Here is a 72,089-nt window from a genome sequence, read left to right as displayed (position 1 = left end):
TATACCGAAGTTAGTTTGGACTCCCGGATGTGATCACGGACATGACGAGGAGTCTCGAAATGGTCGAGACATAAAGATTGATATATTGGACGGCTATATTCGGACACCGGAAGTGTTCCGGGTGATTTCGGAGAAAACCGGAGAGCCGGAGGGTTACCGGAACCCCCCGGAAGAAGTAATGGGCCATATGGGCCTTAGTGGAGAGAGAGAGGGGCAGCCAAAGGTGGGCCGCGCGCCTCCTCCCCCCTGGTCCGAATTGGACTAGGAGAGGGGGGGCGGCGCCCCCCTTTCCCTCTCCCTCCCCACTTCTTTCCCCCTCCTAGTAGGAGTCCTACTCCTACTAGGAGGAGGACTCCTCCTTGGCCCGCCATAGAGGCCGGCCGGCCTCCTCCCCTTGATCCTTTATATACGGGGGCAGGGGCACCCCTTGACACACAAGTTGATCCACGTGATCATATTCTTAGCCGTGTGCGGTGCCCCCTTCCACCATAGTCTTCGATAATATTGTAGCGGTGCTTAGGCGAAGCCCTGCGACAGTAGAACATCAAGATCGTCACCACGCCGTCGTGCTGACGGAACTCTTCCCCGACACTTTGCTGGATCGGAGTTCGGGGATCGTCATCGAGCTGAACGTGTGCTAGAACTCGGAGGTGCCGTAGTTTCGGTGCTTGATCGGTCGGGCCGTGGAGACGTACGACTACATCAACCAAGTTAACGCTTCCGTTGTCGATCTACAAGGGTACGTAGATCACACTCTCCCCCTCTCGTTGCTATACATCACCATGATCTTGCGTGTGCGTAGGAATTTTTTTGAAATTACTGCGAAACCCAACAATTCCTACATCTCAAGGATTTATTTTTGTTAGTATAAACTAGCTAGCTGTTGGGCTTCTTTGGCATGCATCTTGCGTTTTACACGGATGATGAAAAAGGAATTGTAAAACTTGTTGCTTTTTCTTAGTATATATATATATATATATATATATATATATAGTGTTACTATTCATCACCTAGGGTGCAGAATAAGTTATTCTTCACCCGAGGTAATATTACGATCATTTCATAATTAAATTACGTTTCGAATTCAAATAGTTACATTTCTATTGATTCACTACGTAAAATTTGACATAAGAAAATAAAAATATATGTCATAAGACAAGAAATTTTTGCAGTTTATGTGTATTTTAGACTATGTTTTTACGTTTGTAATTTTACATAACATAAAATATTTTTTATGGTGATTACATATTTTCTTACGGTCTTTTTTTGCGTCGAAAATAAGACAAAACTTACGAAACGTAAAATTACGATGCATTGATGGTAAAATAGAGGGGGTGAAGAATAACTATTCCTCACCCAGGGTGACGAATAGCACGACCAAGTTGATGACCGGACCAAGTTGATGATCCATGCCGTTCAAAGGATTTCCAAGAAATCGGACCAAGTTGATGATCAGTTTCATACTAATTCATACTTTGATGCATGGTATGTGTGGTAGTCGTCCAAGATGCATGCCATATCTAGCTTTTTCTTAGTATATATATATATATATATATATATATATATATATATATATATATATATATATATATATATATATATATATATATATATATATATATATATATATATGCCGTTCAAAGGATTTCCAAGAAATCGGACCAAGTTGATGATCAGTTTCATACTAATTCATACTTTGATGCATGGTATGTGTGGTAGTCGTCCAAGATGCATGCCATATCTAGCTTCAACTAACTGAAAACATCCTTGTTTCACAGATTTTGCAAGTACAGGTGATAAAGATTCATGATTTGGCTGCGCGCATGCTTGCTGGCTGGAGGTACTTGCAGCTATAAAGAATCATGATTTGGCACTTACTAAAATCCCGCGTCTACATTTTTTATGATCGACGTTGTGCTATAACTGTAGGAGTTTGATTCATTACTTGATGGCCTCAAAATGGATACAAGATCTGTTGGAATCAAGAAGGCGTTAAGGTAGCCCACTTGATCTACTTTAGCTCCATGCTTTATTAATGGCCAGCTTACTTACTTTGATATATAACACTTATGTTGATTGACATCAACTCCACGATTCAACTAGCATAGTGATGTGAAATATTCATGCAGTGTGTCGAAATTGTTCCAAAAAATCAAATAAATGGACCTGCGTCGAAAGGGTAGCGCTGCTAGTTACTTGGTTAAGTCAAACATTAATGTCGATGCACATGTCAAAACTGTAGGGTTGCAATTTATATTTTGTTGGAAGATGGGAGACTATTTTTTTTCTACACAAGGGCTATCAAGGCTGATGTGTACTGTACCACCTGTACTTTTCCTCATTCAAGGAGATTGAACCTGATGCATTTCTATGCAAGGGAATTTAAATTATGTCTGATCTGTACCGGGACGACGCCGACAGTAAAAGGAACTAAGGAAGGGTTCTCGAGGTCTGCTCCTTCTCCACCGGTAGAGAGGAGCCTCCTTCTCATGATTCGCCTGTCTGCCCCGGCCCTCCCCGGCTAGAGCTGACGCCATGGAAGGTCCCTTACCCCTCTCCCTCCTCTCTTCTGTTCCCTCTTTGTTATAGGTGCAGTCAATTTTTTTTCTTTCTCTCTTTCCGATTTAAACATGAGCATGCCCGTGCTCTCTTTTTGGTTGTGGTAGTTGTCATATCATGTTGCAGTTTTAGTTACATTTTTTGGTCCCATGTATATCCAAATCGAAGAACACTTGTGGTTTGGTACAGTTATATTGCAAGTCGAAAAATATTATATGTGTTAACATCGGATGGTCCCAAGTTGAAATTCAGTTTGTATTATTCAATATGCATTCTAACAAGCATGTTCTATTTGGCATCATACTATCATTCAACTTAAAAGATGCTTAACATGTTAACCCAATTTAAAATCTCAGGGAGACACTTATTTTGGGACGGAGGGAGTACTTTGTATTGAATCATATCTATATTGTGCTTGCCCCTAAATTGTTGCTTTACACTGAACCACTATTACTATATTATGCATTGATCTGAGTTTTGGCGCTTCCTACTGAAAATCAAGTTTTTAATGGAGATTATGCCCTTATGTGAGTCTCCGGGCCTTGCTGAGTATTTTTTTTATTGTTGTGAAGGCATCATCATAGATGATTGTAGTTACATTGCCTCATTTACACTTACATCCACCATTAATCATGTAAGCACTCCTTTTTTACACATAAAATTAAGTGAATGTTGTACTTTCAAACCAATTAGCACGTTTCAGTTTGATAAATATTGTGCATTGATCCTGCACTTTTTGACAAATTTATGTTCATGACATCTCCAGTTTACTCCTGTTTTCATTCTTTATGCTTCTCAGGTCTGGCGGCTCCATGGATACATGGAAGCCGCCATCATTTTGTCGGACAGCCGCCATCATTTTGTCAGACTAAGTGTGGAGTTACTTGTGCAAGTTCCACCATCAACAAACACAAAGTTCTGCATGCTATCATCGCAAGTAAAGCAGTCAGTCTGTTAGGGAGAAAACAAAGGCTTGTGTGCTCATTAGTTTTTTTTGTTCTATCATGTGGTCTCCTTATCTATCTGTAACATGTGACCTGTGCAACTGCAAAAATGTTAGACAATAAAATTCTGTGTAACACATGTTCTTATACACTTTGCCTATAGAGACTGTGCATAGTTATTCCCTTTTTTGTTGCCTTGTGTAATATATATTGTAAACAAATTGTCGTGACCTACTAAACCTTGCACTTTTGCTGTAACATACTGAACCGTTACACTATTGCATTTCATCTTATAAACGTATGAAATAAAAAACGTCGCATACCAGGTTGGATGTGGCTGGGCAGGTGGGGTGCGGCAAGCCGCAATTCCTATCTAGTTCCTACTGTGGAAGGACTACTTCGAGACCCCCAATCCGCTCCTCAAACATCGCCACGGAAAAAAACACGGCAGGTCGGCCGCGAGGATGAAAATGTGTCCGCCTGTTGGGTGCACGGCCGACCCAAACACAAAAAGGCTAGATGACGAGCACGCAACTAACCCAAATGAAAAAAACGGATAAAAAGCGTGTCCATTTGGTCGACGCGTGGGAGTTGCTTAAGTTATTGTAAGTGTAAACTTCGTACCCGACTAATATATGACCTACAACGCAAGCATAATTATTGCCACTTTCCACCATGTGCCACCTCCACACATGTCGCGGCGCCACACACACACACACACACACACACACACACTTGTCGCTCCACCAGCCCCTGAACCAGAGCTCGGCAAGCCATGGCCATCCCGTCGCAGCACAGCAGGGGCAGCAGAGCGATTGCGGCGAAGCCTTCCGCTAGTGCGAGATAAAGGAAGACAAGGCTGCACTACATTGTCGCGGCCAAGAACCTGGGCAAGCTGGAGCCCAGGCAGCTCGCCCTCCGATTTCGACAGCTCGCGGCGTGCCTCCTCGTCCTCGTGGCTTGCGCCGGCATGGCCAAGCTTCTCTCCGCCCCGCTCTCGCCACGGGTCCCCTGTAAGTAACCGATCATCACAGACCCCCTGCAGATCATACTGCGTTTCCTTCATGCTGGGGAATAATCGCGCCGGCGACGAGGCCGAAGGTTGGGCGGATCGACCAAGAATCGTCTATCCTTGAGGTCCCCGAGTTCCCTTGATTCCTCATTGCATTTCCCATCTATCTGATCTGAATAGTGTCAGTATCAGTATGTTCAGGGATCGAGCCCGGGACCAGGGCGACGAGTTCTTGGGACGTCCGTGCTAATGTGGATGCAGATGTACCACAAGGGGATAGTGCCTCTCGGATTCTTGCAAGATCTGGTAGTGATCCATCAGAAAGTTCACCAAGATTAGGTGAGGAAAAGAGGCATTCCATTTATCATCTCCCCTATTCAGCTGCAGTTGCATGTTTCAAAATTCAGAGTGTGGCACCACCAAATACTGTGTTGTGCATGTTTGGGTTTGGAGTTTTCTGATCTGGGGCCGCACATTCAGTCCCATAATTGACATGCCCCTCAGTTATACATGCATTGGCTGGTATTATGATTTTTCTGAGTTTAGTAGTTCTATAATATTGTGTTATGCCTCTTGGAAACGAAAAAAACGTGTTTTTTCTCTTCTGCGAAAGACAAAGATTTACTTCTGATGGAGGCAAGGATTTTTCTTCCGCGAGAGACATAATTGTGCCTTTTTCGAAAAAGTGAACAGGTTCCTGGTTCGATTTTTTCGTCCGGTTTTTTTGATGAAAAAAACTTCGTCAAATCCTATCAACATGGGATATAGATTTGAAGATCTCGATGCGAGGAATCCAACAATGAAAATGGTTTAAGATTTGAATGCGTGATTTAAGAGATAAAATATTTTGAATAAACAAAAAAAGAAAAAACTCACAAGTTGTGACAAGTGATGCACATGTAGTGCGCCACTTGTTGTAACCTTAGAAGGTGATAGTGACCTTTATAAATAGTGCCTTTTATTTCTACCCCCCCCCCCCCAAAATAGTGCTTTTTATTTGAGATGATATAAATAGTGCTTCTTCATTAGTGATTTCGAAGGATGGCATCACTCCAATCTTCCTCAATAGCAAAGGTAGGCCGAACCAGGCAGGATCATAGTTTTAAATAGCCTGCTATAGCACACTCCGCTATAGTTGTTTGAGTATATTGCTGTTAAATGATTTCATGTATAATTTGTCGCTATAGCTCAGCTATAACTGTTTTTAAAGGTTGTCGTTATATGCCATAGCCCGATATTTAAAACACTACGTAAGACCCGTTCAGTTGGTCTTGGGCCCGCGTGGATGGGTACACACACTAGTAGAAAACAGGGCTATGGTCCAGGCCGGCTCAGCCCATTAGTCCCGATTCAGTGTAGAACCGGGACTAATGTGGGCATTGGTCCCGGTTCGTGAGCCCAGGGGGCCGGCCGGGCCACGTGGGCCATTGGTCCCGGTTCGTCTGGACCTTTTGGTCCCGGTTGGTGGGACGAACCGGGACCAATGGGCCTCGCTCCTGGCCCACCACCATTGGTCCCGGTTGGTGGCCTGAACCGGGACCAAAGGCTCCCCTTTAGTCCCGGTTCTTGCCACAAACCGGGACCAATGAGGTGCCTATATATACCCTCGCCCGCGAGCAGAGCACTGGAGTGCTCTGTTTTTCTCTGGCCGGCGAGGGGAGGGGTTTGTGGTGCTCTAGCTCACCTCCTATGCACATGAGGTGTTCGATGGAATGCCCGAGCCACACTACTTAAACTTTCTCCTCTCGAAGCTCGACCTCCAAGCTCCATTTTCCTCGAGATTTGTCTAGATTTAGCGGTCCGTCACGCCCCGTCCCCGTCTTCACCGCCGTCGATCACCCGCGCTGATCTCATCACCGACACCACCGTGGTGAGCCTCTTGTTCTTATCTTCTTTCTGAAAGGAAAAATATTCTTACTTGTCTGTTTAGATAGATACTTGTATCATTTTCTTACATTTATTATTGCATCTTATATAGTGCGATGGTTTTGGTATCCACCCCCGTCGGCCCTCGTCCTGTCTATGATTCGGATTTGGTATGTATATTATCTTCATAACTATTGGTTCATTTATTGTTTATGAAAATTATGCCGACCAACGTGACATAGATTTTATTTATCTAGGATGTATGTGAATCGGAAATGCCAACCGACCCTATTGTCGAGAGGTTAAATTTAGTTGAAGAAGAAAACAATTTGTTGAAGGAAAAAATAAAAAAAATTGAGGAGGAGAAGATGATATTGGAGTTGCATGTTGCGGATGTCGTCGATGATCACAAGATCAAGATGGATGCAATGCGCTTGAAGATTAGAAAGATTAGAAAATATGTCATTCATACCGAGGCTTGGTATCATTATGCCGTTGGATCAATTGTTACCTTGGTTGCGATTATGATCGCATTTGTTTTCACATTGAAATGTTTTACATAGTTTCAATGTATGGTTTAATTAATTAGATGCTCTGGAGAGATATATGTTGTTAGATGAGAACTATGTATGCACTTTGGTTTTAATGTGATGATGAACTTCTATTAATTTGGACACTTAATTATATATAATGCACGCAGATGAACCGGCAATGGATGTACGGTGACAGACACACCCGCGAGTACATTAAGGGCGTGCATGAGTTTCTCGATGCGGCTGAGGCAAACAAGCAGAATGGTTTTATGTGTTGTCCATGCACTGAATGTGGGAATACGAGGTCTTACTCTAACCGGAAAATCCTTCACTCCCACCTGCTTTACAAGGGTTTCATGCCACACTATAATGTTTGGACGAGGCACGGAGAAATAGGGGTTATGATGGAAGACGGCGAAGAAGAAGAGTACGATGACAACTATGTGCCCCCTGAAAACGGTGATGCTGCAATTGGGGGAGCTGGTGAAGATCAAGAGGAACCAGACGATGTGCCCAATGATGCTGCCACGGGTGAAGCTGCTGAAGATCAAGAGGAACTAGACGATGTGCCGATGATGATGATCTCCGCCGGGTCATTGTCGATGCAAGGACGCAATGCATTAGTCAAAAGGAGAAGCTGATGTTCGATCGCATGTTAGAGGATCACAAAAAAGGGTTATACCCCAATTGCGAAGATGGCAACACAAAGCTCGGTACCGTACTGGAATTGCTGCAGTGGAAGGCAGAGAATGCTGTGGCTGACAAAGGATTTGAGAAGCTACTGAAAATATTGAAGAAGAAGCTTCCAAACGATAACGAATTGCCCGACAGTACATACGCAGCAAAGAAGGTCGTATGCCCTCTAGGATTGGAGGTGGAGAAGATACATGCATGCCCTAATGACTGCATCCTCTACCGCGGTGCATACAAGGATCTGAACGCATGCCTGGTATGCGGTGCGTTGCGGTATAAGATCAGACGAGATGATCCTGGTGATGTTGACGGCGAGCCCCTCAGGAAGAGGGTTCCTGCGAAGGTGATGTGGTATGCTCCTATAATACCACGGTTGAAACGTCTGTTCAGAAACGAAGAGCATGCCAAGTTGATGCGATGGCACAGTGAGAACCGAAAGAAAGATGGGAAGTTGAGAGCACCCGCTGACGGGTCGTAGTGGAGAAAAATCGAGAGAAAGTACTGGGATGAGTTTGCAAAGGACCCAAGGAATGTATGGTTTGCTTTAAGCGCGGATGGCATTAATCCTTTCGGGGAGCAGAGCAGCAATCACAGCACCTGTCCCGTGACTCTATGTATGTATAACCTTCCTCCTTGGATGTGCATGAAGCGGAAGTTCATTATGATGCCAGTTCTCATCCAAGGCCCTAAGCAACCCGGCAACGAAATTGATGTGTACCTAAGGCCATTAGTTGAAGAACTTTTACAGCTGTGGAATGGAAACGGTGTACGTACGTGGGATGAGCACAGACAGGAGGAATTTAACCTTAAGGTGTTGTTGTTCGTGACCATCAACGATTGGCTCGCTCTCAGTAACGTTTCAGGACAGACAAACAAAGGATACCACGCATGCACGCACTATTTAGATGACACTGAAAGTATATACCTGGACAAATGCAGGAAGAATGTGTACCTGGGCCATCGTCGATTTCTTCCGACCAACCATCAATGTCGAAAGAAAGGCAAGCATTTCAAAGGCGAGGCAGATCACCGGAAGAAGCCCGCCATGCGCACCGGTGATCACGTGCTTGCTATGGTCAATGATTTACACTATGTAATCTTTGGAAAGGGTCCCGGTGGACTAGCTGTTTCGAATGACGCTGAGGGACACGCACCCATGTGGAAGAAGAAATCTATATTTTGGGACCTACCCTACTGGAAAGACCTAGAGGTCCGCTCCTCAATCGACGTGATGCACGTGACGAAGAACCTTTGCGTGAACCTGCTAGGCTTCTTGGGCGTGTATGGGAAGACAAAAGATACACCCGCGGCACGAGAGGACCTGCAACGTTTGCACGAAAAAGACGGCATGCCTCCGAAGCAGTATAAAGGTCCTGCCAGCTACGCTCTTACGAAAGAAGAGAAAGAAATCTTCTTTGAATGCCTGCTCAGTATGAAGGTCACGACTGGCTTCTCGTCGAATATAAAGGGAATAATAAATATGTTAGAGAAAAAGTTTCAGAACCTAAAGTCTCATGACTGCCACGTGATTATGACACAACTGCTTCCGGTTGCATTGAGGGGGCTTCTACCGGAAAACGTTCAATTAGCCATTGTGAAGCTATGTGCATTCCTCAATGCAATCTCTCAGAAGGTGATCGATCCAGAAATCGTACCAAGGCTAAGGAGTGATGTGGCGCAATGTCTTGTCAGTTTCGAGCTGGTGTTCCCACCATCCTTCTTCAATATCATGACGCACGTCCTAGTTCATCTAGTCGACGAGATTGTCATCCTGGGGCCCGTATTTCTACACAATATGTTCCCCTTTGAGAGGTTCATGGGAGTCCTAAAGAAATATGTCCGTAACCGCGCTAGGCCAGAAGGAAGCATCTCCATGGGCCATCAAACAGAGGATGCTATCGGGTTTTGTGTTGACTTCATTCCTGGCCTTAACAAGATAGGTCTCCCTAAATCGCGGTATGAGGGGAGACTGACTGGAAAAGGCACTCTGGGAAGAGACTCAATAATATGCAGGGACGGATATTCTTGGTCTCAAGCACACTACACAGTTCTACAGAACTCTACCTTGGTGACCCCGTATGTCGATGAACACAAGAACAGTCTGCGCTCCAAACACCCGGAGCAGTGCGACGACTGGATTACATGTGAACACATCAGGACTTTCAGCAGTTGGTTGGAAACACGTCTCAGAGGTGACAACACTGTTTGTGATGAGTTGTACTTGTTGTCCAGGGGACCATCTTTGACTGTATTGACTTACAAAGGATACGAGATAAATGGGAATACATTTCACACGATCGCCCAAGATCAAAAGAGCACCAACCAAAACAGCGGTGTCCGCTTTGATGCAGCAACCGAGAGCGGAAAGGACACATATTATGGTTACATAGTGGACATATGGGAACTTGACTACGGACCTGATTTTAAGGTCCCTTTGTTTAAGTGCAAATGGGTCAATCTGTTAGGCGACGGGGTACAGGTAGACCCACAGTACGGAATGACAACAGTGGATCTGAAAAATCTTGGGTACATTGACGAACCGTTCGTCCTAGCCAATGATGTGGCACAGGTTATCTATGTGAAGGACATGTCTACCAAACCGAGAAAAAGAAAAGATAAGGAAGCGAATACATCATACGATGAGCCAAAGCGCCACATAGTTCTTTCAGGAAAAAGGGACATCCTGGGAGTGGACGGCAAGACAGACATGTCTGAAGATTATGAAAAGTTTCATGAAATTCCTCCCTTCAATGTCAAGGCTGACCCAAGCATCCTGATAAACAATGAAGATTATCCATGGTTACGGCGCAATAAGCAAATGACACAAGCGAAGAAAAAATGAAGACTTTCTCCCGCAATAAGCAAATGCTATGTGGGTGAAATTATGATACCATCCCAACTTTCAACTTTTTCAGAGTTCATTTGAAATGCTTTCATGTCTTATGGTTCGAAACTTTGATACTTCGAAAGTGATTGTCCATTTTGTACACGAAGTGCATCAAGTTTTTGTCGTAACCCTCTCTACTTTTTGGAACATGCTATGTGGGTGAAATGATGATACCATGCCAACTTTCAACCTTTTCAGAGTTCATTTTGAAATGCTTTCCAATTTCAAAGTCATTTAGCTCAAAGAATGAATTAATAGCAAACAAAATGAACTACAAAACTTTTATGAAAATAAAAACAATCAATTAAAATATTATGTTATGATCAACTAAAATAAAACTATAATATTCTTCAATAGCAAAAAGAATATAATTTGTGTGACCTAAAATCAAACTATAAGTATTTAATTGTAAGTATAAATAAAAAATAAATAGCAAAGAAGAAAAAAATTCTAATTTTATAGTAAAGTTATTCATAAACTAGTGATTCACACAAATTTTTAAAAATTCAAATTTAAACTATTTAAAATTTAAAACTAATGGCACTAACAGAAAGTTTATAATTTTTGTGACCTAAAAGCAAAAAGAAATCACTAAAAAACTGTAAGTATTTAGTTTTAAGTAGAAATAAAAAATAAATAGAAAAAAATTCTAATTTTATAGTAAAGTTATTCATAAACTAGTGATTCACACAAATTTTTAAAAATTCAAATTTAAACTATTTAAAATTTAAAACTAATGGCACTAACAGAAAGTTTATAATTTTTGTGACCTAAAAGCAAAAAGAAATCACTAAAAAACTGTAAGTATTTAGTTTTAAGTAGAAATAAAAAATAAATAGAAAAAAAATTCTAATTTTATAGTAAAGTTATTCATAAACTAGTGATTCACACAAATTTTTAAAAATTCAAATTTAAACTATTTAAAATTTAAAACTAATGGCACTAACAGAAAGTTTATAATTTTTGTGACCTAAAAGCAAAAAGAAATCACTAAAAAACTGTAAGTATTTAGTTTTAACTAGAAATAAAAAAATAAAAAACCAAAAAATGTAGAAATAAAAAAGAAAAAACCAAAAAAATGCCACCTACTGGGCCTCCACGGCCTGAATACGACTAGAAACCCTACATGGGCCAGGATTCAGGCCCGCAGAAGGCCCAATAGGCCCACAGGCAAAGCAGTGTCAAATTAGGCCCATAGGCCTGCTGTTCAGAGGAGTTCGAGAGGGAGGAGGCAGCAGAGCTTATAAACTGGTGTTGGGCGCTGTCAACTAGCGATGTGGGACTAAACTTATGGGCGCGGGGCAGCACAAGGGTATTGGTCCCGGTTGGTGGCCCTAACTGGGACTAAAGGTGGCATTGGTCCCGGTTGGTGGCACCAGCCGTGACCATTGCCCCCCTTTAGTCCCGGTTGGTGCCACCAACCGGGACCAATGGGCTTCGCTTCCCGCCCTTTGGGCTGCCGAAAAGAGGCCATTGGTCTCGGTTTGTGGCACCAACCGGGACTAATGCCCACCTTTAGTCCCAGTTGCTGCCACGAACCGAGACTAAAGCCTCTTCTATATAAGGCCACACTTTGGAATTTTTCATTCTCATCTTGCAGTTGCCGCCCCTGACGCCGCCAGGCTGCCCCGACGCCGCCCCGCCCCCATCGTCGCCGTCGCCCGCGCCCATCGTCGCCGTCGCCCGCGACGCGCGCCGCCACGGCCCGCCCCCGTCGCCGTCGCCCTCGTCCCTGCCCCGACGCGCACCGCCCCGTCCCGCCCTCTCCGGCCCCTTGCCCGACGCCCGCTGCCCCGGCTACCGTCCCCGTCACCGCGTCCCCGAGCCCGCCATCCTCGTCGCCGGACTCCAGCCGTCGCCGCCCCCCTCAAAGTGAGCCCCCCTCTCGACTGCCACTCTTGCGCCGCCCGAGCGCCCTTGCTCCGCCCCTGCTCCATGGTCGCTGCCGCCCGAGCGCCCCAGCTCCGCCCCTGCGCCCTTGCTCCGCCCCTGCTCCGCCGGCCCCGAGCGCCCGAGGAGAAGTAGAGGAGAGGAGAAGTGGAGCAGCAGCAACGCGCTGTCCACTTTTCTGAATTTTTTGGAACAGGAGGAATTTTTTTGTCCATATAGAAGGTGTTTGATGAAATACTAGATGGCTTTGGGCATTTTTGGAATTTTAAAAAAAAATTGTGGTGAGGTACTAATGCAAGACAAAGGCGATGGCAAAATTTCAGAATTTTTGGAGAGGTTTAGAATAGGTTTTCAACAAGTTATTTGAATCCGATTCAAATTTCATTTGAATGAAATTTGAAAATTTTGAACTATGGATCAGAATATGCTAAATATGTCAAAAATGTTTTTTATATGATGTTTTTTTTCATATATGTATTCATTTTTTTATTTAGGTTGTTAATTAGTAGATATCGATTTTAGGTTAGTGTAGAGGAAAAAGTAAAATAAGGAAAAGGAAGAAAAGAGGAAGAAGGAAGAAGAAGAAGAAGAAGAAGAAGAAGAAGAAGAAGAAAAGAAAGGAGTTTGGAAAGGAAAATAAGAAGAGGAAGGCTTCTTTTTTTTCTTCGATCTTCTCCTCTATTTTGTTCATGGATATATGCTAAAGAAAACGAGGGGGGTGATAGATGATGATGAGGGGTCGAGAGTGGGACGAGAGGTCGAGAGGTGTCGAGGGGAGAAAAAATATGTTATCAGGGACGAGGGTCATCGAGGGGTCGAGAGAGGGATGAGGGGTCGAGAGAACTAAATAAGAAGAAGAAGAGGAGAGGAAGAAGAGGAGAAATAAATAAGAAGAAGAAAAAAGAAGGGGAAGAAGAGGGAGAAGAAGAGGAGAGGAAGAAGAGGAAGTCTTCTCCTCTATTCTTTCTTTTCTTCTTTTTTCTTCTTCTTCTTCCTCTTTATTTTATCGGGAACGAGGGTCGTCGAGAGGTCGAGGAGCGGTAGAGGAGAAACCCTAAATATAAAGTATCGTCGGTGTGAGATACATGTACCGTCGGTGTCGGACACTACACCCACATCCCACAAGTGGCACGGGCTTCGACGCCCACGTCACTTGTGGGACGTGGATGTAGTGTCCGACACCGAAGGCCACATGTATCTCACACCCACGATACTTGCTAGCTATTTAGGGTTTCCTCTACCGGAAAGAAGAGGAGAAATAAATAAGAAGAAGAAAAAAGAAGAAAAAGAAGAGGAGAAGAAGAAAGGAATAGTGGAGAAAAGAGAAAATAGAATATATTCTATTTTCTCTTCTTCTCCACTATTCATTTCTTCTTCTCCTCTTTTTTTTCTTCTTTTCTTCTTCTTCTTCTTCTTCTTCTTATTCTTATTAGCCGGAAGTAGAGAGAGGTTTCCTAGTGTCAAAGTATTGAAGAAATCCATGCCTTCATCATTAGCCGGTAGTAACCAGGGCATGTTGGTACGAAGTTCTGCAAAGTTGTTTTGGAATGGAGTCCCGGATAGAATAATCCGCCTTTTGGTACCAATTCAGCAAAGGCCTTCCAAATAGCGATATTCGGAAGGCTCTTGCTGAACTTTGTACCAAAAGGCGGATTATCCTATCTGGGAGTCCGTTCCAGAACAACTTTGAAGAGCTTCGTACCATCATGCACATGTTACTTTCGCCTAATGATGAAGACATGGTTTTGTTGAATCCTGAGACACTACGCAACCTCCCGACCCCTCGGCGATCCTATCGAACATGAGAGGAAGAAGAGGATAAAAAAAGAAGAGGAAGAAGAAAAATAAGAGGAGAAGAAAGAATAGAGGAGAAGATCTCCTCTATTCTTTCTTCTCCTCTTTTTTTCTTCTTCTTCCTCTTTTTTTTATCGGGAACGAGGGTCGTCGAGGGACATAGATGTAGTGTCGTCATTGTCGATATATACCCCCTCCCGATAGCTTATTATGATTAGGTAGCTAGTTCTACGTTTGGCACTAATATATCCATCTGTCATGTTTGAATAATAATTGCCATGTTGTAAATATTTGTAGAAACTATGGACACCGCCCTAGACGAAGCAACAAAAGAAGCGTTATTGAGGGACATAATCGCAGAAGGAAGTGATGCCATCTCGTTGTTTCTCAACGAAACCGATGGTCTGGAAGGAGAGGGTGAACAAGCTGGCTACGGTGACCTAATGCCGGTGCAAGAAGAAGAACATGAGGACGGCTCCGGTGACCGAACCGAGTCCGGCCAGGTATATATATTAGTTAAGCCTATGCTGACTAGCTGATTGATGCATTCATTGTTTTGGTATGTACACATATTAATTAAGTCTTTGTTCTTTTTTCTAGCCCTCCGGATCGAGCACAACTTCGGTAAAGAGACGAGGCCCAAAGAAAAAGTTGAGCTCGGATGAAAAGTTTGAGATCATAGCAATCGCGCCCGACGGCCAACCTATTGAACCCCTCCGGACAAAGAGCGCATTTGTTGCTCAGTGCGGGGTTCTGGTTAGGGACAAGATCCCGATAAGCATCCAGCAATGGTTTAAGCCGGCTACAGAAGACCCTGAGGTCTCTTATGTCAATGATATGCAGAAAAATGATCTTTGGACTGAGCTGAAGTCAAATTTCACCCTACCGCCTGAGGATAATCCAGAGAACCCAGTTAAAGAGAAATTAATCAAGTCTTTTGCTCTGAAGAGGATGGCAGAACTATTCAGGAGGTGGAAGAAAGAGCTGAATAAGTTTGTCGAAAATAATGAGACACCAGAATTTAAGGGCAGATATGAGAATGTCAGAGATCACTGGCCCGCATTTGTGGCCCACAAGACATCAGAAAAGAGTAAGAAGATGTCGGCGACAAACAAGCAAAATGCTGCGAAGAAGAAGCTTCACCATCGCACGGGGTCAGGTGGCTACCTCGTAGCCCGGCCTAAGTGGTCCAAGACTGAGAATGATCTGGTTCATAAAGGGATCGAACCAGAGACAATTAACTGGCCAGACCGTTGCCGGACTTGGTTCTTCGGGGCTGGCGGAACACTGGACCCTGTAACAGGGAAGTGCATTTGGACGAACGATCAAATGGACATACCAGTCAGTAAGCTTAAGCAGTATATCGAAGCAGCGCGGGAAGGGACGTTCTTTCCAGACAGAGAGAACGACGAGCACACAATGGCCCTCGGGAATCCTGAGCACCCTGGACGGACACGAGGCACGCCAGGCTCCATTCCGTGGAAGGTTGGGTTTCCGGACGCAGGCGGTTACAAATCCCATGAGAGGAGGAAAAAAGTGCAGCAGACCCAAATGCAGGCGCTGCAAGTAAGGGTAGACGCGATAGAGGAACGAGAAGCAAATCGCAGCAAACGCACTGCCGAAGCCTCCCCCGAAGCTACCCCGCCATCTCAGCGCAGAAGCAGCGTGGCTTCCACCGAGCTGCTTCAGCCGGAGCATGCCTTGACGGCTCCTGCCAGCTATCCCGTGGATGCTATAACGGAGTCTCAAAATTGCCACCTTATGACGCAATGGATGAATATGAAGGTCAAGGCGGCTGTTGGCTCTGTTTTTCCTACTGAACCCGGCGCAACTTTTCACTGTCGGCCGATTCCAGAAGGATATGCTAGGGTGATGGTGGATGAGATAACGGAGGGATTTGAGGACCTCCAGCTTGACCACCCTACCGGTGAAGGGGAGACTCGGCTGGGGTCTGCTCTGAAGACTCCATGCCTATGGCGGAAGGAGCTCATCAACCTTCCGAACTGGACGCCACCGCCTCCTCCTCCTCCTCCGGCGAGTCAGGGCACTCCGCCTCCACCGCCTCCTCCTCCGGCGAGTGACGACCAGGGCCCTCGGCCGGCTCCTTCTCCGGCGCGCGGCGGCACTCCGCCTCCTTCTCCACCTGCGCCGACGTGCCCGAGCAGCCAGCCTCCTCCTTCTCCGCCTCGTCAGCAAGGGCGGAAGAGACCTGCCGCCGCTCCAGCTGCTCCGGCGCGTCGTAGTCCTTCTCCTCCGCCTCTTAAGCAAGTAAAGAAGACAACCGCTACATCTGAACGGTCGGCGTCTAGCAGTACAACCAGAGGCGGGAGGACATACAGATTCGGTCCTTCTCTGAAGACTCCAGAGAAGTTACCATACGAGAGGACCCAGGAGGAGAACGCCGAGATCGCGCGAGAAGAAGTGAAGAAATTCTTTGAAGGGGTGAAAGCAAAGAAACATCCACCTCCGGAGGAGAAGGTAGATCGGGTGAAAGTGAAGCACACTCTGGCTGCCCTGACAAAACCACCGAAGTCTGATTCGCCGAAAGGAAACTATGATCGCATTATTGGAAAGGAATTTGCCGAAGCGGAGCGGTCGGGAAGTACTGTCAGTGATCAAAGGCTGAAAGAACGACGAGCTGGGAAACAAATTGCCCAGCTCGGCGAACAAGCGAAGCAATCGTGCCCCCCGCTCAAGGTGCCTAGCCACAACGTCGATAATGATCCGAGGATGGTGCCCGGTTATAGCAATCTTGCAGATTACCTGCCCGACGAAGTACATTATGAACCCATGGACGTGCAGATACAAAGATACGAGTACGGGAAGCCTCTCGTCAAAGATGAAAGATCTCTATCAACGATGATGCGAAGATTGCATGATTGGTACTTGAAAATCTGCAGAGACTCTGGGGGGAGGAGTACTTGTATGCGAGAGTTAAACCGGAGCATGACCTCGTTGGAATTGATCTGTTGCCTGTTCCATTTGAGGAGTTCTATCAGTTCTTCAATCAATTGGCCCTCGATAAAACAACGGTCGCCTGCTACTGTCTGTAAGTAGTACTACTTCTGTCATTAAGTTTCTCTATATAGCTTAGCTCTTTCATTGCATGTATTTATAATCATCCTCACTATATTATGCAGATTGAAGATCGTCGAATTGAAGAAAAGACAAGTCGATGATATTGGGTTCATTAACACATATCTCATAGATGCAACTCAGGTTAAACTTCATGCCGCAGCTACCGAGGCCAGCTTGCTACGATCGTTCGTAATAAATCAAAACAAAGATATAATACTCTTTCCTTACAACTTCAGGTGAGTGTTACTGTCTTGTGCGTATTCGGTTTCCCTTATATATTAGTCAAGGTTATAGTAATGTAATTGATGAGTTATGCATATGTGTGCAGTTACCACTATATTCTCCTAGAGATTAAGCTTGAGCAGGGAGTAGTAACCGTCTTGGACTCTAAACGAAAAGATCCCAAGGAGTATGCGGACATGACTGAAATCCTCAAGAAGTGAGTTAAATCGATCATTATCCACCATATCAGCAACTTTGTTCATTTCCTGATATCAAGTAATTGTTTTCTTTGTCCGGCAGGGTTTGGAGAAAATTCACCAAAACAGTTCCGGGACTGCCGAAGGAGCTGGAATTTAGACACCCGAAAGTAAGTACTATAGTAGCATGTTCCGCGCATCTCCTAGTGATTCAAGCGCTAGTTTCATCAATACCATTTAGCATTCTTGCTTATCAGTTTGATTGACCTCTATTTCTTGTAAAGTGGTTGTGGCAGGAACAAGGGAATGATTTCTGTGGATACTACATCTGCGAGTCCATCCGCCACACGACCTGTGAGCGGGGCGGGTACTCTAATGAACAATATGAAGTACGTAAATAACAACATTCACAATTTTATTTTATTACCATCATTTGTGTTGAGTTTCATTCATTTATATATATATATATATATATATGTATTGACCCCCTTCTTCAAATTAGATGTTTCGGAAGCGGGATGAACTCCTAGCACCAGCTCGCATGCGAGCAATTCAAGAGGAATTGGCGGCATTCTTTCTTGACCACATGATCCCTGAAGACGGAGAATTCTATGTGGACCCTGAGTCCATATGATTATATTTGTAAGAGATAATTATTGTATATATGTAGCCGGTAGTGTCAGATAGATATACGAGAACTTGTTGTTCGACCAATCTCTCGGAGAAGGAGAGGTGGTCGATATCACTTCTCTCTGTATATATGCATATATGTTCATGACGATCTTCTGTTTCCTTCGTTTGCTTACTAGCTAGCTAGCGTGTCTAGTCCTCTCTATATACGTATGTATAGTACGTAGCGTCGACCAAGGACGGACATAAGAGAGGACACTTCTCTCTATTAATTATAACTAGCTAACACAATATATGAAACACCTAAATTAACCCCGCAAAACCCCCAACCCCCCCCCCCCTTTCAGAAAAAAAAAACAAAAACCCCAGCCACAGAAGTGCTGACGCGTGGATGCCTATTGGTCCCGGTTGGTGCCACCAATCGGGACCAAAGGGTCTCCTGACTGGGCTCTGCGCAATGCCCACGTGGAGGGCCTTTAGTCCCGGTTCTGGATTGAACCGGGACTAAAGGGGGGAGGTATTAGTACCGACACTTTAGTCCCGGTTCCGGAACCGGGACTAAAGGCCCTTACGAACCGGGACTATAGGCCCTTTTTCTACCAGTGACAACAGGTTTCCACGATTTTCTCAAGAAAAAAGGGGTTTCCACGAATAAAAAATGATTCGACGACGATACTATCCCAGCCAGTGCTCGCCTTTCTCTAGCGATTGGCGCCTCGCACGTTTGCCATCTCGCAGAGTGTAACGAAGTTCACATCCATAATTTCAGACCTGTACGTGTAGGTAGTTGCTCCCCCAAAAATAATACGGGCGTGTTTGGTTAGTTTCTCCATCGGGCCTGGCTAGGAGAGCAAAAACGAGCTTCACCGGAAGAGGGCCGTCATCACGGAGGGCTTCTACATCATCCTAGCCCCTCCGATGAAGTGTGAGTAGTTTACCTCAGACCTTCGGGTCCATAGTTAGTAGCTAGATGGCTTCTTCTCTTTCTTTGAATCTCAATACAAAGTCCCCCCCCCTCTCCTGTGGAGATCTATTTGATATAATCTTCTTTTTGCGGTGTGTTTGTTGAGACCGATGAATTGTGGGTTTATGATCAAGTCTATCTATGAATAATATTTGAATCTTCTCTGAATTCTTTTATGCATGATTGGTTATCTTTGCAAGTCTCTTCGAATTATCCGTTTGGTTTGGCCAACTAGATTGGTAGTTTTTGCCATGGGAGAAGTGCTTAGCTTTGGGTTCGATCTTGCGGTGTCCTTACCCAGTGACAGAAGGGGCAGCAAGGCACATATTGTATCGTTGCCATCGAGGATAACAAGATGGGGTTTACTTCATATTGTATGAATTTATCTCTCTACATCATGTCATCTTGCTTAAGGTGTTACTTTGTTTGTAACTTAATACTCTAGATGCATGCTGGATAGCGGTCGATGAGTGGAGTAATAGTAGTAGATGCAGAATCGTTTCGATCTACTTGTCACGGACGTGATGCCTATATACATGATCATGCCTAGATATTCTCATAATTATGCTCAATTCTATCAATTGCTCAACAGTAATTTTTTCACCCACCGTAGAATACTTATGCTCTTGAGAGAAGCCACTAGTGAAACCTATGGCCACCGAGTCTATTCTCATCATATCAATCTCCATCACTTTTATATTGTTTTGCTATTTACTTTGCCTTTACTTTTACTTTGCATCTTTATATCAAAAATACCAAAAATATTCTATCTATCAGATCTCACTCTCGTAAGTGACCATGAAGGGCTTGACAAACCCTAATCGTGTTGGTTGCGAGTAGCTATCGCTTTGTGCAGGTACGAGGAACTTGAGCGTGGGCTCCTACTAGATTGATACCTTGGTTCTCAAAAACTGAGGGAAATACTTACGCTACTCTGCTGCATCATCCCTTCCTCTTCGGGGAAAACCAACGCAAACTCAAGACGTAGCACGGTCCAGAAGGATGCAGACAGTTTGAGGTCCGCTTTGAAGATGCCCTTACTGTAAGAGCAACTTCAGCGCGTCAACCCATTTCGTCTGCATGTGCCCGTTTGAATCGAAACGAACACAAAAGTCGGCCTTACGTGCCGGCCCAAATGGACGCGCGTCCGCTTTTTGTCCGTCGGGCGATGCATTCCAGCCTAAAATTTGGGCCTCATTTGCGTCGATGGGCGCAAAACGGACACGCGCGACGCCCGCCTACTACTCCCCAAACCCGCTAGTCCGTGGCACACATACCATTCTTTTTTCCTCCCATCGACAGCCAGCACACCCGGCCACGTCACCCCGTCGTCGTCGCCGCCCAGTTCCGGTGCCCAGGCCAACCCCGCACACACATACCCCCACCCCCGCAGCACACCACCTTCAAACGTCGCCGCCACCATCATCTCGCTGCAGCTTCCCCGATGTCGCTGCTAGCACCACCTCGCCCCCACGCCCTAGCCCTACCTGAAGCAAACAAGGCGCGGCAACCTCGCTCGTCTCCGGACACTAACAGGGCCCCTTACTAGGTCCAGGGGAGGCGCGAGGCTCTTCGCCAGCCAGCTTCTTCGACGACGCCTGCAGAATGTTCAACGATTTGCCCGCAAAGTACAAGTGGACTCCGGCGGCGAGTTCTTTTTTTTCACAATTTCATTTATGACTCGGATGATTCCTCATCCGACGATTATGAGCTTGTGGCTGCTATGTTGGTCGTCCATGACCACCTTAGTAGGCAGCGACCGATGTTCCGGGGCTCGATCCCAAGGCACACTCCAGCATTGAATCCCAACCGAGAGAACGGCCATTTTCCAACTGTGGGCGGACTATTTCGAGACCCTCAACCCGCTCTTCAACACGGAAAGAAACACGGCAGATCGGTCGCGAGGACGAAAATGAGTCCGCGCATTGGGTGCACGTCCGACCCAAACACAAAAGGACCGGACGACAAGCAGGCAACCGACCCAAATGGATAAAGAAAACGGACAAAACACGTGTCCGTTTGTTTGGTCGACGCATGGGAGTTGCTTAAGTTACTATAAGTGTAAACTTCATACCCGACTAATATATGACCTTTCCTCCGTTCCAAAATAGATGACTTAACTTTGTATTAACTTTAGTACAAAGTTGGGTCATCTATTTTGGAAGAGATAAATGCACCGCAAATCATGAAACTTGCACGCGACGGTTAGTTTGGTGCATAAACTTGTAAAATACGTGTTTCTGGTCATCTAACTTGTCCCTCCGTTCATATACAATGTTTTCTATCATATTCACCCGTATCATGTGCACACATGGCTTGCCAATGTGACAGTGGCCCACTATCAGTAGTGGATAATCCGTGTGCATGTTTTTTCTTCAGAAAGCACCCTTGCATTTTATTTATTTATGCAAAAAATCCTCATATGAAACAGAAGACCTGCTACGAATCGCCTACCACTTGACCGACATATTGTTCACGTTCATAGAATACAATTAGCTTTATATAAGACAGACTGTAAGAGTTAAAATAGAAACCAAAACGAGAAAAAGGGAAGACACCGGTTCGAACCTATGACCACATAAGCTCGCCGAGTGTGCGAGCACCAACCATCCGGCCACAATGAGTTTCGAAAAAAAAACCTCAGCCACAATGACATTTAAATAGATAAACACAATTTGTCTTATGTATTCTTATTTTTTATTTAGGAAAATTACTTATATTCTAGATAAACATTTTGGACAAATCAACTAGATTTTTCTTTGAATTCGTGTAATTTTAAATTTAAAAATCCAGACAAAACCAAATATAGTGCAGAATGAGTGTACATAATTTTTATAGACAAATCAACTAAATATTTGTATGAATTAAAATAATTTTAAATTAAAAATTTAGATAAAAATATAGTGCAGAATGTATATATGTAAATTCTTTTGGACAAATCAACGAAATTTTTGTTTGAATTCAAATAATTTTAAATTCGAAAATTTAGATAAAAGAAATTATAGGTGAGAATGAATGCACGCAATTTTTTTGGACAACTGAACTAATTTTCTGATTGAATTTTAATAATCTAGATAAAAGAAAATATAGTTCGTAATGAATATGCGTCAATTTCTTTCGGGCAAATAAACAGAATTTATTATAAATTCAAAAATCTGGATAAAAAATTATATGTAGAAAATAATGTACATAAACTTTTCAGAGAAATCAACTAAATATTTGTTTGAATTAAACTAATTGAAAATTTAAAAAATATGGATAAACGTTAATGTAGTGCACAATGAATACACACATTTTCTTGGGACAAATCAACAAAATTTTGTTTGAATTCGAATAATTTAAAGTCTGAAAATCTAGAGAAAAGGAAATGTGGGTCAGAATGAATGTAAGTAATTTTTTCGAACAAATCATCTAATTTTTGCTTGAATTTGAATAATCTATATATAAAAGAAATATAGTTCATAATGAATGTACGTAAATTTCTTTCGAACAAATTAGTAGAAATTTTGTTTGAATTCAAAAAAATTTAAATCGGAAAATCTAGATAAAAGAAAATATAAATCCGAATGAATTTACGTAATTTTTTCTGGGAAAATCAAATAAATTTTTGTTTCAATTCAGATAATTTTAAATAAAAAATCTAGATAAAAGAAGATGTCGTGCTGAAGGAATGTATGTAATTTTGTTTCCAACAAATCAGCGGAATTTGTCTTTGAAACTGAATAATTTTAAATTTGAAAATCTAGAGAAAAGAAAATATGTTCAGAATGTGTACTTTTATCCAAGAGGTGATACACCTTAGTAGTCTAAATGAAACAACAAGCATGATCAGTTGCGGTGGTTAGGCCGCTAGCGCCATTACAAACAGTTTGCTTTTTTGATCTGTCCATTTTTCCCAGCCCAATATATTTACAGCAAATACTGACAGGTGGGACCCAATGGGCAACTATTGTGCTTTTGTACAAAGTAAAAAAAAGTCAAGGGTGTTTCTGCAGAAAAAACATCACGTGTACTAGCCACTGACAATGGGCCCTGGCCACATTAGCATGCCACGTAGGCAACAAATACACCCACGTACGGGGAATGTGACCGTATATGCACGCCCACACAAGTTTGAATACCAGAAATACATATTTTATAAGTTTGTGCACCAAACTGACCGTCGCGCGTGTGCAAGTTGTAGGACTTGTAATGTATTTACCTCATTTTGCAAAGGAGGGAGTACAACACAAGCATAATAATTGCCACTTTCCAGCATGTGCCACCTCCACACATGTCGTGGCGCCGCACACACTCCTCGCTCCACTGCCCCCTGAACCAGAGCTCGGCAAGCCATGGCCATCCAACCGCAGCACAGCAGGGGCAGCAGAGCCATTGCGGCGAAGCCTTCCGCTAGTGCGAGAGAAAGGAAGACAAGGCTGCAGTACATTGTCGCGGCCAAGAACCTGGGCAAGCTGGAGCCCAGGCAGCTCGCCCTCCGATTCCGACAGCTCGCGGCGTGTCTCCTCGTCCTCGTGGCTTGCGCCGGCATGGCCGAGCTTCTCTCCGCCCCGCTCTCGCCACGGGTCCCCTGTAAGTAACCGATCATCACAGACCCCCTGCAGACCATATTGCGTTTCCTCCGTGCTGGGGAATAATCGCGCCGGCGACGAGGCGAAGGTGGGGCGGATCGACCAATAATCGTCCATCCTTGAGGTCCCCGAGTTCCCTTGATTCCTCACTGCATTTCCCATCTATTTGATCTGAATAGTGTCAGTATCAGTATGTTCAGGGATCGAGCTCGGGACCAGGGCGACGAGTTCTTGGGACGTCCGTGCTGATGTGGATGCAGATGTACCACAAGGGGATATGCTCATTCCCATGCCTTTGCCATGCATTTGTGACCCATGCTTTGCATTACATATGATGATTGATTCTACTACTTGTATGTGTATTTGCAAGCTTGGTGGAGATATAACTTGCTATTGCCATATTTGCTTTGTGCCCCATGCCTATGATTATACTATGATCTTGCTTTGTGTTCGTGCTTGCGTTATGTCATGTGCATTGTCTATGCCTATTATTTGCTCACATGACATGATTGCCATGATTTCCTCTAGTATGTTGCATCTTCGCACTACTAGCTTGGACGACTTGATTACTATGGTTGCTTGCCTTGTTGCATCACCGATGATTCATACCTGTTCACTTCATGCGGTTGATGACAACCATCTACATGCTTTGCACATGATTGTTATTGCTTGCCGTCATATATCTTCATATGTTGCCTCTCTCATGCTAGATGATTTTCCATGTATTGAGTGCAACCATGATTTTAGTCTTGCTAATGAGATTGCCCCCATAGCATTCTCACATATGTTTGGAGATTTTGACATATCCCTTGTGAAGCATACTTGTCTTACCTATTTGCACCATATACCTAGTGCCATGAATATTGCCATTGTTGCATCATATTATTCACGCACTTGTGCTTCTAATGGTTATGTGCAAGAGAAGAGAACCATCATGATGGATGATGTGTTTATCTACCATGCGCATATGTTCTTTATTTTATTGTGTGCATGTGTAGGATACTTGGACCTTGTGTCAACTTCCACGTCACGTGAGTTGACAACCCGAGCTCTTGAGAGCGAACCACCTCCTACCACGACGATTCTACATCGCACTTGTTTGTACTTCGGCATTGTGAAGGACGCACAAGAACATACTTTCAAGGTGATATCCTTCTCTTTTGAGAATCCCAAAACCATGAGCATGAATATTATGGATCATACTACTTGTGTTGCTTGCACCATGAGACTTGGACAACTTGATTGCACACTTGTTAGAGATCTTGCTTCGACTTGTCATTTTCACCATTCCATGCATCATGATATATATATGTCTTGTGTGTTGCATCCAATTCTTGGATTACTTGCTCCTATCACATGTTTGGTTGCAACAATGCTGTTTCTTCACATATGTCATGTCCCAATGATTGCTACATGCTTGCCTTGATTGCCTCATACATGATGAATACTCGCTCTTTCTATTGTGTTGAGTGACATACTATCTTCACTACACCCTATGCACATTATGCTTGGATTGTCTTGCACTTGTCTCATGTGTTTAGACACTTTATTTTACTCGGTGTTGTGAATGATTCATATGCCTACCATAGACCTTTCATTGAGCAATTTATGAATGCTTGCTATGAAATTGAGGTAGATGCTTCTTCTCTTGTTACACATATTTGCATCACTACCTCACATTTACATGCTTGTTTCCATGATGTCCTTCTTTGTGCTCAATTTATGTGCTTACATGCCATGTCACAATCATTTGTCACACCATATGCTATGCTTGATGACAACACTTGTTGGGTGAATCACCTCTTGAATGCTTGGTTTTGCACTAACGCTAACTGCATTTGTTTTTCCAAGTGTTTGTTCTCTTTGCTCCTTTTAAAGGAATCACGAGGCGGTGCGACATTGGAGAGTGCCCATTTCAAGCTTCAAGATGACGAGAACTTGGTGATCGACCACTACTACACGGCGACGCCATCCCTTTCCTATGGTGATTTGGATTTCGATCCGAGGTCGGATCTTTTCCAAGGGGGAGGGGATGATGCGGAGCATCCTATGGACATCACCATGTCAAGAGTTCATTCTTGCGACGGCGCAACAGCATCAGGAGGTTCGCGGCGACGGTGAACTCGTGCGACGTGCTGGTGGCGGTCCATGGCGCAGGCCTGACCAACCAGATGTTCCTCCCGGCGCAGCCGTGGTGGTTCAGATCGTGCCGTGGGGCAGGATGGAGTGGATGGCCACCAACTTCTACGGTGAGCCAGCGCGTGGCATGGGCCTTCGGTACCTCGATTACCATGTGGCCGGAGAGGAGAGCAGCCTGGCCCGACGGTACCCGAGGGACCATGCCGTGTTCAGGGACCCCATGGCCATCCATGCACAGGGGTGGAAGGCGCTTGCAGAGGTGGTGATGACGCAGGACGTGAGGCTCGATCTAGACAGGTTCAGGCCTACTCTCCTACGTGCCCTGGACCTTCTTCAAGATTTTAAGTTCATGTGTCCTTGTTGATTCTTTTACTCTTCTGAGGTAAATAGAGCACATGCATGCATGCATTGGATAGTTTGTATATATAGACTGGATTACTGTGTTCATACTCATAGTAATGGAAATGTTACACGAAATGGACTTGAATAAACCTTTGTTAGGCACTGCAATTCTCACTGCATACCCATGTCTCTCAGTTCCTCCAATGAATCACTAGAAAGCCAGAGAATTTTATTACTCTAGTTCCCAAACATGTCTCTCAGTTCCTCCAATGAATCACTACATGATGGCCCTCAACTCTCAGATGCAGCACTGATCTATTCATCTCTCTTATGACCTCTTATGTAATGTAGTATTTGCAATTTGCAAAAGCTATATCTGTTCATGCCATGGTCTGTGGTGGTGGCGGGAGGGGTGGGAGTGGTGGTAGGGATGGCGATGGCGGTGGCGGTGGGGATGGGGCTGGGATCTCGGGGGTGGGGGGGGGGGGGGGGGGGGGGGGGGCAGTGTGGGTGGCAGGCCGGGCAATTGGCCTGGCACTCTTCCTGCGTCTTGAAACACTTGGGGTAGGGGAACAGCAGCCGCACTCCTCGTAAAGCTTGTCGTCCAGCTTGCACTCGCGGTGTATGCAGAACTTTATGTACAGCTTCCCCTCCTCCATCACCGCCGTCTTGTTCCCGGACACCACCGCCGCCCTCGTCCTCCCTGCTGCCTCCGGACGACTTGACACAAACGACAACACCACGTACGCCGTCACCATGCATGCCGGTTAATGGTACGTCGTGGTGGTGGTATTGATGATGACACAAGAACGAAGAAGAGAAGATGCCGGTTAATGGTCGCTTACATTGCGCGGCCGCCACCAGGAGTCCGACGAGCAAGACGGCCATCATCGCGTGCACCGGCGTCTTCATCATCTTGGCACTGCTCGATTGAATCAGCTACCGTGCAGGCCTGAGTGTATATAGTGTGATGGAGCGTGCGCCGTGGATGCAGCAGACTTTGAATGCGCGCCGAATTACAACACTCCATACGTGCGTTCCCTGGATGGATGCAGCAGACTTTGAATGCGTGCACAAGCGAAGGTAGGCCACAGCCCATTTAGCCTTGGGCCGTGCATCACTATGTTTTTTGTTTTGCCCAAAAAACATCACTATAGTTTTGTAAAGGTTATTAAGATTTTCTAAAAGAAATGTCTTTTTTATTTCCCGGCGGGAGAACATGTTGGTACTAGTAGCATATATACCGAAGGTGAGGTCAACAAGTGTGCTTACACTCGTACATCAGTTATCGTTGTAGGATATGAAGATTGTGTCGTGCAATAGATCAGGTCAAATGTCACAAATAGACTACAAAGACGTCTGTAGCGAGTTTGGCGATCTCAGAGGTGCTTTACACTGTTGCTAATTGTTAATTCCAAGTTGGTCTCTTTGTCACCAGATGCCCAACGATCGATTCAGGATGACCTGATTGATTGGTAGTGCACCTTTGTGATCCATGATTCGGTTCGCTGCATGACATGAGTCGGAACAAGAAGAGAAAAGCGAGCGATGCGTGTGCGCCTTGCACATCGATCGGCCTGTGTGTCTGTCTGCATTCCTCCGGCCAACCAAGAACGATAAATCAGGGGAGGCCGCTCGTACGCTGGGAGATTCTTCATCTCCGTTTGAATTTGGAACAAAGTGTTAAATGATTTGGATCCACGTGGTTCCAAAAATCTCCAATATGAAATGAATTTGATCGCCATAGGATCGTACCATATCTGTACTTATATACAACTACTAGATGGAATTATGCTGCATTCGAGGACACGCATAGCAGCCGCACCTTCTGTCCATTCAAATACTATACTCCTCTGCGCAAGTCCACACTAATCGTCTCACCCTGTACCTGAACCTGAGGGAGGAAATTGGCGTCGACCGATCCATCCATCATGGCAGCCACGCAGAACTAGAGGAGACAATCCACATGTTTTTCGGCAGGAGCCATTTTCCACAGCGGAGCTTGGATTCGATGAATTTGCTGCTCGGTTTCGGACACAGTTCCCCTAAAACGTCCATGTCCTGAGGCTAATTAGACTTTCTTGTCGTGCCAAGAAAATCGTCGTCTGAACATTTTTGGGGTCTTCCTTTGTTTTTTGTTACTCAACATATAAGATTTGTTTGAAGTCAAAGTGTGCAAAGTCTGATCAAATTATATTTAAAATATCAACATCTACAATATTTAAGTTTATATGTGTGTGTGTGTGTGTGTGTGTGTGTGAAAATTAATTTCATCAACCACCTAATGATATTGATTTTCTGTTGTGAATGTCGTTATTTTTCCTAAAAAGTTGGTCAAATTTTATTAAGTTGATATGCAGATTAAAAAGAAACGAAGGAAGTATTATAGCAACTCAAGTAGTATTGCCATTATCAGTCGGATCATCATAATAATCGCCTGTGTGATGTTTGAGGCCCAAAAACAGGTCCAACGGATTTGCCATACCGGCATCGGCCTTCATGTTTTCTGCATCACGCTCCGAATAGTGGGTCGCCACCTTCAAATTTGGATACCGAGAGCATGGTTAGTAATACAGTTAATAATCGGCTATAAGAAGTTTTCATGTTATCTAGAGCCAACCTAATAGTCGGCTTGTACAATAATAAGTTTTAAGTATATACTACTTTATTAATAGTAGGTCCATCTTACAATCTTCCAAAGCGTCTTGGGTCTCGTGCTAAAGCCGACTCTTATTCTACGCTTTCCTTCTCTTTCCTTATCTATCTCCTTCAACTAAGCAAAGATGTAATATTTTAGTCTTTATATATTGTCTGCTTTATGTCACCTTACTGTACTTGCTCTGAGCGCGTTGATATGAAGCAAGCTTTCAAACCAATAGTGTATCCCGGTTGTAATGCACGGGCACTGCCCATCAGAACTATCAAAGTGTGACAAATATATCGCGCCAAGTGGAACTCTTTTTGTTCAATCCCCACCATTCAAAGTTGAGATAGTAGTACGTACCTACGTGTGTCAGGTCACTTGGTAGTTAAGTAGCTGGTTGATTGATTTGGGTAACGGGGTCACTTTTTAAGCACCCCTGGCAAGCTAGCTAACTAGCTGATCAGTTTCCCGGTAATTCTGTGTTCTAGAAGCAAACTAATTTGTGTACTTGCAACCAACGGCAGGCATGCAACCTGCTAAAAGTCGCCTTGGCGAGAGAAAGATGGAATGAAGTAGTACTAAGCCAGTGATCAGGATGATATGACGGTGATCGCCGACCTGAATCAATCAATCTCTCATCGCATTCCAGGTCCACCGTATCGATTATAGCTTTTTTTTTAAAAGGGGATCTCTCCGGCTTCTGCATCAGAGTGATGCATACGGCCATTTTATTAATCAAATAAAAAGGTTTCAACAAGGTTCCGAAGTCTCCAATTGTAGAAAAAAAGAATAGCAAGCTCACACAGAGTCAAATAGGGCTAGAAACACAAACTAGCCAAGAAAAAACGCCACAACCGGCTGGCTAAAGATAGATAGGTGAACTAATTGCCTATCCTATTACATGACCACCATCCAAACCAATTGAAGATATTCCGAGCTACCATCTCCCAACGGATAGATCCATTAACCAAATGCTTTCATCGGAGTGAGTAGCGACCACGAACGGATCAGTGCCGTGGCTCGGAAAATAACCTGCAAAAAATGAATACATGATGTTCTGTTAAAAACCAAATCATTTATGCAATTCCAGATAGTCCACATCAAAGCGCAAACTCCAACCCGAATGTGTCTCGCTAAGTCAGGCTCAATCCCATTAAGCCATGTCCCAAATAACGCGTTGACAGAATTCGGTGGAGTAATATTAAAAGCAATGTGGACCGTCCGCCAAAGGACTTTGGCCAACGGGCAATCAAGAAAGAGGTGTTTGATCGTCTCATCCCGATCACAGAAACTACACCTAGTAGGTCCTGTCCAAATACGCTTTATCAAGTTGTCCTTGGTTAAAATAACTTGTTTATGGACAAACCACATAAACACTTTTATTTTCAAAGGAATTTTGACATCGCAAACATTCTTGGAGGTAGGAATGGAGTTCGAATTAATAACATCAATGTACATTGATTTAACTGTGAAAATACTCCCGACCTAGTCAGTTTCCAGCGTAAGTTATCGGGTTGTTGAGAAAGCTGAACCTCCATCAGTCTCCTAACTAGACGGAGCCATTCTTCCCAACGATTGCCCACTAGCGACCGTCTAAACTGAATATTAAGGGGGATAGATTGAAATACCGTTACAACGAACACCTCACGTCATTGAACAATATGATACAAAGACGGATATTGAATGGCCAAAGGTGTCTCGCCAAGTCAAATATCCTTCCAAAAGCGTGTAGTAGCGCCGTTTCTAATAACAATCATTGTTCTATTAAACAAGGATTGTACCGATTATAGCTAGCCAGGGAGGCTATCAACAAGGCTGTCGGCCTGCCCTACAGCCGCAGGGAGAAAGGTATGCATGGTAGCTTCTCTCACAATGCATGTTCAGATTAAGATCCCGTTGGCTGGTTTGTCTCTGAGCTCGTAATGCGTCGTGCACCTTGATTAAATTGATTGATTAATCTATCCATTGCGGTTCCACCGGAAGCTACTGGTACAAAGTAGAGGCTTCGCCGCCGGGTCGAACGAACGAGCGAGCTAGCTCACACCTCAGAGTTAACGTGCCGTGCTTTTGCTCTCGTTCGAGCTGCACTTTCGATGCCGCCATGGCAACCACCGATCGACTTGTTATTTTCAGCCGCACTTTGCAGGTTTGCGAGATGAGACGATGGAGTTGGTCCGTCGAGGGAGGGTTGACGAATCGAAGGACTACTCGCATGGCACATATATATCAGCGGTGCATTCGGTGGCTTGCCGTGCCGAGCGTTCCTAGCTCTCTTTGACAGTGCATTTTCCACCAGCATTTGCATCAGCAGCGCGGTAGATAGACGCTCCGCGTCAATCGACGTAGGTGAAAAATCGGTGCAGGCGGGCGGTTCCGTTATGTCGCTCTCTTTTCTATTTTTGCCAAGCATCATATATACTGTTCGATCGTCTCGTCACTCGAAACTGTAAATAAGTTTACAAGTACGTACTGTGCAACAGTTGAGCAACCGTAAAGTGAGATTAGAACATAAAACCATGCAATGATATTAGCAATGGGTACTTATTTCCTCAGCGCTTTTGTGAATTTCCTTGAAAATACATGTATATAGGTAACTATCGTTGTCTTTCCCATTGCGTTTAAACTATGCGTCCAACAAAAGTCAAAGACGGTCCCATCGCAAGGAAAAACACCGAGCCTAGCATACTTAAGGCCTGAAGCCCAGCAACCAATCATGGTACATCTAAAAAAAAGTAGAATCCATAAAAGAAGGATGGCGCAGCAAAGCACGCGACAACTTCTAGTCAGTATAATGCCCAAAACGCTGGACGAATGGAGTAGTAAAGAACATATTACTGTGTTAGTACTATGGATCGAGGACCAGCTACCCCTACACGTACTGCTTCTGAAATTATGGACGCGAACTCCGTTTCTGTGCGCAAGATGGCTGCGGAAGCAAAACTCAAGCGCTGGCTGGCATATGACGGCAAAACATGTGACATGTGAGATACCCAGCTTTGCCGGGCTTCCGAGACGATTCTCTCTGGGGCTAATTTTAGCTTTTGGAGTATGTTTCTATTTCCTAAAAAAAATGCGTGTTTCTTAATTGCATTGTGTGTGTGTTTTGCCTCAAAATAGTGGGGAATTCCATTATTTTCCAACTGCATCTATATATGACGTGCCCGCACAGTCATAATGATTTTTTTGATTTGTTTTTTAACACAATACAGACGCAGACGCTCATATGCTCCATGTACTCATCTCCTAAGACGTAGTAAGAGGATAATGTAGTCGGCCGTCAACATTTAATCTTGCAGAGCGTATGTATGCATACATATCCGTTGTGCATATACAATATATTCATTCATTCTAGCTATGTCGGTCTACTGCACGAGGTAGTTGCTGAGCGCCTGTTGAAGCACGCCCCGGAAGCGGCCGAGGTCTAGGGTGATGTTCTGGCCGTCCATGAGCGTCTGGCGCATGAACCCGAACCCTTTCTTGTGCAGCGACGTCGGGCCAGTGAAGATCTTGTGGCCCCTCGGGTACTTGTCCTTGAGCGAGCTCTCCTTGACGCCGATCTCGTATTGCACGTACCGGAGCTCTCCTCGACGCCGATCTCCAGTTGCGAATTGAGGGTGAATTTGCAACTGGATCAAACAAAGTTGAACCTCAGTTGTGAGCTGAGGTTGGACTTGTAACTGGGCGGGCCCCAATTGCGAGTCGGGGTGCACATGCAATTGAGACCAAAAAAATGTTGAAACCCAATTGCGATTCGAGGGTGGGTTGCAACTGCGACAAAAGAAGGTCGGACCCCAGTTGCAAATTGAGGGTAGAATTACAACTCGAATAAAGAAAGACAGCCCATGTTTGATGGTGGACAATCAACTAACAATGATGGAAAACAATCATGAATTTAAAAATTAAAAATAGAAAAAAAACAAAAAAAAAGTCATGAATTTGAAAAAAATATATGAATTTGAAACAAATGAAAGAAAAAGGAAAAAAAGAGAGAGAAGACAACGCACGAGGGGATGTGGGATGTGAAAAAAGAAACAGCGACCTACGGCCACAACAGGGCCCTCGCGCAAGTGACGCGTACGGGAACAACATCAATCGATAAAAAAGAGCATAGGTTTTTTCGAGAACGCCTCGAGAGGGGCAGGGAGTTCCTGCATTTCATTAAGAAAAAGGGAGTTGGTCCAATTTATAAGAAAAACTGGACCCAAAAATCTAATATTCTCGGCTAAATAGGGAAAACCGAATGAAAACCCAAAAAGAAAGAAAAAACAAAATGAAAAAAAGGCACTAAAACTTGGGGACAGGGACAAGAAAAATGCAGCGTCAAGGGACATCATCATAGCCGAGCACCTAGGCCCAAAGTAGTTAGGCGAGGGTCAAGTGCAACCAAACTGACCGCCACTCGCCGAAGGGAAACTGTTCAAATCGAATGACTCTTTTGTCTCGGCCACAAAGAATCATTTGCTAACATTATCTTGCGGAAAACATCCCGAGAGGTCCAACTTTGACTTCCCCGCGATCCTCACCAAAGAGCTCAACACCTCGATCACTTGCGATGAGAACAGTTTTTCTGGACATGTCCAGGTATGCTTGCATCTTTTTCTCGGGACCCTCTGCTTTGCTGACCTCCGACAGCTCATCAAAAGCCGCCAACATCCTATACTATGCACGCTTGAATGTCGGGATGTTACACGCCTTGTTCTTCTTATCTAGACGCCCGCTCCGCCGCCCTCCACTCTTCTCCCCATGCGAAGGCACTGGGGTCCCAAGCAGAGGTTGTGGACAAGCAACCTTCCTGAGAAAATCCTCTAGAGATAATGCTGCCACTTTAGTTTGCGCCACATTGGCAAGAACATTGCACACCTCAACCATAGGCTCAACCAGAACATCCAGTGCATTACCGAGCGGCTCCTCTGGACTCGGCATCGGACGTACAAGCAGGGCCGGCCCTGAGGGGGTGGCAGGGGGGCGGCCGCCCAGGGCCCCCGAAATCTAGGGCCCCCCTCCAGGGTTCGCAAGGAGCCCATGGCCCAGACCATAAGGAGGCATCGACCTAGACGCACGGAGAAATCCCTGTTTTCCTTCTTCCCATCGCGAGTTCGCCACTTCGCGACGATCCTATTCCCCCGAGGGCCCCGATCGCGAGTCGCGACGCCGATGTAGATTGCTCTCTGCCATGCGGCCGGCTGTTCTTCCTCCAGGTCCCCGGTCCCGTTGTGTTATCCCCCGTTCGCGAGATGCCTCTCATGTGCAAGACGAAGCCACCCCACTTATAAGGTCATCCCTAACCTCCTCTTTCTAGTTGGTCACGTTCATATGGTGCAACAGCAGTCAGATCTTAGAAGGTCTCGCATATGATGCAGTACAAAATTTAATTTTATGTGCCCGTTGCTCTATTTCTTACTTCAATCTGGACTTTGTCGGCACAACACCAATCGCCTTATCTATTGAAAAAGTTGCCTGCTATGTGTTCGACTGTCGTTCTTTGCATTCTCTCTCCAAATCTTCATGATTGCAAATTTAACTTAAAAATTGGAAGAAGGTCTCAGCTATACACACATAACTTCAATCCAAACATGGTTATATAATAAATCCACTCAGACTCCCATATCGTCGGGTAGGTAAATGATCTTTTATTGTTGCAAATGAAGCTTTTAAACTTTAAACCTTTCATCTTGATGTTTGCCCTCTATCAGGTATTCGATTTGTCTAATTAAGTAAAGGAATACACTACTTACAATTTTTGTTTTATTTTGAAACAATAGACAATAATAAGTTAGGTAAAGGAATGAATCTAAAAAGAAATGAGATTATTATTTCGATTTTTATAGTAGGGGCTCCGGGTTGTAATTTCGCCCTGGGCCCTCGAAATATCAGAACCGGCTCTGCGTACAAGGAAGTGCACCACGGAAGACGAGGAGGGGCCTCCAGGGCGTGGCAACCAGAGCGTAGCCTCCGAGCACATAGGAGTAATCTTAATGTCTAAATCATGTGGTTAAAAAGTTAGGTGTGAGGTAACTATTTCATATAAATATCAAATCTGTTAAACTTTTTGATTTATTTTTTAACACAGTACAGACGCAGATGCTCATACGCTCTCATGTACTCACCTCCTAAGACGTAGCAAGAGGATACTGTAGTCTGCTGTCAACAATTAACGAGAAATGGAGAGAAATATTTGGAAGTATGTGTGTGTGTATACATATACATGGTGCATACTATAACGGACGATGTATTCATTCATTCTAACTATATATGATATATGTCGCCCCCTCAAAAAAAAAAACTATATGATATATGTCGGTCTACTGCGCGAGGTAGTTGCCGAGCGCCTGCTGGAGCACGCCGCGGAAGCGGCCGAGGTCGAGGGTGATGTTCTGGCCGTCCATGAGCGTGTGGCGCATGAAGCCGAAGCCCTTCTTGTGGAGCGACGTCGGGTCGGTGAAGATCTTGTGTCCCCTCGGGTACGTGTCCTTGAGCGAGCTCTCCTCCACGCCGATCTCGTACTGCACGTACCGGAGCCCCATGGCCTCGGCGGGGTCGCCGTAGTCCATGCGCGCGATCCACTGCAGCCCGCCCCACGGCACCACCTGCACCATCGTCGCCCCCGGCGGCAGGAACATCATGTTGGTCAGCCCGGCGCCGTGCACCCCCACCAGCACGTCGGCGGAGTTGATCTCCGCGCCGACGCGCGAGATGGGGTCGCCCACGTCCGACTCGCTCACCGCCGCCTCGAACCCGGCCTCCTCCGCCACGCGCAGCATGTCGCCGAGGTTGAGCAGGATGCGCGTCCGGTGCCGCGCGATGATGAGCAGCCGGGGCTTGCGGCCCGTGCCGTCGGCGAGCCGGGTGGGCGCGTCGCGGGGCAGGGAGAGCGCGCGCCGGATGAACCGGGTGAAGTCCGGCGTGGCGAGGCCGTCCGGGCTGCGGTCGCGCTCGATGATCAGCTCCCGGTGCGCGCGGAGGCTCACCACCGCGTGCCGGAAGCAGTGCGTCTCCCCTTTGGCGGCGGCCGCGGCGAGGTCGAGGGGCGCGTGGCGGGAGAGCTCGCGGAGGAGCTTGTCGTACTTGACCAGCCACCAGGGCGCCACGTTCGCCATCACCAGCTGCACGTCGCCACGGTACCGGTGCACCGTGTTGTAGAGCGGGACGAGCACGTCGGAGAAGTCGTGGAAGATGTTGCCCGTGTACCCGCCGATCGAGAACGTCACCGCCGGCACGCCGTGCGTCCTGGTGCACTGCGGCGGTGGGGGCGTCGACGACGAGGACGTCGTGCGCACGGTGATCTCGGGCACGCGGCCCATGCACGTCTGGTCGCCCTTGCGCGGGTACGGCCGCACCTTGTGCGACTGCGCGGCCGTCGCGGCGTCGACGACCACGACGAACGACGACGCGTTGGCGTCCATGCGGATGTCGCCGGTGAAGTCGCACACGTCGCTGCGGCGGTCGGAGAAGTCGCACAACGGCGGCAGAGGCTGCTGCGGTTGGTCCCGGGCGGCACCTGTGCAAGCATGACGCACGCCACGTTAGTTAATCAGTTCGTTAAATAATGTGGCACATGTTACGAATTAAATGCGATTGCCACGTACGTTCCGGTTCCGGCGTCTCCAACCTCCCCGGCGTCGGCAGCTGGTGCTGCTCCGTCGTCGCCGGCTCGGCATGGAGCTTCATCATCCGGCCGCCGGCCTTACGGGTCTCCCCCTCTGGAAAAACAAAACGTGCAGAGACCGTGTCGCGTGTCACGTCAAGGTGTCAAATGGACTTTGGAATTCTCCACGTCGTGCCGACCGGCCGTGCGTGCACGATGGGTTCGGTTGGCCGGTTAGTTGGTTTCTTCTTACCTGGCATTGGCAGCAGCTGGTCCTGGTCGTGCCGAGTCGTCGTCGCAGGCGTCGGCGTCGTCTCCACGGCCGGACGCGCGGTGATCACGGCCGCCGTGGGCCGCACGACGTCGTCGCGGACCACCTCCTCCGTCGCACCTGCCAAATTGCCAATGCCATGCCAGTTCGGTTACCACGTCAACGTCTTGCACACTCCATGATTTATTCGCGTCATTTTCACTCGCGTCGTGGGCTCGTGTCGATGCCATGTTTTCAGTTCGTCCCGCGCACGAACGAACGTACCTGGTGTAGCGCCGGCGTCGGCGCCGTGGCCTTGCTCTGCCTCCTCCTGCTCTGCCCTCTCGGCGGCGACGGCGCTGCTCTCCTGGATTATCACCGTGTCCTTCACCCCTGCGACAAGAAGTACTCCTAGAAAATTAACTTCATGCAGACAAAAATAGTACTTGTGGCCGGCAAAATATGATAGTAGTTGCGACTGCTGGCTACGTACATTCCGTCTCTGTCTTCTCGCCGGCGCTCTGCTCCGGCTGCCGTCCATGGGCGTCTCCCTGCTTTGGCGCGACGTCCACCAGGAAATCCCGGCCTAAGCCGCGGGGCAGGGAGGAGGAGGAGGGCTTGACGGTCTTGACGGCCGACCTCACCGGCGTGCTCCGCGTCTCCTCCAACCACGCCATCTTGGGGCTCACTGCACGCACCATAGTCTTCTTCAGTTCCAGAATCCAGAGCAACCGGCCATGGAAAAATATGGCCGGAGCAGCAAGCAATGCCGGCGAGAGAGAAGGCAACTCACGTGTGTCGAAGACGGTGGACTCGGGGCGGGTGGAGAGGAGGAAGGTGACGGAGATGAGGAAGCAGCCGACGACGATGGACAGCAGCCGGAACCGCTGCGACTCGAACCGCACGCCGCCGAAGCCCTGCTGCTTCATGCCGCCGTACGTGGACAACCACCGCTCACGACAGCTCCTCTGGCTAGCTAGCTCGCCGTCCGTGGCATGCAAGGGCCGGCCAGTCACAGCAAAACGGCTTGCCGTGAACTGCTAGGTCCTCTATGGGCATGCAGCTTGGTGATGGAGAAGAAAGTAGCCGAGCGTGGTAGCCTCTTGTCTGGCAAGAAAATGGGGTGGCTGCTTATAAGTATTATCTTGCTGCTTGTGCGGCTGTCCCGTGGAACAAGGCAAGGCAAGTACCAATAATACCGACAACGCAATATTCAGTTTGTAGCAGAGTACTATTCATAGTAGTATTTACTGCAGAATAGCAGATACGAATACGTATCTACACCACAGCCGTTCCAAAACGGGTAGAGAGCGTGTGGTCAAAATTTCATCAAGTTCGACCACGAACAAATAAAAATACATATCATATGATTTTATCATCGTAGCGTACCCTACTCGTAAGAACGCCTTGTTCAAAGTTTTTTTTTCACAAATTCAGTAGGAAAATACAAAAATCATGAACTACTTAATAAGTACTCCCTTCGTCCGAAAATACTTGTCATCAAAATGAGTAAAAAGGCGGACCCAGCCATGTTTCCGGACGGAGGAAATACTGTAAAAACAAATAGTGCACCCTCCCTTTTTATTGCCAAGTTTAGTATAGTTAAAGATTCCATGTGTATGTGGGTGTGGGGTTGATGCAAGAGCATGACCCAGCCATGTTCTCCCCTCCCTCCCTCCCTTCTAAATCCCGGGGCACGCTACCGGTGTATGCACATAGTGGAGGACCATGCTCCTCTTCTCATCAGTTTGCCACGCGTCTTGAGTTGCTGGTCATGGCCTTCTCTTCAATCAAAACACTAATATCTCATTTTTTTTTGTTATTTCTTCTTTTTTTCAACACAAACACAGTACATATGCAGACTCATCTCTAAGAACGCACATATGCACATCCCTACGAGTAATTTCTTCATTTGGCAGACAACTATACCATGCGTATGTGGACGTCAGCTAGTCAAATGGCGTGCACCAAAGGGCCAAACGGCGGAAGCTTCCAACACGTCCAAATCACAAAAGGGAAAGAAAGCTCTGGAAATTAATAGGAGACGATACTAGCACCAAAAAATGAGCCGGAAGACGATTTGTTTGGCACGTTTCGGGGGAACTGCGTCCTGAAATCCTGCAGTAAATCCATGGAATCTAGTTAACCAATGTTGCGCAGAATGCCTCTTCCCCATTCAGAAACACATGCGGATTTGTCTCTCTCTAGTCTCTACTGGTGTCTGGCGTGGCTGCCGGCCGTAATGGATGGATCGGTCCACGGCTCCACGCTGTGATTCCTCCGCCAGTTTCAGACTTTGAGGCACGTACAGGCAAGGCCTGATGTTGATGCAGCGCCAACCAGTTACTGTGGACTCGTGGACAAGATATAATACTTGGAGGAGTGGCACTTATTGTGCCGGAGCCTCTGAACAAAATAAGGAACAAAAGGTGCAGCTGCTCTGCGTGTCTTTGGCAAGCAGCATGAATCCATATAAACGAATAAGTGAATGTACCATCATATATCTATTAACAATTTTCATTTTTGTTTGGCAAGACTGGAACCATTAGGATCCAAATCCATCATACGTAGTTCCAAATTCCGCTTTATAAAAAGCGTAGTAGAAGAATCTCCCAACGTACGTGCTTGTGCTGTCTCCCAGGACTAACTATCGTTCTTCGGTTGCTGGAGGAATGCAGAAAGACACAAGGATGGATGTGCAAGCCATACACGCATCACTCGCTTTTCTCTTTTTGTTCTGCAATCATGTCATGAAGCATACATAATCATCGATCACAATGATGCATTGATACAGCACCAACCGAATTATCAGCTTGGAACTAATAATTTCAACACCGTACGTACGTGTGGCAAACCCAGATATCATTGTTTGGAAGGTTCTCCTATCCCTGAGAGGGGGAAGAAAACATGCCCAGATCAATTGGCAATCTGTGTGCGGTGCTAGTATTCCATTGGTATTTTATACGTGTCTGTTGCATGACGTGCATCGGTGCGCGGCACAATCTTCGTATCCTTGTCCAATATATACATGTGTATGAACAAGCTTTTTGACCCATCCTGCCGTGTATAGGTCATATCAGCATCTGTTCATCATGCAAAAGGAAAAAAAAAGAGCCCTGCAAGAAGAAAAAAAGGAAAAGGAAAGAAAAAAAGAGAAAAATCCTATCGGAAAAAACAAATGCAAGGGATGTGGGAGCAACTAAGGAAGGAATACTCATAAGGGAACCCCCAAAAGGGTCACCTTGGTGGGCTGAGATCGCGTCACTTGGTGCGCTCTCAGTCGCCGTCACGTGTCGCGCTCTGGATACTCCCTTCGATTTTACTTTTTAATATTTTCCGCACGTGTTTTCAGTTTTTTAGACGATTTTTTTGGTTTTCGGTTTTCACCGAACTTTCTTAGCTTTTTGGACAAAAATATTGCAAAAAATAATCAGAAAAATTTGGAAACAAAAAATGTGTTTTCTATTTTTTTTCCACAAGAGGCATGACCTCTCAGAAATAAAAAAACATGAAACGAAAAAACAAGTTTTTTCTTCAGCGAGAGGCACGGATTTGCTTTCAAGGGTTGTGCCTCTTGGAAACGAAAAAAATGTGTTTTTTTCTCTTCTGCGGAAGACAAAGATTTACTTCTGATGGAGGCAAGGATTTTTCTTCCGCGAGAGACATAATTGTGCCTTTTTCAAAAAAGTGAACAGGTTCCTGGTTCGATTTTTTCGTCCGGTTTTTTTGATGAAAAAAACTTCGTCAAATCCTATCAACATGGGATATAGATTTGAAGATCTCGATGCGAGGAATCCAACAATGAAAATGGTTTAAGATTTGAATGCGTGATTTAAGAGATAAAATATTTTGAATAAACAAAAAAAGAAAAAACTCACAGGTTGTGATAAGTGATGCACATGTAGTGCGCCACTTGTTGTAACCTTAGAAGGTGATAGTGACCTTTATAAATAGTGCCTTTTATTTCTGCCCCCCAAAATAGTGCTTTTTATTTGAGATGATACAAATAGTGCTTCTTCATTAGTGATTTCGAAGGATGGCACCGCTCCAATCTTCCTCAATAGCAAAGGTAGGCCGAACCAGGCAGGATCATAGTTTTAAATAGCCTGCTATAGCACACTCCGCTATAGTTGTTTGAGTATATTGTCGTTAAATGATTTCATGTACAATTTGTCGCTATAGCTCAGTTATAACTGTTTTTAAAGGTTGCCGTTATATGCCATAGCCCGATATTTAAAACACTACGTAGGACCCGTTCAGTTGGTCTTGGGCCTGCATGGATGGGTACACAACAGGTTTCCACGATTTTCTCAAGAAAAAAAGGGGTTTCCATGAATAAAAAATGACTCGACGACGATACTATCCCAGCCAGTGCTCGCCTTTCTCTAGCGATTTGGCGTCTCGCATGTTTGCCATCTCGCAGAGTGTAACGAAGTTCACGTCCATAATTTCAGACCTGTACGTGTAGGTAGTTGCTCCCCCCAAAATAATACGGGCGTGTTTGGTTAGTTTCTCCATCGGGCCTGGCTAGGAGAGCAAAAACGAGCCAGGCTGAGCAGGGTTTGGGTAAAGAAAAATAGGGCCAAAAACGTAGATGACCAATTGATTGATTGCCTGCATTAGAGGTCTTGTTATCGAGATGCAATTTTTACCCGATGTTTGCTTGCATATATGCATATGATTAGGAGTTAACAACAAAGCTTAACACCCACCAGGTTTGGCATGTCATTTTGTCGAACACTTTGAGCGCGCCGGAGCTTCCACCGCCCATCGTGCCCACCACCAGCTCCCGGCGACCGTGGCCGCGCCCGGCTCGCCGCGGTCGTGGACGAGTTTGAGCTGGTCGTTATTGAGGATCTTGCCGCGCCCGTCACCTCTCGGAGAGCCTCTTCGCCGGATGCCTCGTCTTCGCTGCCTCCCCCGCGCTCTCCTCGTCGTCGCCGGCGGCGGCGAAAAACCGTCCGCGCGAGGGGAAAAGAAATAAAAAATATTAGCCGCCGACGCCTGCGGGATCAGCTGGTCACGACCTTGCCACCGTACGTGCAAGGTGCTGGACCTTGGCGGCGATCTTTAGGGGCAGCGATCCAGGTAGTCGTTGACCCAGCGCGGCGTCGACCCCCGAGGTGGCGAGCAGCAGCCTGATGAGGATGTGGAAGTAGTGGAGGTTTCAGAGGACGATGAGTCGCGACGGCGCCTGTCGGAGGCGGCGTCGCTCCAGAACTCAATCCGTCACGGGGCCTCACCGCAGGCCGTGTTGAGGTTGCGGCGTGTACACGGCATGCTCGTGCCGGAAGAGGGCATCGCGGCGAACAGGGATGAGATGTCCATTGGCTGGAAGGACGACTCCCGGGTGAAGAAGTGGACGACGTCGAGGCCGCAGTAGAGGACGTGGTCGTCGATGACGAAGAAGACAGGGTTCCCGGTGAGGGAGGGGGTGCAAGGCAGGTAGCACCGATCGAAGAGCGGCACCAGCAGCGGCGCGCGCCATATGGCGGAGCGGGCGAGCCGCCTCGCGCGGTCCGGGTCGGGCGGCCTCTTGCCCCAACAGCGCGGCCACAACCAGGTCCCTCCATCGGCGCGGGGGTAAAGCCGCAGCGGCGGCGGCTGGCCGGGTGACTCGCAACTGGCTCGGGTCGGCGGCTGAAGCGGCGTGGCCGGCCTGAGGCGGCTTAGCCGGCGAGTTGAGGGCATGGTAGAGGCAAGCCCGCGGCGGCGAGGCGCAACTCGTGGTACAAACGGCGAGAGGCAGAGGCCACTTCGTCAGTCGCGGAGACGGCTTGGCGTCGAGGCGACGACCGGCGGCTCGGGGCGGGGCCGGCTCGACCGCTCCGGCGAGGGCGCGATAGCGTCAAGGAGCTGCAGAGTTGGATTGAGGATTAGGGAGAGAGAGGGATTAACTCGAGACACACGTCTTCAGAGAGCCATGCACGTGCGCCTCGAACCATCGCTCGGGCCTGGCTCTTGACAAACTGTCGATTCAGCCGTTCCCAACGGGCCAGACCTAAGGTGCTTTAAAAACCATGCTATGCGAGCTCAACAATGTATGCGGGGAACCAAACAACCAAGGTCCAAAAAGATACTGTATCACACGGATCTGGTTGGACTCGATGAAGGCAACCAAACTCGCCCTACTCCGAGCTGCCAGCCTGCGCGACTGCATCGAATCGAATATAGCTATACCACAAGCTTCGTCAGCAGTTAGCCGATGCTGAAATGACATAGGATGAACATACTTGTGCATGCAACGGGACGAAGTAAGAGCAGCCCCTGACAGGCCGAAGTAAGAGCAGCCCCTGACAGGCTGATATGTAGCTTCGTGTCTGAAGCCTGGCAAAGTTGGCTGGTGTATCTCACACGTTTTCCGTCGTAGCCGATGCTCGATTTTTCCCAGCGGTTGGCTCACACGTTGCCGTCTCGCACACTGTTACGGTGATGGGGTTCGTGTCCATAATTTCGGACCAGTACGTACGTGTAGCTGCTCCGGTTTTTTTAAAACAAAAGCTCAAGTCGAGCCCGGTTTTGAATTAATAAAGCCATCAACTGATCAGGATTACATCATCAACCCACTAACAGAAACAGAAAAACAAAACAGCTAAGAGATACATAGTGCTCTGCAAGAGCTAACTAGCTTCATACACCCTACAAGCAAAGATAAAGAAACTAAAGCCCAAAAACAGCTTGAAGAGGATGAAGCTCTCCACTGATCGCAGTCCACCGCTCAGTGACACCAAAAGGGCCTTGAGGAGACACAACTAGCAGATTGGGAGTAACACATTGTCAGTTCCATGGGCTGCGGTCGAAACGGATACGACCTCCTCCATCCCCGAAAAGGGCTCCCTGCCCCCTCGCCTGGCACGAGGCGCCGATCCATCGGAAGATACAGCCGCTCTCCCAAGAGCTAAGATGAGTAACCACCACTGTCGGTGTCAAAACCGGCGGATCTCGGGTAGGGAGTCCCGAACTGTGCGTCTAAGGCGGATGGTAACAGAAGGCAGAGGACACGATGTTTTACCCAGGTTCGGGCCCTCTTGATGGAGGTAAAACCCTACGTCCTGCTTGATTTATTCTTGATGATATGAGTATTACAAGAGTTGATCTACCACGAGATCGGAGAGACTAAACCCTAGAAGCTAGCCTATGGTATGATTGTATGTTGTCCTACGGACTAAAACTCTCTGATTTATATAGACACCGGAGGGGGCTAGGGTTACACAAGATCGGTTACAAAGGAGGAGATATACATATCCGAATTGCCTGGCTTGCCTTCCACGCCAAGTAGAGTCCTATCCAGACACGAGACGAAGTCTTCAATCTTGTATCTACATAATCCAACAGTCCGGTCAAAGGATATAGTCCGGCTGTCCGGAGACCCCCTAATCCAGGACTCTCTCAGTAGCCCCTGAATCAGGCTTCAATGACGATGAGTCCGGCGCGCAGTATTGTTTTTGGCATTGCAAGACGGGTTCCTCCTCCGAATACACCACGGAAGAATTTGAATACAAGGATAGTGTCCGACCCTGCAAAATAAGTTCCACATACCATCGTAGAGAGAATAATATTTCCACAAATCTAATCAGCTGACTTGTTTTTGGCAACATGACATTATGCCATGGCCCGGTGATTATTCGAACCGTTTCTTTTAACCAGCCCCGCACATAACGCGAGGCAGTTTCTTGACACGTCTTGTCAAAGCAGAGATCGTGTTCCCCTTATTACGGGATTTCCATCAATACAGGCGTGGGTAACCCAACCGCGCCATCGATTACGGCGCTTGGGGATAAGCGAGTTTTATCAGGCTAGTGGGGCGCATAGTTTCGGCCGCCCTTATAAAGGGACAATGTTTAACCTTTTTCTACCCACGCCTTCTTCCTCCTTGCTCATCCATTCTTGCGCGCTCGAGCTCCAACGCCCAAGTCCACATCCTTTCCCTCAACCTTCTCCAATCATGTCCGGAGCGGGAGGCAAATGGATGGCTTCCTCCGTTACGGAGGGACACATCAAGAAGCTGCATGGAGCCGGATACTTAGCCGCGAATATCGCGCATTGGCTACCCGCTGCCGGGCAGATCGTTCCTACCCCTGAACCTCACGAGAGGGTAGTTTTCCTCCACCACTTCCTCCGCGGACTGGGGTTTCCCTCTATCCATTCGTCCGTGGTCTCATGTTCTACTATGGGCTGGACTTCCACGATCTGGCCCCGAATTCATCCTCAACATTTCGGCGTTCATAGTCGTGTGTGAGGCTTTCCTCCGCATCCGGCCCCACTTCGGCCTGTGGTTAAAGACCTTCAATATCAAGCCGAAGGTGGTGGGAGGCCAACAAGCAGAATGCGGCGGAGCCATGGTGGAAAAAATGCCCAATGTTATATGGCTCGAAGGCTCCTTCGTGAAGACCATAAAGGGGTGGCAATCGGCGTGGTTCTACATCATCGAGCCGCGCGACACCAACTGGGTGGCTGCCCCCGAGTTTCGATCCGGAATCCCCACGCGGCTCACCTCCTGGAAAGAGAAGGGCCTGTCCTGGGGTTCATCGGTGGAGCTGGATGGACTTCAGAAATGTATCCAGAATATGGCAAGCAAGAAGCTCAAGCTTGTCAACATAGTCCAGGTCATGCTCATCCGCCGGATCCTCCCGTGTCAACAATGGGATTTCAACTTGTGGGAGTTCGACCTGGCCCAGCACCAGACTCTGAGCAAGCTCTTCGACACGACGCACAAAGACGTCTGGAGGGTGCTGTTCAAGGGCGCCAAGGTCCCTCCCTCTCTCATCGAGGACCACGGGCTAAGCGCGAAGCGCCGAGCACATTCAGTGAGTTCTATACATCCGGTAGGATATTTTATTTCCCTTAGCTTAATCATGTGCGGGGCTGAGCTCCATGCCTTTGACAGGACTGGGTGGAGACATCGGGGCAGATTAACTGTCCGGCCCCTCTGCCCGAAGACACTTCGGACGCTCTCCTGACGGAGATGCTGACTCTGGCTCCTTACAAGGTCCCGGAGAAGACCAAGAAGGCCAAGGGAACCCGAAAGAGTTCCCGATGCCAGGTGTTATCGGACTTGTCGTACGATAACTCCGCGACGCACTCCTGCCCCGAAGACGAGGAGGAAGATGAAGATGCTCCCCCTCCAGTCGGGGGAGACAAGAAAAGAAAGGCCGCCCCAACCGGGGGGGGGGGGCGAAGGGTCCAAGAAGGGAAGGACCCTCCTTCCGGACTACTCCACCACCGCCGCCGAAGGCGAAGACGAGTGGCTGCTTAGGGCCAAGCCCCTGGCGAAGTCGTGAGTATTCGGATGCCAGAGTAATTCATAGCATACCTTTGTCGCACTGCTTCTCCTAACGCCGAATTATGATTATGCAGACCGCCACGAGCCCGTATCGACGTATCGTCGGACGGCTCCCTAGGCTCGTCGGATATGGATAGCGATCCACTTCCGACCGCCACCTCCCCTTGCCCTACGGACAACACCAAGGTATTGTCTCAAGAGGCACCGGGTCGAGGGGAGACAGTCCCGGAGGCACCTCGAGGCGACATCCCGGATTCCAGGAGCAGAGGGAGCACGGCTCCCGAGGGCTCCGAGTTCGGCCCTCAGCCGAACACCGCGCCGGAACCTCCAGTGGTTCCGGACTCAGGCAGGCGGCCTCCTTCCAAGAGGGGCAAGACACCTGTGCCGGTGACCTCTATCCATCCAGAGGCATCGGACACTCTGCTGGGAGCGCTTCGCACCGCTTCCATCGACGAAGAGCACCGCACTATTATCAGTGCGGTGATCCAGAAGGTTCAGTCCGCCAAGAGCGGACTGACTGAAGCCTGTGCCAGCCTTCTGACAGGCTTTGAGCTAAGTGTATAGGAAAAATATTACCGCATAGACAGTAGCCTCTGATGCTCTGTTCGGTGTTCACAAAGAAAAGCTGAACAGAGGATCAAACAATATCGCAGTAGTCTAATATAAGTATGTCTATATGCGTATGCAGGCTTCGTTGCTGGCCTCCGCCGCACTGAAGCAGGACCTCGAAGGTTCCAAGGAAGAGCTCGGCCTTGCCAAGAGGCAGCTCGAGGAGAACAAAGGTAAGTAGTACCTAGTCTATGGATATATATAAAAACAATGCGATTGCAAAATGACAGGATCATCGCAAATTTGCCAGGGGCCACGACTGAGGTGGCGACCCTGAAGCAAGCGCTATCCAAGGCCGAAGACAAAGCTGGGCTGTCTGCATCAAAGGTGCACGCCGGGCTTTCGCCCGTGTGAAGGTGCAATGGGCTAAGATGGGCGCCGTGAAGCTGGTGAAGGAAGGGCCGCCGCAGGGCAAGGAGCATCGCCACCCCGAGATGTACTATGAGGGTGTCCTGAAGGGTGCTCGTCTCGTAGCGGACAAGTGTACGAAAGATGTAATCTTTGAGTAAACTTGCTCGTGTGATCCTGTATTATGAAAACTTGTTCATATGCGCTATGCAACACTTGTCTGAATTTAAAATATTACCTTCTGTTCGGCTGTTTATCAAATCTGAGAGATGGCTAGTCGTCGGCTTCTGCCCCCATGCCACGAGTGCTGGGGTGTTCGGAATAAACCTGAGCACTCTTGTTCCCATTGTTGGGTCCTTCGAGGGAGGTGCTCAGCACAACGAACAAGGCAATCGGACCATAATGCGTTATCACTCTCACTTAGCCATAGAATTCTATAATTTTAAATTTCGGCGAAGCCCCTAGTATTCGGAAGGCCGAATTCAGGGCACGATACACGCCTTAAGCCGGACAGGGCTGACTCCTTGCTCTAAGCTGCATAAGTCTTTAGGGACTTGAAACCTCTCGAACAGCGATCAGTCTCTCGCCTTATCATGACAGCCAGTTTTAGCTTTCTCTACTGAGGTGCTTAGCCCAGTAGAACCGGGACACAATCACAATAGTTCTCCCAGTGCTACCTTAGCCGATATAGCGGAACGTAAGGTACCAAAACATGAGAGCCGGGCAAACCCAACTATTAACCCAAGACATGATTCAGAGCTGATGCATATAATGCTATAAGTTCGGGGTGCCACACTGTCGAAAGTGTTCGGACTTCTCATGCCGTATTATGGGGTATGCTTAAGCCCCTAGCGTATTGGCCGTACCAGAATGTACGGGTGCTAGATGTCGTGAATGAACATATATATAAAAAGGAAGAATGCAATAATAGTCTTAATGTTATGCATTGTTTATTCAAAAAGGTGCGTTAAAGCAGAATGATACAAGTAGTGCGATAAGCAAAAAGTAGGACTGTTTGACATGTCCCTTCCAAGGGCAAGCTGAGGAATAGTATTAAAGCAAATATTTCACTCGTTATCGTAATCCACCTGGGAGTTCCGTGGTGTGACGTAGCTTTCTTCCTCCTTGGTTGCTGCATCATGTGTTCAGCAATCATGCTGCCGGACAAGGTTTTCAGAGATTAAAGTCCTGAAAGAGAAAAATAACAAAGCGGGAAGCCCCTAGTGCGGTTTAAGCCGCGTATTGGGGCGTGCCGTAGTTGTGCCCCCCTCCACGCCTGTGCCCATGGTATTTTTAATGCATAATTATGTACGCGTGGCACGAATTTCGTCGTTTGGCTTGGGCCGGGGTGGGGGCCGCATTGCTATGCGAGCTCGGGGCATGCCAGGCGGTCCAGTTGCCGATTACTCAGGGCGCGGTTGAAGTTGTCCGAGTCCTTAATCGCCGAACTAGTGGATTGCCTTAAGAGGCTGCTTTGCGCTTCTGCTGCGAGGGCCGCAGTGTGCTCCTCCGTGCGGAGAGAGCACTCTGTGTTTCCATTGAGTGTGATGACCCCCCGAGGTCCTGACATCTTGAGCTGGAGATATGCATAATGCGGTACCGCATTGAATCTTGCAAATGCGGTTCGCCCGAGCAGTGCATGGTAGCCACTGCGGAACGGGACTATGTCGAAGATTAACTCTTCGCTTCGGAAGTTATCCGGAGATCCGAAGACCACTTCCAGTGTTACTGAACCTGTGCAATGGACCTCTACACCTGGTATGATGCCTTTAAAGGTCGTTTTAGTGGGTTTGATCCTTGAGGGGTCTATACCCATTTTGCGCACTGTGTCCTGATAAAGCAGGTTCAGGCTGCTGCCGCCGTCCATTAGGACTCGAGTGAGGTGAAATCCGTCAATGATTGGATCTAGGACCAGTGCGGCGAATCCGCCATGACGGATGCTAGTGGGGTGGTCCCTGCGATCGAATGTGATCGGACAGGAGGACCATGGGTTGAACTTGGGGGCGACTGGCTCCGACGCATATACGTCCCTGAGCGCATGCTTCCGCTCCCTCTTAGGGATGTGGGTTGCGTATATCATGTTCACCGTCCGCACTTGTGGGGGGAACCTCTTCTGTCCTTCGGTGTTCGGCTGCCGGCGCTCCTCGTCATCGCTATGTGACCCCTTATTTTTGTTTTCGGCATTTAACTTGCCGGCCTGCTTGAACACCCAACAGTCCCTGTTGGTGTGGTTTTATGGCTTGTCGGGGGTGCCGTGTATTTGACACGAGCGATCGAGTATACAGTCCAAACTGGATGGGCCTGGAGTGCTTCTTTTGAATGGCTTTTTCCGCTGACCGGGTTTAGAGCCTTTGAATCCGGCATTGACTGTCGTATCCTCGGTATTGTCGCTGTTAATGCGGCGTTTATGCTTGTTGCGACGTGACCTGCCATTGCCGTCCTTGGTATCCGTAGTACCATGGTTCTTTGATATGTTATTACTGTGAGCCAGCCAGCTGTCTTCTCCCGCGCAAAAGCGGGTCATGAGTGTCGTGAGGGCTGCCATAGATTTTGGCTTTTCCTGACCAAGATACCGGGCTAGCCAGTCGTCGTGGATATTGTGCTTGAAAGCTGTTAGGGCCTCTGCATCCGGATAGTCGACGATTTGATTTTTCTTTGTTAGGAACTATGTCCAGAATTGCCTGGCCGATTCCTCTGGCTGCTGAATTATGTGGCTCAAGTCATCGGCATCTGGTGGTCGCACGTAAATGCCCTGAAAGTTGTCGAGGAATGCGGCTTCCAGATCTTCCCAACAGCCAATGGACTCTGCTGGCAAACTGTTGAGCCAATGCCGAGCTGGTCCTTTGAGTTTGAGTGGGAGGTATTTGATGGCGTGTAGGTCATCACCGCGGGCCATGTGAATGTGCAGGAGGAAATCCTCGACCCATACCGCAGGATCTGTTGTGCCGTCGTATGATTCTATATTTACAGATTTGAAACCCTCTGGGATTTGATGATCCATTACTTCGTCTGTGAAGCATAAGGGGTGTGCGATGCCTCTGTACTAGGCTATATCGCGATGCAGCTCGAATGAGTCTTACCCGCTGTGTTCAGCCCGACCGGACTTACTTTTACTGTATCCGGCGTGACGATTGTTGTCTCACATAGTGGCGCGTCCTCGTGATCTATAGATCAATCTTGCATATTTTGCTTTGTCCTCCAATACGTCTCGCAGGTCTGGAGTATTTCCCCATGCCTTTTTATTTGAATGACGTCGGGGTGCGGGCTGAGCTTTTGGCTGGAATGTCTCTCTGTCGCAGCCACGAGGTGGCCGATCAGCCGCGTCATACTCCGGGGATGTAGGTTTTGGTGCTTCCTCCTCCAGTCGGGGTAGCAACCTGCATTTTGGGTAACTCTTGAAGGGGCGTTCGAGTTTATACTCTTCGGCCGCCAGGACTTCAGTCCATCTGTCAGCTAGCAAGTCTTGATCAGTTTGAAGCTGCTGCTGCTTTTTCTTAAGGCTATTTGCCGTGGCTATAAGCCGGCGCTTGAAGCGCTCTTGTTTGACGGGATCCTCTGGAACGGCGAATTCGTCGTCGCCGAGGCTTGCCTCTTCTTCGGAGGGGGGCATGTAATTATCATCCTCCGCTTCTCCATCTGCCGCTCTCTCAGGAGGGCTGGCTCCTCCATCCTCCTGCTCTAAATCTTGCTGGAGGGGATTGTTGTTGTCTTCGGCACTGTCCGGAGTGCTATTATCTTCGGTGTCGGTATCACCACTTTTGCCTTGGCGGGACTTAGAGCGGCGCCGCTGACGCCGGTGCTTGGGTTGCTTCTTGGAGGGGTCATCCTCCGTTGTCTCGTCGCCATTGCCTTCTTTGGGTGTGTCCACCATGTATATATCGTATGATGAGGTGGCTGTCCAGTGCCCTGTGGGCAGTGGTTCCTCTTCGACTCCCACATCGTCGTCCATACCGTCGATGTCTTTAGAGTCGAAGTCGAGCATGTCGGTTAAGTCATCGACAGTAGCTAAAAAGTGGGTGGTGGGTGGGCGGCGAATTTCTTCGTCATCCACATCCCAATCCTGCCGGACGTAGTTCGGCCAGGATCCTTCTGACAAGGAAAGAGACCTTAATGAGTTCAGTATGTCGCCGAAGGGCGGGTGCTGAAAAATATCCGCGGAGGTAAACTCCATGATCGGCGCCCAATCAGATTTGATAGGAACGGACGCAGGTGGTTCGGAGTCCGTGGCCGGAGAAGGATCCGGCAGTTTGGCAACACGGCTCTCGCGAAGGGTAAGGTCGATATTCGGCTCGATCGCCGCAGAGGGTACGGCCTCCGTGACGGGGTCTATCCACCCGTCCACGGATGGCGAAACTGGCTCCGAATTGAGGGTCGGAGCAGCTGCCGGTGCGATCTCCTGAATACGGTCTGATGGTAGAGCTAAATCGTATTCATCGTGACCGCGTGGCGCACAAGGCAGGGGCTCGAATCCGTCGAAGATAAAGTCTTCGCGGATATCGGCCGTGTAGTTTAAGCTTCCAAACCTGACCTGGTGGCCAGGGGCGTAACTTTCGATCTGCTCCAGATGGCCAAGCGAGTTGGCCCGCAGTGCGAAGCCACCGAACACAAAGATCTGCCCGGGGAGAAAAGTCTCACCCTGGACTGCATCGCTATCGATGATCGTAGGAGCCATCAAGCCTAACGGCGACGACACAGAGGAACTCTCAATGAAAGCACCAATGTCGGTGTCAAAACCGGCGGATCTCGGGTAGGGGGTCCCGAACTGTGCGTCTAAGCCAGATGGTAACAGGAGGCAGGGGACACGATGTTTTACCCAGGTTCGGGCCCTCTTGATGGAGGTAAAACCCTACGTCCTGCTTGATTTATTCTTAATGATATGAGTATTACAAGAGTTGATCTACCACAAGATCGAAGAGGCTAAACCCTAGAAGCTAGCCTATGGTATGATTGTATGTTGTCCTACGGATTAAAACCCTCCGGTTTATATAGACACCGGAGGGGGTAGGGTTACACAAGGTCGGTTACAAAGGAGGAGATATATATATCCGAATTGTCTGGCTTGCCTTCCACGCCAAGTAGAGTCCTATCCGGACACGAGACGAAGTCTTCAATCTTGTATCTTCATAGTCCAACAGTCCGGCCAAAGGATATAGTCCGGCTGTCCGGAGACCCCCTAATCCAGGACTCCCTCAGCCACCGTTGCCACCGGAAGACCAAACCAGAGCACCGCCAACATGCAGCACCGAGCTCAACAAAGGGGAACCTGGGCACTGAGAGGGAAATGCACACGATGAGAAGCAAATGCACGGCGAGACTGATGATGCCAAAGCTGCAATGGAGGAATCCCAAACATCACAGACCCCGAACGCAGCCGCCAAACGCCTACCAACGGAGTGAGCTCGCCAACGCCCCAAAACTCACCAAAGGCGGCACCTTCAAGAAGGTGATGACGCCACGGGCGTCGCTGCCGCCCAATCCAGAAGGATTTTGGCTTTCGCCCGGTAACGAGCAGGGGAGTAAGGCAAAAGGGGGAGGGGAGTACCATAACGGCGCCTACAGGTAGGGGACGGCGCCCGCGGGCGTCGCCGCCGTCGTGGCCGGTTGAATCGACCTGGATTTCTCCGAGTACTTCATTGCCCCCAGCCCCATCTTCAAATCCGGGGCCGGCATCATGGGACGACCGAAAACCGGATCTGAAAGGGGACCCAAGCGTTGGAGGCGAAGGCGTCAGATCTGGACGGGCGCCCCCATGGCCCGGCGTCCCAGCAGCCTCAACCTGCCGCCGCCTTGCCGCCCGCGCGGCCAAGGCAGCTGGCCAGCACCCGCGATCGCCGTTGGCTGAGGACAGCGTCGCGCCACCACCCGAGGCCGCCGCCTCGGCTCCGGAACCCCCCCGCGCGACGGAGCAGGCAAATCCCCGCTGCCACCTTCCCCGGCGGCCGCGCGGCGTGCCGGCGACCCCCTCCGGTGGCGACGAGGTAGAGGAGAAGGGGGAGGGAGGCCGGCGGCGGGCTAGGGTTGGCGCCGCCCGAGTTGCCCCTGCGGGAGCGACGCGGGGGCCAGGGGAGAGGGGGGGGGAGCCGGTCACCAAGAATCGATATTTGCTCTAGCTGCTCCGGTTCGAACTCCCAAATAATGTAGGAGTATAATAAACAGTACTGTACACACGCCGCACCAGATCGATCAAGAGATATTGCTTTCCTGTTTTTCTAAAAGAAGAGCTGGTAGTGTATATCACAAGCGTCGTCAGCAGTTAGCCGACGTTGAAAGGTCGTGCGTAGGTAGGATGAACACGCTCGCATAGTGATGTGCCAGTTGGTCTGATCACTGATCTATGTATCTGGTGGTTAGCTTGGCCGTTACGGTCACGGGGTTTTGGAAGGTGGGTCGTCAATGTCGGGGCACATTCGGTCTCCGGATATCGTGCACGGGTTGATGACTTTGATGCCACATTGCGTCGTCAGATATACCCTACCACACTTTTATTGTACTTGCTGATGATTGGCAGAGGCGCATCTGTCGACTGTTCGTTGAGACGTCCGATTGCGTGGCACATCGTATGTTATACCGTACATACATGCATGCATGATGCATTCATCGACGCACGCAGGAGCAGCTTGTTGTCATGTAATCAGCCGACACACGCGGACACACGATTTGTGCTCTAGAAGAAAAATGTTGCTGGAATCTCATTCAGTTCAGTTTGTGGCTTATGATTTAGTAGTATTTCAGTGTACTCGGATCTTCTCCTGATCTTACTTACAGCGTGGTGACGATTGCACATTTTGATGGCTAACAAATATAGAAAAGAGAGCGAAATAACGAACCGCATGCCTGACCTAAATTTTCACATCCATTGACGCAGAGCGTCTATCTACCGCACTGCCGCCGCCGCCGCCGCTGCTGATGCAAAGGCAGTAGGTGCCAATGCGTTGTCCAAGAGCTAGCTAGGAACGATCGGCACGGCAAACCGACGAACTCCTCTCGCAACATGCTGCAAAGCTCAGCCGAAAATGACAAAGGCGTGTGCACAAGTAGAACCTGCAGACTGGCCGACGCCGAGCGCCCTCGGTGGTTGCCATGGCGGCATCGTGTAGACTCGCGCGCGCGAGAGCAAAAGCGCCACACGTTGACTCCATCGGAGCTAGCTAGCTAGCTCGTTCACCATTATTCAAGGTGATGATGCATTACTTTATAGCTTGTGCTGTTCGAACCGCGATTCATGGATTTAATTAGTCAAGTTGATGATGCATTACGAACTCAAAGACAAACCAACACGAAACTGATCAACAAGATCTGAATATGCATTGTGGGAGAAGCTTCCCCAGCTATGATTGGTGGCCCGGCGGACTGCGGTGTGAGAGGAAGACAAGTCGTAGCTAGCAGGAGAGAAAATGATGATTGGTTTAGGTCGGCGATCAGTGTCATATCATGTGAGGGCGACCGATCGAGCCATGACGTGTCGGACCGCATTTTAGGTTACGTGCGTGCCGTTACAAGTGCAGAAACAGCTTGACACACAGAGCACTCTTTTTTTTTTTGAAATCAAGCAAAGCTTGTATTACTTAAAGGTGCTGGGCCATATCGCCCACAGCACAAGATGCCACATGGGCAGGTACATCAGAATCCCATTCCACAAACTGGTTGGGAGGATACATATGACCGATCTTAGCTAGCTCATGTGCTACGAAATTCGCCCTACGCCCACAGTACATGATTTTATGTTGGGAGAACCATAGCTTGAGTTGCATTTTCGAGTCCTCGATCACTGCGGCGTATGCCGATGAGTCCACCTTGCCGAGATCAAGGGCATCAATCAGAAGCTGGGAGTCAGTCTCGAAGAACACCCGGGTTAATCCCAGATCCGCAGCAAGCGTAATAGTCTGTGACATAGCATAAACTTCAGCCCCAAACACAGAGCACTCTGACCAATCATTCAGCCGGTTAGCTAGCTAGGGGCGCTTACAAAGTGACCAACAAGCTAGTACCGAATCCAATCGGCTAGCTAAGCGAGCTAGAAAGGGTGCTTACAAAGTGGCATGACAATGAAAGGGCTACTTCCTCCACTCCACGTACGTCCTTGCTTCAAATATCAACTTCGAACGGATTAAACATTCCGGATCTGATATTATTTATTATGTTTTCTCTCTATTTGTGATCGAACTATATGTGGTCGTGTCTATCTCTGTAATATTTGTGTTCCATCGCTTTTGTATTTTGCTAGGATCCCAGTGCCCGACACACCACAGTTGGGACATCACTAACTACTATCACTAACACTAATACCTAGTATTGCAGCCTACATTGTAATTGATGATCTCCAACATTGTTTCGCTAACCAAGTCATTATGTGCTACCCCATTAAGAAGAAACCCAATATTTATTCTAGTTTACATGCATTGTCATTTATTTTTCTTCAATAATAATCACAGTTACTCTTTAAATTGATGGGGCAAAAAAAAATCTACGAGTCACTCTCAAGCTAAATTAGTACTTCTACTAATCTCATGTTATTGATTGATTTTGAAACATGGAGGTTTCTTGTGCCGGATTTTTTTATATGGTCTAACTACAAAATAATTCTTTTTGAGATTATATGTGTTTTTATTGTATATACTTATATATATCCTACATTCATGTCTGTACCATGAGTATTTCATGCTCGTTATATTTGTAGAGTTGCTAATAGGTTGCGTTGTAGACTAACGCACAATGTTTCTTCCCTCAAAAACAAGTTACTCATATTGTTTCTAGATAACTAATACATGTTAATTAAGAAATGCATAGTAAAGTTTACATTAACCAGTTTTTTGTCCTTGCATTTTCATTGGGTTGATTTTGCTGATCGGAAGTGATTAATTGATTAGGTTGGCGATCAGTGTCAATCGTGGCCTAAGTTTCTATCAGTCTTTCCCTCGCGAAGGCGACCAGGCCATGATGTGGTGTAGTACGCACCGGACCACATTTTGGGTTATGTGCGTGCCGTTACAACTTAAAAGTATATAAATTAGTTTCATCGAAGATAAACAAAGCACACAAGTCAATCAGCTAGATAGCTAAGGGTGCTTAAAAAGTGATGACGTACAAAAATGAATCATGGCCATCCATCCGTTCATGGGTTACATGGGTAGGGGTGTCCACTAAAGGTACTTGCCCCATCTATGACCCATGTTCTCTCCTCCCTCCGTCATGTTCTAAATTCAGTGGACCTCCGCTCCGATGTATCTGTGTTGTGGAAGACCATCGTTCTCCAATTTCGTACCCAAGAATGGAGGGCACGCTGCACGCATGTTTAATTGTCGATGAATAATGGTCTTCGAACACTTCGACACTAAGGCCTCCCTTGGTTCACATGAACTTTGTAGGAATTCTAAAGCATATAAATTTTATAAGAACATTTTCTTTGGAGCTCTTTGGTTTATAGGAATAGAATCATATTTCTGTATAGTATACGAGTCCTTTGTAATTGAAAGGAAAACAAATCAGGCTAGACTCAATGAAAGAAAAATCATATCGGATGAATCAAATGACATCTCTTTCCCTATAAACTTTCAAATACATGCCATTTCATTTTCTATGGTTTTTCTATTTCTATAAAATTTCTATTATATGAACGAAGGAGGCCTAACTATATCGTATCGTATCGTATGAAAGAAAAATCATATCATATGGACCAAATGACGTCTCTTTCCCTATAAAATTTGAAATACATGCCATTTTATTTTTTATGGTTTTTCTATTCCCATAAAATTTCTATTATATGAACGAAGGAGGCCTAACTAGAGTTACTTTTTCGGCACTAGGCTACAGTGCGCTCATACGTATGTCAGCCTGTTAAAAGTGATCATGTACCAACAGGACAGCACGACGGAAGCCTCCAAAACATCCAGATCACAAGAGGGAAAGAAATTAAAGCTCTGAAAACTAATACTAATATGATTCCAAAAGAAATAGTGTGCCCAGATGATGATTTGCTTGGCCGGACGTGGAAATCCCCAAGTGGCTCACGTTTTGGGGGGCCAATGCAGCCACAACCCACATGGAGCCAGCAAGTTCCTCCATTTTAGCAGCCATGCATGCAGCTCGGAGCATCTAACTGCTACTACCATCTTAAGCCATTAATGGACTCACGCTCTCACAGTTCACCGGCTTGTTTCCAGGCCGGCAGAAAGTTCTGTTTGTTTGCTAAAGCAGTGACTCGGCCGAATCCTGCATTATGGATGAAAATGCCGCCCCTTGTATTTGTATAGGAGTAAATTGCAAAAACCTACCACAATTGAGGACCCTAATTTACAAAACCGCCACTATTCGGTTTTTTTTTTCAAAAAACCACTAACATTGGGGTGACAGTTTTCAAAAAACGCTGATCGAACGATTAGAGCTGTTTGAGACAAAACCTGACTGATGGGTCCCGATGGCAGGTCCACGTGGCAGCGGAAGACAGACAGGCGTATTGTTTCTAGTCTGTCACGACTGCTGTCGTGATAATGGATCGATGGATGCTGATTCTTTCTTGTACAGGAGAGACCGATAGTGACGCGGCACCAACAAATCACTGTGGAGAAGATACAATACTCAAGTGGTATTGTACTGCAAACTCAAAACAAAATAAAGAACAAAAGCTACTACGGCTGTGCTGTGCTTGCCTCCCCTTGCAGCATAAATATCATGTGGTCCCTTTGTTGAGCTGAAAACATATGGTTTGTAAAATTGCAAATTTTCTCCAAATTACGGAGTAGAAGAATCTCTCCCGACGGACGACGTACGACCTGCCTCCTAGGCTGTTTAGTGGTTGCAGGAAGACATATGGATGTGCAAACCACGCGAAAACCACTATTTTTTTCGTAGTTGTATTCTTAACCATGTATTTATACTTTCTGACTAATAAGCTGTTAAAAATGTAAGCTCTAGAAAGCTTTGTACTTTTGAAAAAAGAAACGAATCGTTTTATGTACATCCTTTTTGGGGCTGGAGCGGGGCAGTAAAAAACATTTTTCTATTTTCTTATAACTAAATCTATTTTCTAGTTTTTTAGATCAAAATCCATTTTCTGGATTTCATTATATTTTTTTGAGGGGTTCTGGATTTCATTATATAAAAAACGTTCTTTTCTTAGTGCCAGAATATATTTTTTTTTCGTTTTCCAAAAGGAGAGGAAGCAGTGAGCTAGCCCGGTATATCCTATTTGATGCGCTCTGCGTCAAACTGCCAGCGCTTTGCATAGAGAGCGAGCAGGGACGCGATGGGCCGGCCCAGTTTTTGCGCATACAGTGCACTAGCGCCTAGCCAGCCGGTTTTTCCCTTAACCGGTTTTTTTCTTCTTCCGGTTTTTTCCTGTTTCTGTTTCTTTTTCTTCTTTTATTTTTTTGTTTTCTGTTTCTTTTTTCCTTTTCAAGGTTCTTTTATTTTTTAAATTAAGTTCATGTTAGAAAATTGTTCTTAAATTTCGAAAAATGTTACTTCTTTGAAAAAATATTCCAAATTACAAAAATGATCGTTTTTCAAAAAAAAAAATCAAAATTTGTTCTTGATTTTCAGAAAAATCTTGTTGTTTTTCAAAAAATGTTCAGGCATTAAAATAATGTTCCTGTTTTTCCAAAATTGTTCACACATTGCAAAAAAAGTCCGAGTTTTCAGAAAGTGTTTGCTTTTGAAAAAAATTCGGGTTTTAAATTGTGTTCTATTTTTGAAAAATGTGTTCAAAAATTCAGAAAATGTTCTGGTTTTCAATTAATTTGTGCTTTAAAAAAATAAATTCTGAAAATGTGCTAATTTAAAAAAAAATTGTGCACAAATTTGGAAGTGTTCGCATTTATAAAAAATTGTTCGCAATTTCAATTTTGTTCCTTTTTTATTCCCAAAAAAGTTCCATTTTCATACAATGTTCTACTCCTTCCGTCCCATAATATAAGACGTATTTGGAGTTCAAAGTGAACTGCAAAAACGTCTTACATTATGGGACAGAGGTAGTAGTTTTTAAAAAATAATTCACAAATTAAAAAATGGTTCCGCTACAAAAACTATTTACTTTTTCCAAAAAGGAAGTCACGTTTGATTTTTTTAAAATACTTTCTTTGTTGCGGCTTATAGTTCATATATGTCGGGCTACCTTTTGTGACACAAAATCTTTGAAACTATAGTGGCTAGCTACTTGTGTTGATAAGTGCAAGGTGCCATTGCCAGATCATGAATTTGTAACTGCATCCAATCTCTGAAAAGTCCCAATTGTTTTGATTTTTATAATAGGATATTTATGTTCGATCCCTCCCGCACACCTGGGTTCATCGTAATTTTGTGAATTCATATTTTAAGTTTTGTCACTATAGTTAGTTTCTTTAGCTTTGCACTGCCAATTTAGGATAAGAACTAGCTAGTTGTGGTGGCTAGCTCATCGCGTGCATCAATAGGAAGACGAGGGTTTGATTCCAGTGGCAGTCATTTTTCCCTTTCGCGATTTTTAACCCCATGAAATGTGGTGCACCCGTAACATGGGCCGGCCCAGACGGGCTGCTTCTGTGTGAAATGCCGACTGCTTGCCGCAACGAGTGGTATATAGGAGGTCCTGGCTAGCCTGGTTATCTTTCCCCTGCCGAACTAATAGATTGCGCTGCCCGGCACAGGGTTAGGCTTTATTTGATTTTGGCCCATTAGAGCGGCTGGAATATCGTGTCAACTGTCACGGCAGCTATGTACCCGGAGGCAGATGTGCCGGTCCAATATGGTTCATGGGGGAGCAGTTTTAGTGATGTTTTTTGATCGGTTTTCCACCTGGTTTGAACACCGCATAAACATTTAAACACAATAGAAACATTATAAATGTAAATATTTATATTTGAGAATATTTCAAAATAGAAGTAAAAAGTAAAAAGTAAAACAACGTAAACAAACAACAATCGAAAGATAGTGAATGAAGCAACGTCACATGCAGCTATGTTTCTCAGGCTGGCTCATTCACCACATTGTTGTAGGCAAGCTCGACTTACAGCTCGAAGTAAGTGAACAAAAATAATGTTGGCTTGGATTAAGAATGGCGCGCCACCAATTTAGATTATGGGTAAACATTTCCTACTTTTGCGCGTTGCGTAGTATATCATTTAATTGGATTTGTTCAATACCATTGTTCGACCAACAATGTGCTCTCCTTGTTGCTGACATCATTGTTGCTATGATCAGAAAAACGGGATCATCATGCAACACATGATCTAGTCTTACATGCGAGACTAGGAACCTATTTTCTGATTACGTATTCACACATGCATAATAGTTTTCCTTTGAATCTCACATTCAAGAACCATACCAATTCTAGCACAGAAATATAAACATTAATTACAAACATGGAAATAAATGATAACATTTATTATTACCTATATATAGGGCATATTTTGAACAGGTGGGTCACTTCACCAAGCCTTTGCTCAAAAAAATCTTACATGTTACTAATTCATAACCCTACGCTATGGATTTCTAACTCATATGAAGGAGAATTGCCAGCTTATCCAAGGATAAAAGCCTCTGATATAGATGTTATGAACCACGATCACAGATCATGCTACTATTTCACTCGAGCACTAGAGGTTTGGTGTTGTTCAGTTACAAACTTGGTAACAAGGGAGAAACAATGTGCCATCACGAGGGAAAGGCTAGTTGGCATACATGGCAGGTCGACTACACTTCATGATAAGTGTGTCACTTGACCCAGTCGTCGCTTGAGTAACGCTGGGCTTCACGCTTCTTTCTCTTGGACTTTCTCTGCATCGGTTCAGAACTTGCTTCAGTTACCATTGTTGTCAGGCATAATCTATTGGAAATATGAGCAATTTATCAAATGATTTTATTAGTAGAAATATTAGATAAAGTATGACTAATATAACAGTGACAAAACAAGCCATACGATTTGACAAAGAGAAGGTAAACAACATCTTCATATATGGACTGTAACTGAACACATCTAGAGCAGCTAGTATAGCAAGTTGCATAGAGTCTGTGTCCTCGCCTGCCATGTCGTCGAGGAGGTCGTGGACGTCGGGGAAAAAGTCGTCGGAGTCCGTGATGAAGAAGCCAGTAGTCGCGCGGAGTGCTCCTCAAAAACCTTAGCTCATTCCCGCAACCCGCGGCGCGGCGCGGCGCGGCGAGGCGGGCGGCGGAGGAGGAGGAGCGCGCGTGGATGTGCCTCTTGTTCTCATGCTCATACATGTGGGGAAAGAACCTCCCTTATAAAGAGGTCCAACTCCCTCTAAACTAGCAATGTGGGACTAAACTTTTGTTCCACCTCTTGCCTTGCACAAATGGGCTGCGTGAGCCTCTAGGATTTATTAGGAATTTCTGAAACTGCTATTGGGCTAGGCCCAAAATAGACAAAATTCCAGCAATCCCCCACCTGATCCCAGAGGCACACAAAAATTTGCCTTTGGTTCCAAAACACTGTTTTATATACCGGTACTGCAGTGGAGACTATTAAATTGAACTTCCACCTAGAACTCTATGCTACACTAGTAAGCAACTTGAACAGTGGACTGGGCCTTGAACTGCAAGTTTTCTGCGAATCTAGCTTCACATAAAGCCTTGACCGATACGTGGCTACCGTGGGTCTTCCCTGCGGGTGGAGCTTATGCGTCATATTCCGTGACCTTTCATGAGTTTACTAGAGAGAACCCTACTCTCATAGATTGCGATGTTTGATAATCAGACTCATATAGGTGTGTTCTTCAAAAGATGTTCTGCAGGATAACATCTCTGCTTAAATAGGCCACTTAGAACACATTAAGATATACATCAACCTGCCATGCAGATTAGGAGAGTATTGCATCTTCATGGAGTGGTATTGTGAATAGTAAGTATACTCTCCTCTCAGTTGACCAACAGCTTGTCTTCCACATCTAATTCACGGGATCTCCGATCACAAAGAATAGGTTACCACTGTGAACAACTCATATTGTGAGTCTCATACCCATCTCCCTCGATGCATTATCTATCACATTACGTGATAGACCCTTAGTAAAAGGATCTGCCAGATTTTTAGACGTTTGGATATAATCCAATGCAATAACTCCAGAGTTTTTCATTTTCCTGACAGACTTTAACCTTCTCTGAACGTGTCTTGATGACTTCATGTTATCCTTTGAGCTGCTCACTTTCGTGATCACAGTTTGATTGTCGCAGTTCATAAGGATACCCGGTACAGGTTTCTCAACAACCGGTAAGTCATTCGAGAGCCGACGAAGTCAATCTGCTTCGACCGTAGCTGTATCTAGTGCTGTGAGTTCTGCTTCCATTGTTGACCTCGTTAAGATTGTCTGCTTGCAAGACTTCCAAGAAACATCGCCACCTCCATGAGTGAATACATAACCGCTCGTGGCCTTTATCTCATCAGCATCTGAAATCCAGCTTGAGTCACTATACCCTTCAAGCACCTTTGGATGCCCAGTGTAGTGAATTCCATAATTTGCAGTGCATTTCAAATAACGCAAAACTCTCTCTAGAGCTTTCCAATGCACATCTCCTGGTTTTGAGACAAACCGACTCAGTTTGCTAACAGCAAAAGAGATGTCAGGTCTTGTAGTATTTGCTAAGTACATAAGCGAGAAAATAATCTGAGAATATTTCAATTGATCTCTAGCAATTCTTCGATTCTTTCGAAGTAACACACTCGCATCATATGGTGTTGGAGAGGGGCTTGCAGTCACTATAACCAAAGCGACTCAAGATCTTTTCCACACAGTGAGATTGAAGCAATGTAATCCCACCATCATCGTCTCTCAACAACTTGATGTTCAGAATGACATCAGCCACTCCTAAATCCTTCATCTCAAAACAACGAGATAGGAAATCCTTGACCTCCTTAATAACATTCAGATTGGTTCCGAAAATCAGTATGTCATCAACATACAAGCACATGATAACTCCCTCGCCCCCACCATGGCGATAGTACACACATTTGTCAGCTTCGTTCACAACAAAGCCTGCAGCTGTTAAAGTTCTTTCAAACTTCTCATGCCACTGTTTGGGTGCTTGCTTAAGTCCGTACAAAGACTTCAGCAACTTGCGCACTTTCCCTTCCTGACCATCTAGTACAAACTCATCTGGTTGTTCCATATAAATTTCCTTGTCCAACTCTCCATTTAGGAAAGCAGTCTTAACATCCATTTGATGAACGAGAAGACCATGCGAGGCAGCTGGTGAAAGTAGAACTCGAATAGTGGTCAGTCGAGCCACAGGTGAGTAAGTATCAAAGAAGTCTTCACCTTCCTTTTGGGTATAACCCTTAGCCACGAGCCGAGCCTTGTACTTTTCAATAGTACCATCAGGCCTAAGCTTCTTCTTGAATACACATTTGCATCCTATAGGTTTGCACCCATAAGGACGATGAGTTATCTCCCAAGTTTCATTCGCCAAGATGGAATCCATCTCGCTACGAACCGCTTCCTTCCAGTAGTCAGCATCTTTAGATGCATAGGCCTCTGAAATAGAACTGGGAGTGTCATCTATGAGGTACACAAGAAAATCATCACCAAAGGACTTTGCAGTCCTCTGTCTCTTGCTCCTAATAGGAACTTCATTGTTCTCCTCCACAGGACTTTCAAAGTGTTCCATCAAAATTATAGGTTCGGTAATTGTAACTGGTTCCTGATTCGATGAACTAGGCATCTCCTGATTATATGAGGTAGCCATATCCTTCATGGGAAAGATATCTTCAAAGAAAGTCGCATCATTCGACTCCATGATCGTACCGACATGCATGTCAGGTACCTCAGATTTTACAACCAAGAATCTATAACCAATGCTATGAAAAGCATATCCCAGGAAAACACAATCCACAGTCTTTGGTCCAAGCTTCCGCTTCTTTGAAATTGGAGCATTGACTTTCACCAAACAACCCCATATTCGCAGATAAGAGAGTTTTAATCTTTTCTTCTCCCATTCCTCGAATGGAGTTATCTCTTTGTTCTTTGTGGGGACTCGGTTCAGGACATGACATGCTGTCAATATCGCCTCCCCCCACCATGCCTTGGAGAGACCTGATGTGTCTAACATGGCGTTAACCAAATCAGTCAGAGTACGGTTCTTTCTTTCGGCCACCCCATTTGACCGAGGTGAGTAGGGAGGCGTCCTCTCATGGATTATACCATGTTCTGCACAAAAAGCATCAAACTCATTGGAAAAATACTCTCCACCACGGTTGGACCTAAGCCTCTTGATTTTCCGATCAAGTTGGTTTTCCACTTCAGCTTTATAGATCTTAAAAAAGTTCAAAGCCTCATCCTTAGATTTCAGAAGATACACACGGCAATATCTAGTGGAGTCATCAATTAATGTCATGAAATATTTCTTTCCACCTTTTGTCAACACACCATTCATTTCACGTAGATCTGAATGTATAAGCTCTAGTGGTGCAAGATTTCTTATTTTCGCAGTCGTGTGAGACTTACGAGGTTGCTTAGCTTGCACACACACTTGACACTTAGATCACTTGACGGTGGTGAAATTAGGGATTAAGTTCAACTTCGTTAGTCGCGACATGCAACCAAAGTTAACATGACAAAGACGTGAATGCCACACATTGGATTCACTATTGTTGCAAATATGATTAACAACTTTATTGCAAACGTCTGATAAGTATAAACAAAACAAGCCTCCTGACTCATAGCCTTTACCAACAAAGGTTCCATACTTGGATATTACAAATTTATTCGACTCAAAGACAAGCTTGTAGCCATCACTACACAGAAGAGATCCGCTAACAAGATTTTTATTGACGGAGGGGACATAATGCACGTTCTTCAGCCGCACGATCTTCCCCGAAGTAAACTTCAGATCGACCGTGCCAACACCATGAACAGAAGCACTTGAACCGTTGCCCATCAGCACGGTTGAAGTCCCTGCGGTCCGATAAGACAAAAACATGGAAATATCACCGCATACATGCACATTAGCACCCGTGTCAATCAACCAGTCAGGAGAATGACATACTGAAAGAATAGTGGGAAATATACCATACCCAGCATCCTTCATGTCAGTGTCTCCAATGACAACATTAGTGGTATTGCCGCCTTTCCCAGGATGACGCTTGTCATAGCGATTAGGGCAACTAGGAGCCCAATGATTAGGATCCCCACACACATGACAGGCACCTTTCTTCTTGCCATTCTTCTTCTTGAATTTCGTGTGTTGCACAGCCTTGTTCTTCCCATCAAACTTTGCTTTACCATCAAACTTGCCCTTATTCTTGGACTTGTGGGACTGGAAGTTCTGCTTCTGTACCACATTGGCACTAGATCCTCCCTCAATACCTCGAGCACGTGTGTCCTTTGCTCTCGCCTTTTCTTCCACATCAAGAGTGCCAATGAGATCCGGGACGGAAAACTCCTGCCTCTTATGCTTCAGCAAGGTAGCAAAGTTCCTCCATGAAGGAGGAAGCTTAGTGATGATACCTCCGGCAACAAACTTGTCCGGTAGCATACAACTAAAGTGCTCAATTTCTCTAGCAAATGACTATATCTCATGAGCTTGCTCAACCACGGAGCGCTCTTCAGTCATCCTGTAATCATAGAATTGCTCCATGATGTACAGCTCAGTGCCAACATCCAAGACCCCAAACTTGGCCTCGAGTGCATCCCACATATCTTTTCCATTATCAATTGACGCATAAGCATCAACTATGTTCTCACCAAGAACACTCAAGAGAGCAGCCTTAAACAGAGTATCCATTTTCTGAAAAGCTTGCGCCTGTTGAGCATCAAGCTCTCCTTCAGGTTTGCCGAGAGTGGATCATAGCAACTCATGGTTTGAAACCATAAGACTGCTCTCACGCGCCACCTCTTATAGTGGATACCCTCAAACATATAAGGTCTCATGGAAGCAGCAAAACCACTTGGGGTAAATTGCCTATAATAAGGTTTTTGGATTGTTGGAAATATGAGCAATTTACCAAATGATTTTATTAGCAGAAATATTAGATAAAGCATGACTAATATAACAGTGACAAAACAAGACATGCGATTTGACAAAGAGAAGGTAAACAACATCTTCATATATGGACTGTAACTGAACACATCTAGAGCAGTCAGTATAGCAAGTTGCATATATGAAATAGAGTCTAGCATATGTAGGGCAAATACTAGAACAAGGAACTGCAGCAGGACCTCTAACAGAAAGGAGAATAACACGTACGGGACAGTAGCAGCAGAAGCGCTGGACTTGGGTCGGTGTCCTCGCCTGCCATGTCGTCGAGGAGGCCATGGACGTTGGGGAAGAAGTCGTCGGAGTCCGTGATGAAGAAGTCAGTAGTCGCGCGGAGCGCTCCCCAAAAATCTTATCACCCTTCTCCCGTACAGGACTCAAAAGGTGCGGTTTCGGAGGCCTACTGTCCCGACCCGCGGTGCATGTCGCAAGACGGGACGGAGAAGAACGTAGCAGCAGCGCAGTGGTCGGAACTTTGTGGCGAGAGGAAGAGGAGTTTCGGTTGTGTCTCTCTAGAGAGGAGGCACAGGAGAAGGACGCGAACAGGCAGCGGCCGAAGAGGCGCGCCGTTCGAATTCAATGTCCACTACAGAGAGCGTTTCAACTCCCACGTGACCTTTCGTATACCCGTCGTGCGTGACAAAAATTTAGACATCGGCTCATTCCCGCAACCCGCAGCGCGGCGAGGCGGCTGAGGAGGAGTGCGCGTGGATGTCCCTCTTGTTCTCATGCTCATACATGTGAGGAAAGAATCTCCATTACAAAGAGGTCCAACTCCCTTTAAACTAGCAATGTGGGACTAAACTTTTGTTTCACCTCTTGCCTTGCACAAATGGGCTGCGTGGGCCTCTAGGATTTATTAGGAATTTCTGAAACTGCTATTGGGCTAGGCCCAAAATATACAAAATTCCAGCACAATCTGCTTCCATCAGGTTGCTCTTCGTCACTCATCCTTGGTCCAGCTGTATCAGGGTACATGGCAAAGTGTTGTCTCGGCTTTGTGACAGGAAAGAGACTCTCCGTATAGGAAATCAACATGAACATGAAGAGATCCTCCGGACCAACAAAATCAAATGAACCTACTCTAGTTTTTTTAACCTCAGCCTGTCTAGATGAATCACTTCCGTTACGTCTTGACGTGCATTATCATAGTGGTAAAGACAATTGCCACTGCGAATAAGCAACCTATCTTTGAGAATGACAGATAAAATCCTGAAATTCCATGGCTTTGGTAAGATAATAGCATAGTGCTGAGCACATTCACCAGACCGTAATAACATCCAGATTACTTGTTTTCCATCACAGCATTGAGCTAGGCATAATTCTCCACCTAGCTCAATAAGGCTGAGTTGCTCCTCTTCCGGTGAGAAGATTTCAGGACTCCTTTGGTTTGAAGGAATCTTGTAGGATTTCTAGAGGATAGGATTTTTATAGAAAAAATTTCTATGGAGTCCTTTGGTTTGTAGGAATGGATTCCTATTCCTATATAGAATAGGAATCAATTCTTCACATTTGAAAGGAAAAAAAAATATTAGCCTAGACTTAATGAAAAAAATCCTATCCTATGAATCAATTGACATCTCTTCTTCTATAGAAAGTGAGATGCATGTCATCTCACTTCCTATGATTTTTCAATTCCTATGATATTTCTATCTTATGAATCAAAGGAGGCCTAAATGTTTCATCTTCTAAGTTAAAGCGGAGAACACCTTGTGAGGGCCTTTCAACAAGATCATCACAGACGAACAAATACAAAGAACCCTCGAAGTGTGTGACGGACATCGGCCCAATCGGCAACGGTGAATCCTCGGTGATGCTCCTCCAGGAAGAATTGATATCATTGTCACCGATGGTAAAGATCTCCATTCCCATGCTGTAAGTTTGCATGGAAAAATCCAGGTGACGGTAAAAGAAGCAGACGACCTTGTACTTATTCGTGCGAGGGTCACGACCGAAACCAACAGTTGGGATTCCTGACACATCCTCTTGGCCATCAGGCAACTTGAGCACATCATGTATGGCCGGGTTGAGGGCATACAACTTGGTGTCGGTCGAGAGCACTACAAGCCCATCACAATGCAGCATTTCATAAACCGACCCGAACTCGCCATGGAAGGTTGTGGAGTGCACGTGGCGCGCCTTGCCCTGGCCCTCTTGCCATGAGAAGAAGGCCATGTCGTTGGAAACGTTGGTCGGCCAGGCCTTGCTGTTGATCACCTTGTCGTCCAGGGTAATCGGGGTGATGAGGAAGGAAGTCTTCCGTTCTTGGTTGTTCTTGGCGGATTGCTGGAGATGCGAGCAGATGAAGCTTGTATCAGAGATGGTGGCACGCCAGGCCTTGCTGACGGACTTGAACCGCGTGAGAGCTTTCACTGACAGCCAGACAAGAATCTCAAAGACCATCTCGTCAGGTAGCGCCGGGCAGTAGCGCTCTCTCCTCTTGTACACCTTGTGTATTTCTTTGCAGCTGGTTCTCATGTCCACGGCCATCTTTTCCTTGGATCGTGGCGTCCTAATAAACTCCTTATATAAAGGAGCCCCAACGTTCGTAGACAGCGTTGTGCGTGTGTATATATCTCAACGCGACATCGTTGTAGTGGGGTGCTCGGTCTCGCAATAAGAGAGACAAAATCGCGCCCAGTGGGTGAGACATAGTATCAACTCGCCTGTACACATGTAAGATGCCCTTGTACAGGGCAAGGTGCTTAAGAACAATAAACTAGCTTTTCCTGAAGTATTATTGCTTATTTGTAAAGAGTAGACGTTTAATTAGACATTCCTCTGTAAAGATAGGCACTTGTGCTTAAGAAAAAATTGGCTTATTCAACTAAACATCTCTCTAAGCACCTCGCATTGTACAAGGCCTAATTGACCACGGGCCAACCGAGTTGGATGCACAGTTTTCTTCAGTACTGACATTATTTATTTCAGATGGTTCATGCTCGAGCCCTGGTGTAGCGAGCGGTATTCGCTGGTTCATTTTTTATGACCTTGTTTTTTTATGTATACTCAACAAGGAGTTTTTAAACCCATGCTCACATGCTCCTTCATGCACATTAAAATCTGAAAATTATTTTAAAAATCTTTTTTTTGATAAACATTGATGAAAATGTTAACTCCGTATAAATTTATTTGATGAAAATACAGTCGTGGAGGTTTGGGCAAAAAACATGCTTCAAAAAGGCTATTGTTGGGAGCATTTTGGAGCATCTCTTTTGTTCAGATCTCCACGAATGTCATCACATCAAAAAAATTGCACTCGGTTAAAACATTCATGTTAAGCCAACTCCATCGCGCGACCCTATCCTGTCCGCCCCTGTCCGTTTGGGGTAAAAGGGACAAACGAGACAGCCCAGCGCGCGGCGGCAAACGGACTTTTGTCCGCTTTATGTCCGCTTTCGACCCATCTGCGGCCCAAGTTTGCGCCGCTTTTGGGGTGAAATGGACACCACGCGGACGCGCGTGTCGTCTGCGCGTGTCCTCCCCTGGCCTGCCCGTCGGTGGCACAACGCAGGCCTTTTTCTATCCGCCCCCTTCCTCCCTCCGGCCGCACCCCCTCCACTCTTCCCCTCGCCGTCGCCGCTGCCATTGCAGCTGTGCAGTTCGGACGCGAGCTCGCCCAACCCCTTCCCCTCGGCACTGCTGAGCTACCCAACCACGGCCACCTGGTTTGCGCACCGGCCGACCGGTTTTGGGGCGGATCCAGTCGGTCTTGAGCTCGGCCGGCTGTGGGAGGCCGGGCCGCGTCATGGACTGGCCGGGCACCTCGCCGGAAGGCCCTGGCAGGGCCGCAAGGCCACATGCAGGCAGTGGCTCCTCCTCTAGCCGCTCGGATCTGCACCGTCGGTGGTCCGCCGGTAGATACACGAATGGCGGCCGGCCGGGCTCGGTGCTTGCCCAAAAGCTCGTCGGCGCACCGTTGCCACTCATTAAGTGCGATCACTGCCCAAGGATGGTCGTGCGCCGCGTGTCTACAACGCCGGAACATCCTGGATGGGTGTTCATCAAGTGCTTAAACGATGGGGTATGCGTTTTTTTAGCTTCGGTTTATGCTCTAGATTTGACTAGTTGTGCTAACTTCAAATTTTGTTGTGTAGAATGGATGCAAGTTTTGGTATTGGGAAGAAGAGTACATCGATATATTGATAGAGCGAAATTTAGTACATGTTCGTGCACTTTTAGCTAGTATAGAGGCTGTAAATGAGGCAAGTGCACTTGTTGCTAGATTAGAGGCTAGACAAGAGACTAGGTGTGAGGAGGAAGCAACATCGACTTCTGGCTTGAAGAAGAAAGGAGGATGCCAGATCGAGCCTCCTCCTCCACAGATCAACAACGAGTGCATCGAGAAGGCCCTAACCCAACTCAAGGGAGCAGTTATGGAAGTTGGGTATCTTCTAAAATGTATTCTTGTGGTTCTTGTTTTCTTTGGTCTTGCTTTACTAGTCAAAATGTGATGATGTATTTTTCATGTACCAAAAATGAATGATGAAATAAAGTTAAGGACTTGCAAAGAAATAATATGCGGACAGGATGCGGCTGGGATGCGTCCGCGCGCTGGGCGCATGGCCACCGCATCCCAGGACACGTCCGGACACGACCCCAAATCCCTACCCAAACGGACAGAATCCGGACAAAACGGACGTCCGTTTGGGGTCGCGCGGTGGAGTTGGCCTTAGTCTTTCTTCACATTTTTGTTTGAAATGACATTTCTAATTATAATTCAAAAGTTTTTATTCTATTTTTAGACACTTTCTTTTACTTATTTTCAAGCTTATACTTTCTTTTCATTAGATTTAGTTATTTTTGTCAACTACTTATGCATTTTTAATAAAGTTACCGCAACAAAGCACGGGGAGAGAGTCATCCTCATTACTCTATTTCACATTTACACATTAAATCCAAATCATCTTTTGCTGTAAAACATTTCTTATTTTATTCTCCTACTCCTTTTCTCCTTACCGTGTGCCCTATATTTCAAATTGTTTATTACACTACCATCCCGCTGCAACGCGCGGGGAATTGTCTACTATTCAAAATGGCTACTGGCACATACCGAATTCTCCCTGCAAATAATGTTATGCCGATCCGTCGGCTCATTTTGGGTTAGTTAAGAAGCAACTCTAAGTTATGGAGAAAGCAATAGCAGTAAACTAAATGATCAAAGTGCTAAGCTAACGGATGTGTCAAGTCAATCACATCATTCTCTAATGATGTGGTCCCGTTTATCAAATGACAACTCTTTGTCCATGGCTAGGAAACTTAACCATCTTTGATCAACGAGCTAGTCAGGTAGAGGCATACTAGTGACACTCTGTTTGTCTATGTATTCACACATGTACTAAGTTTCCGGTTAATACAATTCTAGCATGAATAATAAACATTTATCATGATATAAGGAAATATAAATAACAACTTTATTATTGCTTCTAGGGCATATTTCCTTCATTTCCTTGTGATACAAATCCCTTTGGTGGATTTATTCATCCCTCAAATAATGTTGCGCCGATCAGTCGGCTCATTTTGGGTCAGTTAAGAAGCAACTATCTATGAATTTTACTCGTGATACAAATCGCTTTGGTGGATTTCCTATGAATTATGTGTCTATACAAATCTCAAAAAACGAGTACTTGTATTATAGAGCATGTCTCCTGGAAAAAGGAAAAAACCCATGCCCCTATCGCTCTTATGGGGTGGCACGGGTGAACCCTAGCCACCGGCGCCCCATCCCTTTCCCACCTCTGTCTCCAGCCCCGGCTGCTACCGGATGAGGCCGACCGGATAAGCCCAGCTCGGCAGGTGGTAGCGGCTGGGCGAGCTCCTCTCGAGGTGTGTTGATTCATCCCTGGCCGACACGGCTTGCTCGATCACGGAGTGACAACGAAAGTTGGGGCGGTGTCCTCGGGTGATGGTGTTGGTGGTGGATCTGCTCGCCGGTGAGATGGGGAGGTCTAGTGCGGTGGATCAAAGGGCGGTCTGGCACTTGAGGATTTGGCATCTGCTATCTAGATTCGTCGGCCGTGATGGCAGCATGTCGTGCTTGTAGGGACGGCGGCAGGCCAGTGCGGTTGTGGGTGCTTGCACTAGTAGAAAAA

At 46.5% G+C, this 72,089-nt stretch overlaps 3 protein-coding genes across 3 annotated transcripts; 1 reads left to right on the top strand and 2 right to left on the bottom strand.

The window, feature by feature from the left end:
• The first annotated feature begins 23,603 nt into the window (after positions 1-23,603).
• LOC147977742 (uncharacterized) lies at positions 23,604-27,092 on the top strand. Its single transcript, XM_087514527.1, has 5 exons — positions 23,604-23,841; positions 24,020-24,102; positions 25,719-25,846; positions 25,998-26,276; positions 26,966-27,092. The coding sequence occupies exons 1-5, from the start codon at positions 23,604-23,606 to the stop codon at positions 27,090-27,092; spliced, it is 855 nt and encodes a 284-aa protein (XP_087370653.1).
• An 8,024-nt stretch (positions 27,093-35,116) lies between these two features.
• Positions 35,117-37,928, bottom strand: LOC125542331 (alpha-1,3-arabinosyltransferase XAT3). Its single transcript, XM_048705318.2, has 6 exons — positions 37,594-37,928; positions 37,294-37,488; positions 37,086-37,193; positions 36,804-36,941; positions 36,552-36,665; positions 35,117-36,463 (listed from the first exon to the last, which is right to left on the bottom strand). The coding sequence occupies exons 1-6, from the start codon at positions 37,727-37,729 to the stop codon at positions 35,268-35,270; spliced, it is 1,887 nt and encodes a 628-aa protein (XP_048561275.2). The 5' UTR covers positions 37,730-37,928; the 3' UTR covers positions 35,117-35,267.
• A 29,707-nt stretch (positions 37,929-67,635) lies between these two features.
• Positions 67,636-68,487, bottom strand: LOC147977741 (F-box/kelch-repeat protein At3g23880-like). Its single transcript, XM_087514526.1, has one exon. The coding sequence runs from the start codon at positions 68,485-68,487 to the stop codon at positions 67,636-67,638; it is 852 nt and encodes a 283-aa protein (XP_087370652.1).
• Between the last annotated feature and the right edge of the window lie 3,602 nt (positions 68,488-72,089).

This window comes from Triticum urartu, chromosome 3A, assembly GCF_056163025.1.
Source record: "Triticum urartu cultivar PI428250 chromosome 3A, HENAU_Tu73, whole genome shotgun sequence".
Lineage (NCBI taxonomy): Eukaryota > Viridiplantae > Streptophyta > Magnoliopsida > Poales > Poaceae > Triticum > Triticum urartu.
This window is presented reverse-complemented; position numbering and strand designations above follow the sequence as displayed.

Excerpts from the sequence above, each read along its gene's own strand:
- LOC147977742 (XM_087514527.1), top strand. The coding sequence starts at position 23,604 with ATGGCCATCCAACCGCAGCACAGCAGGGGCAGCAGAGCCATTGCGGCG. Across the intron at positions 24,103-25,718 it reads GTGCTGATGTGGATGCAGAT|GAATCACGAGGCGGTGCGAC; the intron begins GTACCACAAGGG and ends CTCCTTTTAAAG. Across the intron at positions 26,277-26,965 it reads GTGAGGCTCGATCTAGACAG|CTTCCCCTCCTCCATCACCG; the intron begins GTTCAGGCCTAC and ends CTTTATGTACAG.
- LOC125542331 (XM_048705318.2), bottom strand. The coding sequence starts at position 37,729 with ATGAAGCAGCAGGGCTTCGGCGGCGTGCGGTTCGAGTCGCAGCGGTTC. Across the intron at positions 37,489-37,593 it reads GTCCACCGTCTTCGACACAC|TGAGCCCCAAGATGGCGTGG; the intron begins GTGAGTTGCCTT and ends TGGTGCGTGCAG. Across the intron at positions 36,464-36,551 it reads GGAGACGCCGGAACCGGAAC|GTGCCGCCCGGGACCAACCG; the intron begins GTACGTGGCAAT and ends ATGCTTGCACAG.
- LOC147977741 (XM_087514526.1), bottom strand. The coding sequence starts at position 68,487 with ATGGCCGTGGACATGAGAACCAGCTGCAAAGAAATACACAAGGTGTAC.